Here is a 72,089-nt window from a genome sequence, read left to right on the forward strand (position 1 = left end):
TCCTTCCACCTATAGTTGGGGGCCATTTCTTTCCATTGGTGGGTTTCTGGCGTTGTAATATCCAGAATCTCCTAAACCCACTGGTCCAGGCCTTGAACCCTTGGTGATTCTCACCAAGTAGCTAAAATAACGGAAACAAAAAGGTCAACAATAACGAAAAATGGTCTTTTTATGAAGGAAAGAGGTGAATAAATTACAAACTTACGAGAACGGTTCCATGATTCAAGAAATGATGGAGCCGTGGCCGGAATGATATCCCTGGTAGCGATGACGACAAATCACTTCATCCACCCACAGTCACTATCATCATCAATGCTGGTGAGAAGGGTATGATGGACACGTTTGCTAAAATTTATTACTCCCCCACGAAAGATCTAGGGGAATAAAGGTTCATCATGTGTTCCAAAGTTAGATTTTTCCTAGTCTCCATGCACAATTGGTATAGGCAGGCCACCATTCGCCATACAGATGGGCTTACTTGCATCAAGCAGATCTGGTACCCATGGAAAAAATCCAAAATCACGGGGTCGAGCCTTGCAATCGTACCCAAAGAAAACGGATCTAAAAGTGAAAGGATACGTATAGACATACATAAAACCTTCCTTGGTGAAGGTAACCTGCTCTATCAAATCTGGTGTAAAGATGTTAAGGTTTAGGCAGTTGCAATCCTCTTTCACAGCAGGAATACTAGAAGAGCGAATAGAGGAAGGGTACCTGCTAACGACCCAAGTTCGTGGGGATGCGAATGGAAACTTCTCCCGGAAGTCATTGATAATACTCAAGTATTTGGGTATGATGGTTTTTGCATTGGGAGGATCAGCGTTAACGTCAACTTCTTTAAAAGTTTGTGGGGACGCGGATGGAAACTTCTCAAGGAAGTCATTGATAATACTCAGGTGTTTGGGTATGATGGTTTTGCATTGGGAGGATCAGCATTAACGTCAACTTCTTTATCTTTGTTTCTCTTCGGGCCTCCACAGAAGAGAAGACCAGAGTTTCTAAAAGATTCAGTAGAAGAAGCCATGACAGTAAAAATGTAGTAAAGTTTTTAGAGAAAGTCAGAAAATATGAAAGTTTTCCAAGCAGGAGGAGGTTAAGTGCAGAGAAGATAATGAACTTGTGAAGATTTTGGAAGTGAAAGAGGTAAAATGATGGGTATAAGTAAAGATATCGACGGCAAAAATCATGGTCATGATTACCTCTAGAACCGGTAAAAATATTGCTGAATCCTGGGACAACACGTGTTCGGGATATTAAATGCGAGAAGACGTGCGTCCTTTCAAGCGTCGGAGACTGTTCAGAAGATTTTCGCCAAGAAAAGGGTCTTCACCAACTTCCCGGTGATACAACGATATGTCACCGGAAAGCAGAGGGACTATCTATATAAGGTAAAATTGGTCCGCAATAAATGGCCGAATGATAACATGGAATGTGGAACCGAAGACAGGTAAAAGGCGAATCAAGTAACTACCCGTAATGCTAACAACAACTACAATTGGTACCAGATAAACCCCAAAGGAAGCCTGGTCAACAGGAGCAGTTTGAATGCTTGTCATCGGATAGCATTCAATGAAGAATATTCATGACATTCAATGAAGAATATTCTCTATCATTAAATGGACAGTCATTGCAGAAAATATTTGCATTCATAGCATGCCGTTACATATTCATTGATAGCTCTTTATTGTCATTTAAGTGAGGCTTGATACTAAGATCTTGTTTCCCTAAGTATAGCTTTAAATAGCAGGTTCAATAGCCATTATAAGACACAAAATTCTTGATAAAACTTATGTTGTATTCTACTTTCACTCTCAATTAAACAACTTTATTTGCTCTTTTATATTGTTCTCATTTATGTCCTCGGAGACGCTGTTCTCGGTGCCAGACTTGTCATTTTCTTCAATTTTAATCGCTAAATCTTACTTTTAAGATTGTTTATTTACCATTTTTTGATCAAATCAATTTGCTTGTCTATAAAACACGTAATAAATTTAACTGTTCTGTTTTACGGGTAAAAAAAGATGTGCCACCTTATTCCCTTGCCTGAAATTATATATGATTCCTAGGGCCTTCGCTTGGTATATTAACATCCTGCATTCTAGTGACTATTAAAAATTTCTTACCAAAATAATAAGAACGATTTTCTACTCCAAATTGAAATTTCGAAGTTAAAATAACAAATAAAATGCCATACAAATAAATGGAACAGTGTAGTTGCAATGAGGTGATAGGGTTTAGTAACAAAGACAATAGATATTACTATTATTAAACTAGAATTGTTGTCTTATCATTCTAAGTATAAGGGGGAAAAAGCAGTAGAAACAGAGAAGGCCTAATTGGAGCAACTAAACTTAATTAACTCCACAAGAGGAGAATTTAGTAGTACCTCATTTATAGTTTAAAGAGTTTAAGTTCTAGCATTGATAGCTCCAAAAAAACTACACAATTAGATAATTACACTATTAGGCAATTAAGTGAAAGCAATTGCAGATCACCCTCTTTAATAAAAGTTTATTTTAACCTGAAAAAATGGCAAATAATAATATGTTATAAACTGTTAACTTACATCGATATGAAAAACGTTTTTTGTTTTTTGGTAAATAAAATTTTTTATTACCAAAGACAATAAGTACAAATAACAAGGAAAGTCTGTCGATGAGTTCTCTTCCCAATAACAAAAAAATGAGTACAGGCCACAACTAGCAACTATGACAACCAGTCTTCCCTAATTACTCTCCATAGACTAAGCTATAGTGGATAAAATTCAGCTTATCAAGTTCCTTAATTAGTCTGCTCCTTTGCGATCTTCGGTAGAATACTTGTTGCCTTAAATTGAACACGCAAGTATATGCAGTCAATCAAGTAATAAAGAGTGAGTAGTGTATCGTTCCCACGAGGACTTGTGATCAATTATCAACTAAATCAAGTAATTTCTAATTTTTCGAATCAAGAGCATTTTCAAGGTGATTTTTGTTTAATTATTTCCACGAACTAGAGTTGCGATTAAAAGAAGAACTAATTAACTAGCACAGTTAGCACCAAAGGTTGAATTCAATGAGAATAATTTTCCAGGGTCATGGTTAAGTAACAATCCTGTTGAATTCTTCTATCAACTGAACTTGTTAATTTATCTAGGTTATTAACCTGCAAGGACAATAATACTCGTAGAAATTTGACAACTTCTACTCTCCTAATCAATTTATTCTAAACCCTATATTTCTATGAGATTAGAGATAAAAAGATCGCATTAATAATCTCTTGCACAATTGGCTAAGCACGACAAATAGGTATATTTCTATCCGTATTCGCAAATCAATTCTCTAATGACTAGGTTCAAGATCGCGCTTTATTCAATCCTATTGCAATCAAGAATTACCTCTTCATTTGCCTTGAATTTCTGCTGTCACGACCCAAAATCCACTAAGGGTTATGATGGCGCCGGACACCGCTGTCAGGCAAGCCAACGATAAATACTTAATTAAATTCTCGTTTTAATAATTTTGAAAACTAAGATTTTCCTTCACTTTAACAAATAAAAGGTAATCTTTACAGAATAATTAAAAATATTTACAATTTAGAATTGAACAATCCCATAACCATCCCAGAATTCGGTGTCACAAGTGCATGAGCAGTTTCTAGGAAACAATGTAATACAACAACTGTCAGAAATACAAATTGAACGGAAAAGAAAATACAGTACAATACTCTGAAGGAGACTTTGCTGGCTGCGAGTCGTCTCGAGAGGTGCAACTCACCTAAGTCTCCGTATCAACCATGCCGCTACGCCCAACTAGGCCACTAGGCATACATGTGCCTGTGCAACAAAAATGCACAATAAGTGTAGTATGAGTACAAAAATAATGTGTACCTAGTAAGTATCTCGTCTAACCTCGAAGAAGTAGTGACGAGAGGTCGACTTCGACACTTACTAGTGGTCCAATAATAATATTTTAATAATGTGAATAATCATGAATTTTATAGGGCAATTATAAACTAATAACTCCTGAAGCAGGTAAACAATTCCTTTTTAATAATAATAGATTTCCAAATATTTTTATTTCATCATGTTTATCAATTTATCTCCGACCAAGGAGACAACATCAATTTTGTAGATCTCAAGCAAGCATCACAAGCATGCGCAAATCATGCCGAAGTTGTACGACCCAATCCAACAAATATTTAAATTGTGCACTGCCAGAGGGTCGAATGACGCGAACCATAGATGCATCTATTTAATCTGCCGAGGCGTTCGGCCCGTTCCAAAAATAAACACACACATACAGTCAATCAAGAAGTCATCAGGGAACAATTTTCCAAAGAAATGGAAATTTCTCTTTTTAATAGTTAAGAAATTGAGGTCAAACCTTTTAGAAAATTTATTTACTAATTCGATATGGTTCAAGCAATTTACCTTACCAATAAAGTTACAAATATTTCAAGTATAGCATGCTTTTGGATCCTAGACTACCCAGACTTAAATATAATAGTAGCTACGCACGGACTCTCGTCACCTCGTGCGTACGTAGCCCCCATAAATAGAAGCACACAACCAATTATTTTACCTATGGGGACAATTCCCTCTTACAAGGTTAGAAAGGAGACTTACCTCGCTCCGAAGTTCCATCATCGGCATTCCACGTCCTTCCGAAGGCTCAAGCCGATGCACAACGCTCCAAACCTAGCCAATAATAATTATGCAAACCCATTAATTTATTCTAAATTACTCATAATAATCCAAGTCATAATAATTTCTAACCTCGATCAAAAAGTTGACAAAATTTTCCTTGGGCCCACGTGCCCGGATTCCGAAATTTTTCGAAGATAATCTTTACCCATAACCTCACGAACTAAAATATATAATTTACTTCCAATTTCATACCCAAAATCGTGGTCAAAATCCAAAAATACCAAATTTCTAGTTTTTTCTTCAAAACCCCAATTTTCACTAATTTCCCATAATTTTCCATGTTAAAATTTAGATATAATCCAAGTAATTAACTTGTAATAGGTGGGAATCACTTACCTTGACATGGATGATAAAAATGGAGCTCCAAAATCGCTCATAGGTCGGCTTCCATGGAGGAAATGAGACGAAATGAGCCAAACCAATTTCTTTACACTTATACATTGCCCAGACGACTCTTCTTCATGTTCGCGAGACACTCATCGCGTTCGCGGAGAAAAAAATTCCCAAAAACATTTTCCAAACTCTTCTCGGACAGCCTCGAGTGTAATAGTCATAACTTTTTGTAAAATAAACTCCAAATGATAAATGGTTTAGACTTTTAAAAACTAGAAACCAAGATCTACAACTTTTATGTTTTGGTCATCTCCCAATTCCTTATAGATTTCGAGATATAAGCCTCCAAAGTCAGCCCTTTGCAACACAAATTTCTTCTTCACCTTCTTGGACAACCTATAGTGTACCATCTATAACTTTTATATACAAATCCAAATGCTAAATAGTTTACATTTCTGAAAACTAGACACAAAGAGATACAACTTTCATTTTTGGATTATCTCTAAATTCCTTATAGATTGCGAGATATGAGCCTCCGAAATCAGACATGTGCAACAGAGATTTCCTTCTTCGCGAACGCGAAAAAGAAAGTCCCTGAAGCCAAATCCTTCTTCGCGAACACGAGAGGATCCTCGTGAACGCGAAGAACAACACTAGACACTAGCATCAACTATTGCAAAACATCCCAAAATGATCCAAAACCACCCCGAAATACACCCGAGGCCCCCGGGACCCCGTCGAATCACACAAACCAGTCCCATAACATAACACAGACCTGCTCGAGGCCTCAAATCACATCAAACAATATCGAAATCATGAATCGCACTCCAATTCAAGCTTAATGAACTTTAGAATTTTAAACTTCTATATTCAATGCCGAAACCTATCAAATTACGTCCAATTGACCTCAAATTTTGCACACAAGTTATATTCGACATTACGGACCTACTTCAACTTCCGGAATCGGAATCCGACCCCAATATCAAAAAGTTCACTTACGGTCAAACTTCTCAAAAACCTTCAAATTTCTAACATTCACCAAATAACCCCAAAATGACCTACGGACCTCAGAATCCACTTCCAGGTGCGCTCCCAATACCAGAAGCACCATACGGAGCTATTCCCAGACTCGAAATCCCAAACGGACATCGATAACATTGAAATGCACTGCAACCCAAATTTATGAAATTCTTCCAAAATGTCAACTTCCACAATAGGCGTCGAAACGCTCACGAGTCATCCAAAACCCGATCCGGACATACGCCCAAGTCCAAAATCATCATACGAACCCGTTGGAACCTTCAAATCCCGACCGAGGCCGTTTACTCAAAAATCAAACCTTAGTCAATTCTTTCAACTTAAAGCTTCCGAAATGAGAATTTTCTTTCCAAATCAACTTCGAATTTTTCGAAATTCAATTCTGACCATGCGTGCAAGTCATAATGCCTGAAGTGAAGCTACTCATGGACTCAAACTGCCGAACGATGCACTAGAGCTCAAAACGACCAGTCAGATCGTTACATCTACCCACTTCAGTTCTTCTGGCCAACTTATGAGTTTTCTCGCAATTTTGGAGCAAACTATTCCATACTTATGCAGAAACTTCACATTGAAAAAACAGATAGGATATACTTTCTGTCTGAGAAGCACATAATAGACATACTTGATTGTCAAAGTTCATCAATCTATCTTTGGTGGTCAGTCAACGTCTTTGGTTCTCTCCACCCGCCGCCTTCGGTCAACTCAAACAACAGGCCAGGAAGGACAATCGCCCTTGAACTGCTAATATGAAGATAAAGATCCATTTAGGAGATCCATAGTTGTTGCAAACTATTTTCCTCCACTGTATTTTTGGAAAGCCACCTCTCATCATCGAATATATCTTATTGATTGAGAAGGTTGTTACTTTTTAAGTCCTCTTCCACGATCCCAGCTAGCTAGCTGGACATAACTCTGCATCTTTACAATTTTTTGTACTATCTATGAAGCTTGTTTAGGTAGTGCACCCCAAATTTGTCCACCCTTGATGTAATAGTTGTGAACACACATAACCCAGAGTTTATCTTGTTTAGGTATTGCACCCCAAATTCGTCCACCCTTAATATAATAGTTGTGAATCTACATAACCCAGAGTTTATCATTTTTACAACATAGGTTCCATAATACCTTGCTAATCGCTGCTCTATTCCATACGACTATATCTAGGATATTAAATCCACCAGCACTAGCAGGATAGCATACTTTCTCCCATGCAATTAATGTTTTTTTTGTCAATTCCACTCTTCCGGTCCAAAGAATATTTTTATTTATTTACTTTGTTAACGTGTATAACATAAATTTATTTTTAAAATGTAAAGTTCCATTTTCAGTCAAGCCATCTTCTTCCTTTTCCTTATCTTGGCTCTCCTCCCCGAGAAAAAATATCAAAAAAGAAGTCCACACTGAGTAAACAATCAGTAGTAAGAAAACAAAATTTTGAAAATAAATTAGCAACTATTAAACAGAAATATCCAAGTTCAACAATCCAAAGACAACCACTGGAATTAATTATAGGTCACACACCACATCTTGCCATTTAAAATTATATGTCCTCCAAAAGCACAAATCTTTGGGTTCCTTCACCAAATGGCGAAAAGCAAAAGAAGTTGCAAAACATCAAAAAATAAATGATGAAAAGGAACTTCAAAGTCACTCCTCAGTTCTTTAAAAGGTTCAAAAAGCAGTCTCAACTTACAACTTCAAGAAAGGAGCATAAAGCTTGGATTATGCTGGAAAAAAACATTTAGCTGTTGTTATGCGATTATCATGTCTTAATTGTTTGTAATATATTCTATCTAGTGAATTGGATGTTTGAAGATGGAGGTTAATTAGTCATTGAGTGGAAGAGTTGTTATATATGGTATTATTATTTATGCTAATTCAGGTAATATAACTTAATTCTTTCTATATAGAAGATCATCAAACATAACTATAAATTCGCTTTTGGGATAATCGTAGACTTAATACCTTTTCAACAAACTCAGTAAGTCAGTATCATCTAAGTTGTGTTCCAAAATTAAGGATGAATTGAATTATCTATCCGACCATATCCTTTGGTAGGAACAAAATTAAACCTATTTCTTGCCCTTGCTGCCATAAAAACACTTTTTCACAAATTGTACTTTATCAAACCAATAAATACACATATAATATGTACTTTTTACATATATTTTTCTCAATTAATTATAATTAATTATATTCTCACTTCAATTCAACCTTAAAGTTGTAAAAAACAGCTCGGTGCACTAAGCCTTCATTATGTGCAGGGTTTGAAAAATGGCCGGACAATAAGAATTTATTTTACGCAATCTTAAGCTGTATCTCTGCGTGAGGCCGTTTTCATTTAATTAAAATGTGACTCAGTTTGTTTTTTATGTGTGTTCTTTAAAGTATTGTTTGTTGTTTTTTCTCAGCTGTATATTCTCCTCCCACACTCTTAAATGAGCCAACGTTTACGTGGCAAGAATCCATTGGCCACTCAAGGATGACGCCATAAAGAACATTTAGTAGAAGCAATAAATTTCCAAAAGTACCCCTCTCTCTCCTCTCCCCTCTATCTCTTCCTCTTCAATCTCCATTCTCCAACAAAAACTATACTGATTCAGATTCAAGAACCTCTCCACCCACTAACCCAAAATCAATAAAATCAATAAACAAATACCCTTCAAATCCAACTTCACAGCAAAGCATTTCTCTCTCTCTCTTTCTATCAGTACTGTTAAAAAGACTCTGTCTTTATTGCTTCTTCAACGCGCCACTAAAAGGGCTAGTTCAAGAAACAATAAACAATATGACAGACTTCATGATTCTCACGTCCCACATCTCTTAACTTGAAGAAACTAGTTTTACCCCATTTTCCCATTTCTTAAATCCAATTCCTTTTTTCTCTTCCATTACTATAACCATAGTTTCTTTGTCAAAATCCAAGAATTGGTCTTTACTGGGTTTGGTGTTTCTTACCATTTCAATCCAAGAATCTGGAAAAAATCATTTCTTTACTGGGTTTGGTGGGTTTTTGACATTTCAATTGAAGAATCTACAAAAAAAATCATTTCTTTATTGGATTCTTGATACATTTTTATATACCCTTTAAAGCAGCTATGACAGAGGTCCTCCACTCCTCTTCTCCTTCCTCTTCTTCTCCTTCAATATCTACACCTACACACAATGGCCACACATTGTTTGTAGAAGAAGAAATTGAGAGGGGTTCTGAGGTTGCTGTTTGTGATTCTGAGGAAGAAATAGAGGAGAAAAAGAGAGATAAAGAAAGAAGAGATCATTTGTCTTTATTAGCTCTTTTAGTGACATTGTTTAGGAAGAGTTTTTGGATGGCTTGTAAGACAGATAGGGAAGGAGGAGGAGATCTGTGTGGTGGTAGTAGGGGTATGGAAATTGGGTGGCCTACTAATGTGCGCCATGTTGCGCATGTTACCTTTGATAGGTTCAATGGATTCTTGGGTCTTCCTGTTGAATTTGAGCCTGAAGTTTCCAGAAGAGCCCCCAGTGCTAGGTACATTGTTTACTTTTTGTGATTTTTGATGAGGATTTACTTTATAGTTTATCAAAATTTTGTAGAATTTGTGATATAGTAATCTTGATATCCTTTGTGGTGATTAGATTTAGTAATTCACCATTTGCAAATATGGAATCAGAAGTTTTACTCTTATGCTATTTTGGTTCCTGCTTTAATTGACATTGTGAAATGTGTTGTGGAGGATATGTTAGGATACCTCAGGAAAGGGAAAACTTAAAAAAAAGATAGTTAATGCTAGTATTTAATAGTTAGTTGTTAGTTGTAGAGAGTCTGTCTTTAAAAAGATTGCTTAGGTTGGGTTTTCAGATTAAAAGCAGACATGTTATGTTTTGTGCTGTCTCATTATAATCAATTTTATCAGTACTGTTAAGCTTGATAGGAAAATCCAACCTCAATACATTACGAGTGATTGAAGTCTTGCACCCAAGGGTGTGGCCTAGTGGTCAATGAAGTCAGAGAGAACGATGAGGTCTCAAGTCCAAATCCTAGCAGAGGCAAAAATATTAGGTGTTTTTTTCTCATCTGTCCAAGCCTTGGTGGACAGAGTTACCTGATACCTCTTGCTGGTAGAAGATAGCAGGTGTCTCGTGGAATTAGTCGAGGTGCACGCAAGCTGGCCCGAACACCACGGTTATTAAAAAAAAGTGATTGAAGTCACCTATTACTTGGTGCTGCATTTATCTTTTCCATGCAAAGCGCCTTGTTATGTTCTCGGGGTCCTTTCTTTTCTTTTCTTTTGAGATACACTGGTTGATTAGCTATAAGTCCTACATTGAGAATCCATCTCCCCTTCACAGAAGCTTCCTGAGTAATACGGACACGTCTAGCACTTAGTTATGATCCTATAGATAATTCCTACTAGACTCATACACTTATAATCTTTGATGTTTGGTGTCCCCTCCTTTCTTATGATTGCTATAAAAGAGGCATTGAGGCCTTTTTTGAATTTTCCCATCTAGAAGAAGTTGGAATTGTTTCTACATCCCCAAATGCTGTTGGATAAATGCTATAGTGAAGCCATCAGGTCCCTGTGTCATTAGCACAATTGTCAACAGGTTTGCAGGCTTCCTCTTCTTAGGACTCCCTTTCCAATCAATTGTTGATCCTAACTTGATGCGATTGAAGTCTATTCCCTGCAAGGATGGCATCCAATTCACCTCTTTCTTATACATCTCTATTGAAACTCACAACTACCCCCCTTACCTTATCTCTCTTGTAAATTGTTCTCCCACAATTGTTGCTTCTTCCAAGTTCCTCCCATTAGTAATAATTTGTTGGTGGAAAAACTGAGAATTGCAATCCCCGTTAGAAATTGAGACTTATCTCATTGTTTGCAGTACTCTTATTGTATTGAATTTTGTGGGAAAGATTGTTGGGGTATTACACTTGAGCATCAGATCATAGAATTTATCTTTTTTTTTTATTGGTGGTGTTTGGGGTAACTTGTGCATACCTTGACTAATCTACCAAGCAGCTTGTTGGTTCAGCCCACTAGCACGGCCACATGGGTTGTCAAGTAGCTCCCTTTCCGCTCCGAAGGAGAAGGTTTGGATCTTTCAATCTTATGTCGTGAGGTATGTGACCTATGTTAGGTCCATAAGATACCACAGCTTTTGGTGTAGGATTCCGACTTGAAATCTCTCGTTTGTCACTTCCATAGCTCAACCGCTACCATTATTGTATTCTTCAAAGTGTCTTCTTGCGTGAGCAGACATTCCATGTGGTCAACATTTTTACAGATGAAGTCATCTGTCTATTACAAGTAGATATTATACTATGTCTTTGTTGTACTTTTATTCTAACTATAATTGTTAAATAATTTAGTGATTGACTCCTTATAGGTTAATTCTTAGTTCTTGACCATATATCCCATTTTGAGTTCTATATTTAACCTTAGACAACAATTAATTTAAATTTTCAAAATAAATCTTTCCTATTTTACATTTTTTTGAAAGAGAAAGTGCGATCCTAGTCAATCGGCCATATTGTATCATCCAGAAGAAAAGAAAGTATTGAAAGAGAGTTTAGCAGTGAAATATGGAAAAGAGATTATCTTTGTGGGTTTACCTTTATAAGATTACAAAGCGAATTATATGCTAATAAAGCACCTTCATATATCTCTAGTTTATTTAAGCATTCACGTGTTGATCTATAGGTAAATTGGAAAGAGATCTTTTTCTTTTTTGGTAAATGACGATTAGAAGGAATTTTATTGGATCTTTATCATGTTAATTTGCATTAGAGGTCGTGGCTCATTGGTAGCAAAAATGTTCTCTTGTTATATTCTGCTCTGAAGTCACCAACTAATGTAAGTTTTTGATTCATTTATCTGCTGTTTTTGTTTATGTTGTTCCTTGTCGTGACATGATGAAAAACGTAATCACTTCATCAGAAAATCATTCAGAATTGGGAGTGAGTCTTATCTTAGTGCATAAAGTCCTCCATCAGTAGGTGAACCATTGACTGCATTTGTTGCTCTCTGCATATTAGTATATTACCCTAGGCTTTTAAAGCTAACTAAACTAATGTGGTTGTTGCATTAAATTGTTGAGTTTCCAGTTATGTTGCAGTTTCGATTAATGAGCACATAGCCATCTCAGTTTCCTATTTTTCATTAAAAGCAATAGCAATTATCATATCTCCTCTTTATCAAATTAAAATTTCTCACTTTTTTGGTATTTACAAGCATGTTTTTTCTCTTTTAAATCATAAACTAGCAGACTTGTCTAATTTTGTAGGTTCTACTCACCTATGTTGCCCGGACTCTCTAAAATGATGCCGCACCCGTGCCGGATCCTCCAAAAATACACTATTTTTGGAGGATCCGACATGTAAGGAAACATTTTTGGAGAGTCCGAGCAACATAGCTACTCACTGCTCCTGTTTTGGTCTTCAATAAAATTTCTCCTGTTTTGATTTTTAATAAACTAGCAGACTTGTCTACTATGTGAAAAGATTTGTATGATCTTAAAAAACGGCAATGTAATGTCATAGGTGATTGATTTAAAAAGAAATGTAATACTGGAGTGCATTAAATGTTGTAACATTTTAGTTATATATTTATGGCGACATATCTTTTATTTCTGCTCCAGCTAGTAGACCTTGAAGATAATTAGGATTCATTGAAAGCATCTTCATGAAAAGAAACTGCTACAGTTCCATTTCTGTCTTTAGTGAGTTGCTTGGACTTTTTGCGGATAGAAGATTATTATGATGTTACCAGTATTATACATCATGATAGTCCTGCAGATATAAACTATTCTATAAGCATGACTGCATCTTGAAGTGCTATTGACTTTGGTATTCCATCTGTAGTACCACTGTATTTGGAGTGTCAACGGAGTCCATGCAGTTATCATTCGACTCTCGTGGGAATAGCGTTCCAACTATTCTCCTTCTAATGCAAAGGCGTTTGTATGCTCAAGGGGGTTTACAGGTGCGTGCTGCGTTTTTGTCTTATTTTTTCGAATATTCAAATACTGCATTAACAATATTATTGGATGTCATTGTTATCATCATTGAGGAGTAGTGCTGTGTCCTATAGTTGTTCATTTGATCATACCCGAGTTTTTTGTACGTGAGCAGGCAGAAGGGATTTTCAGAATAAATGCTGAAAACAGCGAGGAGGAGCTTGTTAGAGAGCAATTAAACAGGGGAATAGTTCCGGATGGGATTGATGTACATTGTTTGGCAGGCCTCATTAAGGTATATCTCTTCAGACTTATCTAATATATTTCACCCTTCGTGAATGCATAGAAAAACCATTAATGTTGTAGGCATTCATGCGTCATAAACATGTGCCACTTTTTCACATGGGTGTGTGCGCCTACCTTATAAGAAATTAATTGTAATTGTCCTGCAATTTCAAATACATGATAAAGGAAATGCTTCAATTGGATAGCATATAATATGGTACCTTGCTCAGAATTATGCAGCCTGTCAAAGAGACTTATTGAATGGAACATTTGCATTAATTCTATTATGGTCATCAGATGATGGGATTCTGAGTGCCTCATTCAATGATATAAGCAACCCATTATTTGAATATTACAGGCCGCTTGTGGAGGCATGAACAAGCGATAAAAGTCTTGTAAACTTCCTCTTGGCTAAAGCTGTGTAGGTGATAAGAAAAGTGGAAATAATAAGCCGACTCTTCACATGGTCAGTTACTTTTTGTAGTTCTTGGTAACTCAAGGCGTATGACTTCTGAGTTCTGATCATATCCTAGAATTGACGAATATATCTCTTCAGACTTATCTAACATATTTCACCCTTAGTGCATACACAGAAATACTGTTCATGTAGGCATTCATGCATAATAAACATGTGTACGCACGAACGTGGACTCTTTCCTATGGGTATGTTTTAACACACAAGCGCACCTTACCTTCTACGATATATATTGTGCTTAGGAAAACCTGAAATTGTGCTGCAAATTACAAATTCATGATAAAAGGAAATGTTTCAGTTGGATAGCATATAATATGATACCTTGCTCAAAGTTATGCAGCATGTCAAAGAGACTTTTTGATTGAACATTTGCACTAATTCCATTATAGTCATCAGATAATGGCATTCTGGGTGCCTCATTCAATGATATAAGCAACTCATTGTACTATTGGCCGCTTTTGGAGGTTTAAAAGCTTTAAGCACAAACAAGCGATAAAAGTCTTGTAAGCTTCCTCTTTGCCAAAGCTGTGTAGGTAATAAGAAAAGTGGAAATAATAAGCCTACTCTTCACATGGTCAGTTACTTTTTGTAGTTCTTGGTAACTCAGCTCTGATCATATCCTAGAATTGACGAATATATAGAGATTTTAGATTTCTATTCTGGTACATGCATCTTTCTCTGACCAGTTTTACAAGCATTTCTAAATTTTGTATTTCTGGCTTCCTTCAGTTGGGAGTCAGAGACTCAAATCTAACATGTTCTTTCATTCTTTTCTTGTATACTTGCAGTAGATGACACCAAAACTTAAGATCGAAGCAATGCTGCTTATTTGCTTGTCAAAATTTACCATTGGCTTCCAAATCATGTGATTGATTAATGAAGGCAAAACTCTAGAAACTTATGATTTTTAAAATGCACCTAATTAGTAAAAGTCTACATAATTGCATGTTATGACTCTGCTGTAAATTTGTCCACTAAAGTGACCGCGGTATCACAGGCTTGCAATTAGACAACTTCCTTATGTCCTTGACATTTATGGTTATTTTGTGAACTGTGATGTTTCTGCTGTAAATCTAGCATTTTCAATACCGCAAGTGAAAAATACCGCAATGCTGCTTATGTGCTTGTCAAAATTTACCATTGGCTGCCAAATCATGTGATTGATTAATGAAGGCAAAACTCTAGAAGCTTATGATTTTTAAAATGCACCTAATTAGTAAAAGTCTACATAATTGCATGTTATGACTCTGCTGTAAATTTGTCTCACTAAAGTGACCGCGGTATCACAGGCTTGCAATTAGACAACTTCCTTATGTCCTTGACGTTTATGGTTATTTTGTGAACTGTGATGTTTCTGCTGTAAATCTAGCATTTTCAATACCGCAAGTGAAAAATACCGCAATGCTGCTTATTTGCTTGTCAAAATTTACCATGGGCTACCAAATCATGTGATTGATTAATGAAGGCAAAACTCTAGAAGCTTATGATTTTTAAACTGCACCTAATTAGTAAAAGTCTACATAATTGCATGTTATGACTCTGCTGTAAATTTGTCTCACTAAAGTGACTGGTATCACAGGCTTGCAATTAGACAACTTCCTTATGTCCTTGACGTTTATGGTTATTTTGTGAACTGTGATGTTTCTGCTGTAAATCTAGCATTTTATGTTTCATGGTTTCTATGTGTTGGTTATTTGAAAACCTGTTGGTGGTATATTTATCCTTGATTTGACATCATGTAAATCAACAGGCTTGGTTCAGGGAGCTGCCAAGTGGGGTGTTGGATACACTTTCTCCCGAGCAGGTCATGCAATGCCAATTAGAAGAGGACAGCATTGCACTCGTGAGACTTCTGCCACCAACAGAAGCTGCTCTGCTGGACTGGGCTATCAATCTCATGGCTGATGTTGTCCAGGAAGAACACCTTAACAAGATGAATACGCGCAACATCGCAATGGTGTTTGCTCCTAACATGACACAGGTAATTTCTGAGACTATATGCACATTGTTGGCATTTGCCCTTTGGTAGCCGAGATAAGTAAACCCCATAAACATGACCCTACCCCCCTCCCCCCCCTGAAACCCCAAAATTGAAAAAAGATAACAGAAACAAGATGGGGAAAATTAGTAACTTGCGAAGAGGAGGGAGGTAGGGGTTCTCTCCTCAATACTGGCATGAAACTTCCAAGCGGACGGTTTACCTTCCATAAGCTGAGAGTTTATAGCTAAGCAAATAGAGAATGAGTTGAAATTTGGAAAGCCAGTTGTATTGTTTCCTACCATTATTTTTTTAAACGGGCAACTCATTTTCAATATGAATCTAGTCCATAACTTTTGAAAGAAAATGAAATGAAAAATACCGCAAGTGAGAACAAGTTGCTATTCTTATTTCTTCTTTTTTCTTAAATCAATTAATATCTGAACCATTAAACTGGTTCTGTTTCCGTGGATATCTGCCCACCGTTCTCCTCTAATGGCTGGATCAGTATAATAAGTAGTAATTTTAATCTTCTTCCTTGCAGATGGCAGATCCGTTGACTGCACTGATGTATGCTGTCCAAGTAATGAATTTCTTGAGGACGCTCATCGAAAGGACCTTAAAAGAAAGAGAAGATTCCCTGATTGAACCAGCTTCTGTTTCTAACCTAGGCCGACCTGATGAGAATGGTCGTCAAAGTCCACCGCAACTATCTCTGGAGAGCACCAATGAATCAGATGAACCGACTGAGCAGGTGTATACTGTAGAAGAGCCCGATTCAGCCAGGGTATCTGAATCTAATCGAGTAGATAACAACACTGATGATGAATATCTTAGTTATACAACTTCTTCAGAGGAATCCGACGATAGTGTATCTTGTGGAACTCCTATCCATGTTGATACCATGGCAAGAGAAGCCTGTATGACAAAAGGTCCAAACTTTGAAGAGGACGCTCAAAGGATAGGCCAGTCAAGTGATTCTAATCAGACGAAGGATGTTCTGAAAATTGATTTAGAGCCAACTACAGTTCAGTCTCTGGGAAATGATAGTAAATCTAAAGGAATAAGCAACTTGAGTCGTATAAATTCAATGACAGAGCGGACAGAAGCCTGGCGGTAAAGAGGAGGGAACAACTTTCTATGCTGACTAAGATGGTAACAATTACTATTTGGTTGTGAAAATGTGAATGATTAATGCTTCATGTATGTGTTCTAGTGTACTGTCGGTGGTTTGTTTTAACTGGTTACGGTTTGATGTGTACATTATACAGTCTGCTTTCTAAATGCTAGAACGCGAATATGATTGATCTGCACTTGCACAATGTGGATGTCCACTTCCATATACCTTATTGCCTAATCTGTGTGGAGGACCAATCCTTTTACTTTTCTTTTGATGAACTGTATTTGGTATGTTAGAAATGTTGATGCTTCAGGACCACAACAAAGATAAAGTTTTTCATATTCTGATGCTACAATAATGTTTTCATATTAGTAAAACCTGATCGAGGAAAACACTCTACCGGAAACAGCCTCTATGCCTTCTTAAAGATAAGGGTAAGGTTTGCGTACACACTACCCTCTCCAGATCCCACTTGTGAGATTACATAGGGTTTATTGTTGTTGTTGTTGATCGAGGAAAAACACCCAAATAAAGAAAAAGCACCACTAACTAGTATTTTTTGTGGTTGCATAGTATTGTTGTGCGATAAATTGCTGTAGTGGCCTTTCATTTTCTTTGAAATGAATTGGATGATCAATATGGATCCACTGGGAATATACTCAGCTAGTTGAAAACTACAGGCAGGGGAAGGCAAAGGTAGGTTGGTTTTTGAGGGTTAGTTGATAGCAGTAGGGAAGGGGAGCCTTGACGTAACTGGTAAAGTTATTACCATGTGACCAGGAGATCGTTCGAGCAGTGGAAACAGTTTCTTGCAGAAATGCAGGGTAAGGCTGCGTACATTATACCGTTGTGGTCCGCTCCTTTCCTGGACCCCACGCATAATGGAACCTTAGTGCACCGGGCTGCCCTTTAATTAATAACAGTAGTACTATTTTAGTATGTGAAATGTATACTAGTTTAGGGAGGTGTATCTGGAAATTGACCACAATCTAGCAATTTTGTCAACCATATAATAAATCAAAACCAGGATGTGCTAGTTATAGGTGTATGATCTTTCAGAAATCACATCAAAGATACTTATGGAACACTACTTCAAATTGCATGATGAGATAGAAAATTACAGAAAGTTGCTGAGGTCCTGAGTCTTTTTAGTGCTGTCTTGCATACATAAGTGGCTTTCACTCCATAGTAGATACCACTTGACTTTTCTCATAGTAACAAATGTTAGTGCTTTTACTTTAGATCTAATATTTGCTAGGAATTTTTAATCTTGTCAGAGATTTATATGTTAGTAGAAAATGATGAAAATTCTCGAGTTAGGAAACCTTTTAAAAAAAAAAGAAAATTGAAGTTGAGACAAGCTTATATTGAGTGAAATGGATGTGAGGATTCATAAAGCCGACCCCAACTTGTCTATTTTCTTTTTCTGATAATATTAGTGTCTGGACTAGCTTGGGCGCATTTTGACTGTTTCACTAGTTACCTGCTATCTCCCACAAGTACAAATACCGGATAAGTTTGTCCATCAACGCTCAGGCCGATAGGAAGGAATCACCTAGTATTTTTGTCTGCACTGGGATCTAAACCCCGATCTTCAAGATTTGCACCCACTTTATTGACCACTAAGCGACGCCCTTAGGTGCATTATAGTGGTTCCTTATAAACAAATGATAGTGATTTTGTGTGGCCTGATTATAGAAGCAAAATGTGTTCCGAGTGAGAATTTCAAGAAATAGAAAGTTTAATACACTAACTAGCCAAAGATAACCCTATTATTCAGTCATTACTCCAACAATATAATCCTGTTGGACTTGCAGTATATTCCAAAGTCAGTTCATTTCCGCGTAAAAAGTAGTTGAATCATTTGTTATATATATCAATGGTTACTAAGAAAAGATAAGGAAGAAAGAGAGAGAATTTACAGTTTGACATGTAAAATTGAGACCACCGAATGAATAGAAGATTTATAACCACTCATCTTTTATTCTACTTTTCTTTTCAAATTAAAGTGAGAGGTACTCCTACAAAACAGCACCTTGACTTTATCAGCAATCTCATGTCCATCTCGTGCATAATTTCTTCCTTCTACACAACAACAAGAAGGTCTTAATTTGCCTTAAAAGATTTACTAGTATTCATTATTTTGTTGGTCTTGTGCCAACTAACAAAGAGAAAAAAGGCAACAAAAACTATGGCTGCCTGTGGAAGCCTACAACACATATTTGAGAAACCATTGCCTGAAAATCCAACACTTATTGAATCCCTCTCCTCAACCTCATGGAAAAATTCTAAATCCTTGAAACCTAATATTGATAACTCCTCCTTCACTGAGATTTTCGGCGAATTACATTTTAAAGAAAACAACAACTCTATATCTTCCTCTGCCTCCTCCTCCTCCTCGTCCTCTGTTGTTTCTTCTTCGTCTTCTTTCTCTTCTTGTCTACCTCAATCATCTGCTTCATCATCATTATCATCATTGTCTTCTTCTTCTTCTTCGTCGTTTTTCCTTGATGCAATTCATCAATCTGAAATTAAAGGGCTGGACAATATTAAGGACAAGTATGAAAGAAACAAAAGCCCTATTTCAAGTTATTATCCAAATACCAATAGCTGCAGCCACAAGAAACAAGATAGGCATAGTGATAGCTTTTCTTCAAGAACATCGGATAGTCTATCGGTGTGCACAGAAGGCCTTGGATTCGAGAGCTCTGATGACGTTGAGGACCTAATGAACGATTTGAGTATCGAGAATCAGAAAAAACAACAAGAAGAAAAAGGGAGAATGCGCGTTCCCTGTAGGCCAGAGAATCAAGTAATAATTAATCATGATTATTCGAAGAGATCAAGAACAAACAAAGGGTCATTTCCACCTCCTATTTCTTGCATAGGGAAAAGTGGGAAGCCTTGGGTTTGCTTCAAATCATTCAGGGAAGATGGGAGATTTATTCTTAAGGAAATTAGAATTCCTACTCAAGAATTCTTGCATGCATGCAGAGAAGATGGACGTTTAATGATGCATGTTATTCATTCAGATGATGAGATTGTAGATGAAGATGAAGATGAATACGAAGACGACGATGATGATGTTGATGATGATACACATAATGTTGAAGAAGAGCATGATGCAAAGCATGTATAGGAGTTGAACATCATCAAAGCATGTATTGCATGAAAGCTGTTTTGTTTCATAGTTTTTACTTTTTTGTTTTTGTTTTTTTCTTTATCTGCTATGTTCCAAAGGTGCAAGAAACCTGCAAGATATAGTTTAAAAGCTTTGTTTTTCTTCTTCTCTGCAAATTCTGCAAATAAAGAGAAACTGCAAAAGGAATTCTCTGGATGCATTTTACTATAGGATTTTTTATTATTTACTTGCTACATCCTACATCACACTCTTTGGGGTTGCGTTCCTTCCCTGAACCCTGCGGAACTACTGAATACTTTGTGCAACAAGCTACCACTTGCTACATCCTATATTTGTTTTTTGTTTTTTTACTGTGAATTGAATTTCTGGTTAAGAAAAAGATAAGCATTTCCCGTACTATAAATTGAACTTGTCCATACTTGTTTGGATTAAAAAAAACCGAATACTGGTAGTCAGTGTCTTTATTATACAGCCAAACTGTATAAAAAAAAACTGTACTATTAATGTAGTAACTTGTTATAGCAAATAACTTTAAGTACAATCAGGGATTCGGTTCAATCACAGGTTATTCTAGGATTATAACCATGATTATAACCGAGGGATTATTTATCCTACTTTCAATATGGGAAAAATATTCCCTGAGTGTGGTATAAAACTTATTTTGATTTTAACTAATACCCTCAACCAAATATATGATACACTTTATCCCAAATTTTACACCCGCGGTAACCTACTTAATCACTCTAACTAAAAGGCTCCTCAATAGTTTTTACTCTATCCGCACATAAAACTTACTCTAAAAAAAGATTAAAAAAAGGAATTTCGAACTGCATTTTTTTTTGGGGGGGGGGGGGGAAGGGGGGGGTTGTTCTAGGAGATAGGACAGGGAAGGTAGCTCAAAGACACAGTAATCCTATGTTCAGATGAAGATAGATTGCAAAATATCTACAACTTTTTGTAGCCGAAAGTATATGAATATGACCTAAAGAAGCCACCTACCTATATTCTAATTTCTATAGACACATGTAACAGTTTGAATCACTAACTAGACATCCTCAAAAACCTACCAATGTCCTTAGGACCAAGAGAAGAGACACTCTAAGAAAGAGCCAACGTGAGTTTACCAAATAAAAATATCAGTTTCTCTCACAATCACAAAGTAAAATGGAGAAAAGTTTTGACATTTGTAGTTTTAACGCATTCAAATCAGTCTAGCAAACAGGACGCTTTTCCTGTGATAAGATTCTGTACAATAATGATGCCCTTTTCAGCATAGAACTGGTATTGATTGGATTAGAGAAGATAACAAAACACAGAACCATATATATAGAACATAATCATCACTAAGGGCAACCCACAAAAGAGGAAATTTTACAATGCCTCATAGGCCACAGAAACTCCTTTTTTAAAGGAAAAAATAATTAAACTAATAATAATAACAACAACAACAGCAATAACGGTGTTTGACCAAAGCTCAGACGCACCTAACTATCCCACCAATATATGCTACCCCGGTAGCACAAGTATAGAATTACTTTTCCTACAAAAGCTTACAGCTTGTTTGAATGGTTGTTACCTATTGTATTGTATCATATTGTTACTTTAAATATAATGTTTGTTTTGATCGATTTGGCAGGGTCGCATCGTTACTTTGTTTTTTACTCCCATCTTGTACTTCCTAATTATTAAATAATCATATTTTATCATTTACCCTACCTTTTTATATAATAATTCTACCTTGTATCTTGCTTTTTCTTTGTAATATGACAAGTATATTTTTCATATTGTTAGTGCATGACATCATGAAATGACGACAAACAATATAATCTATCCAAACATTATATTTATCGAAACGATAAAGTACAATATAATACAATACAATACAACACGATATGCTAAGATACTTTATGGTCTGCAAAAACATGCATTTGTATAGCATATGGCATAACACGTATCTTAAGTTCCCTGAAAATTTGAAACAAAAATCTTCTACACGGAAATATTCATTCATCAAAACATAGATTTTTTTACTAAGCAAATAAATCTGTGGCCTTGGCGTTTCCAAGTGGCTGCAGCAATTGGATCATTCATTCCACGAGAAATAATTCCAAACTAAATATAAGGCAAAGAATATGTTCACTTTTCTATCTAAATGGATCAAAAACAGAATATAGAGGGACCCGAAAATGCAATCACTCTATCTAAAAATCAAGAAAATGATACGTTGAAAGATATTGTGGACCACCAGATATAGCTCCAATGCTTTCAGAGATATATTGAGAAATTGACATTCCAAGTGTTTATGTCTGGAAATGGTTTTCTGAAATGGGATCTTCCAGAACAGCCATCCACCAGTGTAAACAAATACAAATCAAGGTCCCAATGATGATTGTGTTCACTACTTGGATGTGACCAAACCCATCAAAGTAGCACAATAATTCTACTGATGAAACATTGCAGGATTCAAACTCCAAGATTGTGATAGATTACAGTATACAGCGAGTTACATTACAGCAGAACTTGAATACAAGATTATATTTTAGTCCTCACTCTTTTATTGATATGATTGACAAAAAGAAGGCAGGAGAATCGGCGATACTTGGTCCATCTTGGATCACTTGACTGGGTTGCTTCCATCTAATGTCAAAAGAACCTTATATAAATCAGGGCGTCGATCACGAAATACCCCCCAACTCTGCCTTTTGGACTTGATTTTGTCCAGATCGAACTGCGCTACAAGAACAACTTCCTCTTTATCATCAGCAGCTGCTACCAACTCCCCAGTGGGCCCTGTTCATTTTTAAACCAGGTTCAGAGCCCCTTAGCAACATAAGGAGATAGATGTTTTTCAAGTTCTATAGCTACAGATTTTTGTCAAATAGCTTACCTGCAATGAAAGAGTAGCCGTAGAATGTTATCGCGCTTTTCCCATGCTCTGTCTCAATTGTCTCCTTTCCAATGCGGTTTGAAGCTACTAAAGGTACCTGAACACGATAAAAATTAAAGAGGACAAAGTGTTTCTAGAAAAAAGACTGAACCAAATTGATTCAAACCAAACCAACAATTTAAAAGTCACTTTCTTGGCTTTGGTCTTGTAAAATGAGAAGTTGAGAACCAACAATTCGCGTTTGGTTTTATTTGGTGTATTAAAACCATAGAAATCGAAATTCTTCTTTTAATAAAAGTTGCAAATAATTGTTGGTTTCCTTTTCTACACAGAGAATGCATAGGAAAATGACATAAATAGTGTACAGTAAATGCTATGCTTGTCGTGAAGAATTGATTAGCAGAGTGTGTGTGTGTGTATACGGCACATCTTGTAAGATCAAATAGAATATGAATCCAGTCAGATTGGGGTACATATAATGTCAGCCCTAGAGTTAAGGAAGAAACCCACACCAAGAAAACATACTGAAATAGTCCAGTTTTAAGCTCAAATAGGAGTTACAATGGAAGGGGTTGGTTAAGAGAGGAAAAGCACTTTTGGTGGCTATTCCAATCTGTCCAGCAAATATATAAGAGGGGCATGACTCAGTGTTTCCTTTTTCTTGCATAAACTTTTTGTTGTACATCTCTTCAATTCTTGTCCCTTACAGACATTTTTACCCAATTGTAATGCAGGTATGTTGCTCAGCCGAGCAAAAGAATGATTAAAAGAAAAGAATAAGCTAAAGCAGCTCGGTGTATAATAAAATTAATAAACTAAGATCAAGATGCATAATTAACATTTTAGCTGGACCAAATTCTAGCTTGGGACACAACTTTCCTTGTTTGTTTTTTTTGGTTATGCTAAAACCCCACCATCCCAACCCCTTGCCCAGGAGTCGAATAGTGGCCCTTTTCCCACTTTTGCTCCCTTGGTGACTCGAACCCCCAAAATCTTATGATTGAAGGTGGAGGATCCTTTCAACTAGGCTATCCTGCTCATGCCAACATAAACATCCCCTTTACTTATCATTCTTGACGAAAAAAAAGTTAAAAATGAAAAATAAAACTTACCACATTAGCTCCAGCATGTCCTTGCATCACCCTCCTCCAGTGATCACGAGAATCAAGTCCATCATCTTGAGGTTCAGAACCAATTGCAGTAGGATAGAACAGTACTTCTGCACCTTGAAGTGCCATAGCTCGAGCTGCCTCAGGAAACCACTGATCCCAGCAAATTGCTGGATAGAATTTAATAACAGTCAATACTATCGGTAGTGTATCTTCAGTCTTCACTGTATTTACAACAAGAGTATCTTTGTCCTCTTTAATAAAATCTTAAAATTACAAAGTGAAGTGTATGTAAGTAACTTGTGGAGATTTAAGGTTTTAGCCCACAGCAGCACAACTTTTATTTTTCTCCGATGTATCCAAATGTTCATCAAAGGTAGAGAACACAATGAAACCTAAAGAACAACCATGACAACATATATTCTCTTACCAACTCCGATTTTTGCATATTTAGTCTGGAACACCTGTTTATGAACACCATTACGTCCATGAGCAAAGGGGAAAGCAGGAAAATATCACTATCGCAATATCGTAACAGGACTTCAGTATTCCTTACCTTAAAACCAGTGTCACCAGGATTGAAGTAAAACTTTTCCTGATAACCTGTAGAGACAAACAACTTAAGGGGATGAAAAAGGAGTATTGAAGAAAGTGATTGAAGGAAATCTAACAGAATAATGACAAGTAGCACAATGATTTTGGAATGTTCTTCCAAGTTTTACTAACCAGGTCCATCGGGAATATGGGACTTCCTGTAAAGTCCAAGATCTGTGCCATCAGCATCAATAATAGCCACAGAATTGTAATGCACATTATTTGCTTCTTCAAAGAAACTAACTGGTATAACCACTCCCAGCTCCTTCGCAAGCTTCTGCATCCTATAAACATGCACATAGAAAGAACAAGCCAGGTTGTTATTGGAACCTTGACACATGCTAACAGAACCAGCAATAAGACACCAGAAGTAATCAGAATTTTCACCTCACAATGGTTGGATGCCCCTGATATGGTTTTGCTCGATGGAAGAAGTCCTCCCTTTGAGCTTGGCAAAAGTAATAGCCCTCGAACAACTCCTGAGATGTAAATAGGGAAGTATCAATGAAACTGGACTGCAAACATGCAGGTGAATACCAAATACTTTCAAAAAGTAGAAGTTCACAGGACTACAAACTTCAAGAGTATCACCCTAACTCTATAAAAATATCATTAGAAACTCGAAACTGAGAGAAAACAATTCTCTTTTAATGTAGATGTATTAAGGACACTGGCAATTTTTGAAGATCAACAAAACTCTGAGTCATGGTATGTACAAAATACATGAGATGAAGTTCAATTCAACTGTCTAGCTTAATCACTTGTGTCACAACTGCTAAATACTGAGCTAAACAAGATTACTTGTCAAAGTGATAGGTCAATTCAAATTGATCTGACAACTCCTTAGGACAGTAATCATTAACACTTAAACAATCATATACAAACTTTTTACCTCATTCTATAGTTATTACTTATTAGTTACCAACACCTATATAACATTGTAAACACCTTGGCTATAAATCCTGTTCTTTTTGTTAGCCGCACTCCTAAGGATACTTATACTAAAGTATAATGATAATATATAACGGAAGAGTTAGACTCCCCCTCTAAAGATTCAAGAAAAAACAGTACACTATGCTGAAATTACAGTAACCAACACTGCATAAGTTTGATTCACTTCAATAGCTTCAACTGACATCAATTTCAGTCAGTTCACTTAAGTTCATATGTTTTAACCAAATCTGAACCTTTCTGACACACTCAGGCCAAACCGAATCTTTTTTTTCTCAAGGCCAGCTCATCCCCCCCCCCCCCCCCCGTATGGGGTGTTTGGTTTTTTTTTTTTTGGGGGAGGGAGGGGGGAGGGGGGAGGGGACAGCTGTTCAGGATTCAGGCACAACTTCTCTCATATTTATCTTAAAACCCCGTTAAACTTTAATATTTTACATTTTTACTACGCTTGTTTAACTCCGAACACTCATTGATGTGTAATGATGATATTTTGGAAGTGAACAGTCTTGGGCCAACTTAAATGGGGAAAGATTATTGACAAAACCTTTGGTAAGATCTAATTACTTAAAGGAGGATACTGGAATACTTTTCAACTATGTTGTGACTATGCTTTTCCTGAGCCGAGGGTCTATCAGAAACAACCTTTCTACCTCCACAAGATAGTCTGCGTACACACTACCCTCCCCAGACCCTACTTGTGGGATTACACTAGGTTTGTTGTTGTTGTAGGATACTGGAATATTTGCAACTGTCTCCGACTCGAATATGTTATATAACCAGTTTTACTATACTTCTCCGTTCATTTTAGCTAACTTCACAATCATGTTCTCTTGAATCTAACAGCTAAACCAAATGAACATTTCTATTTCAAGGCTGTTTGAAGCAAGTTGAAACCAAGCCAAAGTACCAGCCATGTCTCCAGAATATGCCTCCAATCTGGAACAGAAGGGGCACAGATTTCTTGAACTACTTTGTTATGCATTAGCATGAGCAAGAAAGTAGACAAGAGGAAACTACAAAGACGAGTTTAACTCAAATGGTCCTACAAGTTTGGGGGTACGTTTAGCTTTGTCCTTATATTATGATCGTGAGCATATCTAACCCCTTAAGTTTAGTAGCTGTGAGACATGTCCTACAAGTCTATAGCCTATACTTCTTGCTTTGATAGCAATTGTTGGTCGCTTGCTTAAATTTAAAAAAAACTGAGTGCTTCTGCTATCAGTTAACAAGCTCCATTAAATATGACAAAGTGGTCCGACGCTGCTCATGGTTCCTTCTATAACCACCTCCCTGCTTCAGCAATTATCCCTCATTCTCACACCTGTCTACGAAACGAGCCAGTAATGACAGGACAAAATTGTCGTATGAAATGACCCAGCACTCTGTTAAACACCCGCTATTGTTTTCCAACCTTACTGGCCATTAAATGGTACGTGCTCTCTCTGCATTCAAGTTAAGTTTCCGCACTTGCAATGCATGGACCAAGAAGCACAGGAGTTATGAAAGAGGTCAGGAGGGAGCTAGGAGTTATCAGGAAATTTTCAGAACTATTTCTGAATAAAGCTCTAAATGCTTAAAAGAATGGGGGTGCAGGTGAAGGAACTGGTTAGACTAAGCAACTGAAACAAAAATCAAGCGGAGAAAGAGAGAGAATTTTTATACAAACACATAAGAAATATATATACACAGAGAAAAGAATGGTTGAAAGGACGCCCGAAGGAGGATAAAATATAGGAAGAGTAAGGAGAATCATCATACTACTTTAATCGATCAGTGAAACTTCAATTCTGAATATCATGCCTATTGATTTCGCGTAATCCCTATCGACTCACTTATCAGGTTCTTCCTTTCCGTGCCCCTTACCTCAGCTTAATTATTATGTGAAGATTCTTCATCTGGTTTTGGAGCAAGCACATGCTTTATGCTGAGTATTCACGACATATACTTATTTTCGCTTAAATTTTTTAACACTTGCCTATTATTTTAGTATAATGGTCTGATATTCAATAGATTGTTCTTTATCATCTTATCTCTCTTTCTCTCACTCTCACTCTCTCTCTCTCTCTCTCTCTCTTGTTATATTCATGGGTTAAGGATCGTGTCACTGGGCGATTAACAGGAAAATCCTCTTCCTATAACGAGGTCTTTTTCTTATTTTTATTTCTTCCCTTTGAATGACCTATGGTGACAGATCTGTGGGGCTCGTCAAAGGGAGCTCTAACCTTAAGACTCATTGAGAGAGAGAGTCTCGCACCTCTAGAGTTTAAAAGAAAATTTTGTGTGTCTTTATTTCTAGCATTACTGCTCTTTAAATAGAGCTTACAGATAAAATAGGAAAACTTGTCCAAGTAGGAAACCTAATTGAAATAGAATTAAAAACCTAACATAATACCATAACTGGAAATAAAAGCTAATAAAAATAAAATAGCATAATTAATGTTGCTGTTGAATGGTTCCACGCAATAAAGGCATCCGTAACATCTCTCCTCCTGGAGAAAGAGCTTGTCCTCAAGCTTGTAATGTGGAAAAGCATCACGAAACTGAACCAGATCTCCCCATGTAGCATCATCAGCTGAAAATCCACACCATTGAACAAGAATCTCCCAATTTCCACGATTGAGTCTAGATGGCAGAATGGTGTCTGGAACAAACACTACCTTGCCATCTTCCAGAGGGGGGTAATGTAGGCTGACCGGTAGGAACTTCTCCCAAGGTTTGAGAAGGGAGACATGAAAGACATCATGAAGCTTGCAATCTGGTGGTAAAGCTAGTTGATAAGCAACTTGACCAATTTTGCGCACCACTGAAAAAGGACCATAAAACTTAGGAGCAAGCTTATGGTGTTTATGGCCAGCAAGAGAGCGTTGTGGATAAGGATGCAACCGTAACCAGACCAATGAACCCCGTAAACTTGACATCGCGATGACCCTTGTCATAAACCTCTTTCATGCGTTGTTGGGCCTGTTGAAGTCTGCTGCGAATTTCTTGCAGAACTAGATCCCGGTCAATCAAGGCTTGATCCACAACATCTACTCGAGATGATCCTGCAACATAGGAAAGCAGATGAGGTGAATCACGCCCATAGACAACCTGAAAAGGTGAAGCACGCAATGCAGTATGATAGGAAGTGTTATAACAGAATTCTGCCCAGGAAATCCAGTTCACCCATTGCTTCGGTTGTCCTCCCACAAAGCAACGCAAGTACATCTCAACTGTGCGGTTAACAACCTCTGTTTGCCCATCACTTTGCGGATGGTAGGCTGAGGAAAAAGCTAGTTTGGTGCCGCACAATCGAAAAAGCTCTTTCCAAAAGTAACTAGTAAAAAGAGCATCACGATCTGAGACAGTAGATTCAGGTAGGCCGTGTAAACACCCAACTTGGTTGAAGAAGAGACCAGCAACACTAGCAGCAGTATAAGGATGTACTAGATGAAGGAAATGAGCATACTTAGAGAAACGGTCGACTACTACCAGAAGAGCTGATTTTCCTAATGATTTTGGCAAGCTATCAATGAAATCCATAGAAATGTCAGCCCAAATTTATGTTGGCAGTTTCAACGGTTGAAGCAAGTCGGCTGGAGTTAAGTGTGTACAGCCTTGTTGCGTTGGCACACTTGGCGGGCAGCAATATAGTCCTGAATAGTGGACTTCATACCCTCCCATAAAAAATCTTTACGCAATCTTTGCATTGTTTTCTGAACACCTTCATGAGTGCTATCATGAATTCCAGATACCACAGAAGTTATTAGGGGAGATTCTGTAGGCAAATAAATTCGGTCTTTGTAAAAAATAAGGCTGTCTCGCATAGACCAATCTTTACCAAATTCTTGGCGCTCTATCGTGGCGCAATTTCTTTGAGAGCTGCAGAATGTTGAGTTTCAACTCGCAGCTCGTCAATCAATACAACTCGTGGCTGTGAGATGGCGAATAGCATTCCTTCATCTGTATCACGCCGAGATAAAGCATCTGCAGCTACATTTGATTTTTCAGCCTTATACTCAACTCGAAAAGTAAAGCCCATGAGTTTACTGATCCAGTGTTGTTGTGGGGATGTGGTGAGACGTTATTCCAGCAAATATTTGAGGCTATAATGATATGTGCGGATGAGAAACTGCTGCCCCACAAATAAGGTCGCCAATGTTGAACAGCTTTAGCCAATCCTATTAGTTCCCTCTCATAAGCAGGCAATTTAAAATGCCGATCAGCCAATTTTTTACTAAAAAATGTAATAGGATGACCCCTCTGTTGTAGAACAGCCCCAATTCCCACACCTGAAGCATCACATTCCACCATGAACTCCTCATCGAAATCAGGCAATTGCAAAACCGGGGCAGCCACTAGAGCATGTTTTAGAGCAGTAAAGGAGGCTAGGGCTGCCTCTGTCCAATTAAAAGAATTCTGTTTGAGCATGCTTGTGAGGGGAGCTGTAATTTGTCCATAGTCACAAATAAATTTCCGGTAATAGCCTGTTAGTCCTAAAAAAAACCTCACGGCAGTGATAGATCGAGGCTGGGGCCAATTGTCAACTGCCCTAATTTTGCTTGTGTCTACAGATACACCTATTGCTGAAACTACATGACCAAGATAGGCCACTTGATTTTCTCCAAAAGAATACTTGGACCTTTTTAAACAGAAGTGATGAGCTCGTAGTAACTCAAAAACAGTTCTAATATGACTCAAATGCTCTTCCCAAGACTTGCTATAGAGTAAGATATCATCAAAAAATACTAGGACAAACAAACACAGACACTTACGAAATACCTCGTTCATCAATGCTTGAAAAGTGGATGGAGCATTTGTTAAACCAAATGGCATTACTAGGAACTCAAAGTGCCCATGGTGAGTCCGAAAAGCGGTCTTCTCTATATCACTGGGATGCATGCGGACTTGGTGATAACCTGATTTAAGATCCAGCTTGGTAAAGAACCGAGTTCCATGTAGTCCATCCAACAATTCATCAACTACTGGAATAGGAAATTTATCCTTAATTGTTATGGTATTAAGTTCTCTGTAATCCACACAAAAATGCCATGTTCCATCTTGCTTGCAAACTAATAGCACCGGTGAGGAAAAAGGTGATTGGCTTGGCCGAATAATGCCTTGCTGCAACATCTGGTCACATTGCCTTTCTATCTCGTCTTTTTGTGAGTGAGGATACCGGTAAGTTCTGACCACTACGGGCCCTGTTCCGGGTTAGAGGCAAATTCTGTGATCACAAGTGCAAAGAGGTGGCAGCCCCACTGGATCATGAAACAAATCATTGAGTTCTGGCAATAAATCATCTAGTTGGTTTTATTGTTCAGATGGTGCTTAAATAAGATGTAGTTGTGGCTCATCCGGTTGCCTTTGCCATTGTAAGGTGACTGAATTTCCAGCTAGTTTAAAAGTCATCGTAAGAGAGACAAAATCCCATAGTATAGGTCCTAATATTTGTAGCAACTTAATTCCTAAAACAAAATCAAAGCCACCCAGAGGAATTATATAAAAATCAGCCACAAAAAAGTTGTCAGCAACAGAAAACTGAACTCGTTGACAAATTCCAGTGCTAGGAACCTTCTCTCCATTTGCCACCGAGACACACAAATTTGACTTAGGTAGGATTTGCAGCCCTAGATGTTGAGCTACTATATCACTTATGAAATTATGGGTACTTCCAGAATCGACCAAACTCAGTAATGTTTAACCCTTCATTATAGCTTGTAGTTGCATGGTTTTAGCATTTTGCTTCCCTGTTATGGCGTGCAGGGATATTTCTGGCTCGTCAGCGGCTTCTTGTGTCATGGTTTCTTCATCACTAATTTCTAACCAAAATAATTTTTTACATTGATGTCCAGGTTCATATTGTTCATCACAATTATAGCACAAACCCTTTGCCCGTCTTTCTGCCATCTCGACTCGTGACAACCTTTTAATAAATGGCGATTTCACACTGTTGGTACTGGAATTTGCTGATGTAAAATTTCCTTGGCCAGAGTTAATCTTCGAGTTTGCAATTGATCCAATGTTGGTCTTTGAACTCATACCAAAAGATGTTCCACAACTTCGACGGAGGCTGGTAGTAAGTTGTTGCCTTTTCTCATATGCACGTGCCAGATTCATCGCTTGGGCCAAATTTGGAGGACTTAACATCTCTACATCTAGATGAATTGGATCTCTTAATCGTGCTGTAAATAGGTCGACCTGTTGATCTGCCCGCACCGTACAAGCACGTGCTAGCATCCCCTGGAATTGGCGTTGATATTCTTCCATCCCTGTTTGTTTAAGATTCACCAACTCCCCCAATGGGTTGCCGCGTAAAGGTGGCCCAAATCTGAGAGTACAATAGTCTTTAAATGTTTCCCACATGAGTGTTGGTTCTTCCTGTTCCAATTTGAAATACCGGAGTTGAGCCTCGCCCAACATGTGAAAAGGTGCCAAACCAACCTTATCCAACTCCGCAGTGTGTTGATTGGCAAAGAACTTCTCACAATGGTGGAGCCATATCAGCGGATCGCTAGAACCATCAAAGGTGGGGAAATCAAGCTTGGTATATCGTGGTACAATTCTGCCTCCCGTTCGTAATTCTGGTCTCTCTATCTATTCTGGTATTTCGATTGCCAATAGCACTACTGCCTGCTAAGCCATCATCAGTTTCTTTGTTGCGGCTTCTGTTGGACCTGCTTATTAGTTCCTCCAGTTGTTGCGATACTTGTTGTAACCGAGCTTCCATTCGCGATTCAATTGCAGCAATTCTTAATTCATTCGCTTGCTGAATTTCTTGTAAAAGAACTCTTAATTCGCTGCTATCGCCCATAGTGTTTAGTGTTTGGCTCTGATACCAATTTGTTATATTCACGGGTTAAGGATCGTGTCACTGGACGATTAACAAAAAAATCCTCTTCCAGTAACAAGGTCTTTTTTTTGTTTTTATTTCTTCCCTTTGAACGACCTATGGTGACAGATCTGTGGGGCTCGTCAAAGGGAGCTCCAACCTTAAGACTCGTGGAGAGAGAGTCTCTCACCTCTAGAGTTTAAAAGAAAATTCTGCGTGTCTTTATTTCTAGCATTACTGCTCTTTAAATAGAGCTTACAGATAAAATAGGAAAACTTTTCCAAGTAGGAAACCTAATTGAAATTTGAAATAGAATTAAAAGCCTAACATAATACCATATCTGGAAATAAAAGCTAATACAAATAAAATAGCATAATTAATGTTGCTGCTGAATGGTTCCACGCCTTTTATACTGTTTTCCAATAAAGGCATCTGTAATATCTCTCTTAATGTTTTCATGTATAGTGATTTTTATAATGGTTCCAATATCCTTGAAAAAGACAGTTGTCCTGCAGCCAAGGTTAGTTAGGTGCTGTTTTTATTGGATTCTACATGCAATTTTGCATCCGCAGTTGAATTGCAGAATTAACAAGACGTTAAAATAACGAAGCACAACAACTATTCCATCGCATTTACAGAGTTTGTTAATGGACCGAAAGTTCTCAAATATGCTCAGAGTTGTATTATATTTATGGAAACAAATCTTCTCCCAAACTTAAGGGACCATTCGATCAGGAACTCTCATAAGAACTGGCCAAGCAATTCCTAGTGTCAGTTAACATGCTGTTGACAGGTATGACCAGACTAGCATTCCATTAAGCTATGCCCTAAGACAGGCCAAAGGTCTCATCTCTAACCTATTAAGGACCACCAAACCTTTAAATATAACTTTCAACAATCTCAGTGTAAACTACCACGTAAAGGAAGCAATAAGACAATTCGAGGGAAAACAAACAGCTCGGGAATAAAGTTCCAGCACTTGAACAAGCAACAATGGATAAAAAAGCTGACAACATGTTCACACATGGGTTCTCGTGTAATAGCCAAATATTCCAACAATGGGGCAGTCTTGTACCTGTATGAGGATGATATTTGCACCCTTCTGATGAGCAGCTCTAACCAATCTGTATCAAAGCCATAATCTTAGAGCCACAATATGTAAGGACCTGTTTGGTTTTGATGTATAAGATGAAATCATGGTATAATATTTGGTACTGCTTTATCCGGTGTTTGGTTGTATTTTGAATCTTGCGTAGCTAATCTTAGTATACTTTTACTACAACAATTGGTGTATTATTTCCCGCCTTTAGCATGGTATAACAATACAAGGATTAAACACTAAACAGCAAAATTAGCCTAATGTCTTTTCCTCAAACCCATCATTAACACCCTATATAACCCCCATTTTTAGTACAAATAACCAAAGGCCCCATTTTCAAAATAATCTCTGCATTAAAATTCCTGCACCACTGGTTTATAAACCAAACGACCCCTAAATGTCATCAAAATAATTCCCCTTTTGCAAATCTAAAGACTACATATTTGCTCAATGATACCAAATCCAATTCCCTTACCAGTGAGCTACAAAATTAACCTCTAGTTTTTTTTAAAAAAAAAACAACAACTGTGATTGACATATGAGGACACAACAAAAGTCTTCAACTTTTTAGAAATCCTAATCGTATTTCTACTGAAATTGAAAAAGATAACCAAAACTGGCCATATAAGTAATTAAATACGTATGTGCAAAAGGGGCTATGAAAGAAAGAGGAAAAAAACCTCTCGGCAGTGTCGACGTTGGTGGAGACATCGTCGGTACAGGCAAACTGCAGAGCAGCAACAGTTACCAATCGCTTCTTCTCCGCCATTTTTCGCAGTGTGTGAGATTCTGCTAAAGGGAGTGAAACAATTGACATGCTTCTCCAATTATACAATTATAGTAAAGTGAAATGGAGAATATTTAAAAGCAAAGGCGGTAGGTGTGTGTGAATTGTTTATTTTATTAGAAAGGATTCTCTCGTAATGAAAATTAAAAACGTTCTTTTGTTCACATGTTTTGATTCCAAAATCTGCACTCCAACAACTTTGTCGAAGGAAATTTCTGTCATATTTTAAATTTGAAATTTAGAATTGTAGAAATATTTTATTTTATTTTTAGTAATATGCTTTATTATGAAGAATGACCCGTTAAACATCACAAGAATTTAAGAATACTTCGGTATATTGTGTTAAAATTCTTTTTTCTACAGCTATTCTTTGTTCTGTTACTTCTCATTTACAGTAAACAAGGATATTTTCATGATGTAATTCTATTTTGGTTTTGATTATTTTAATAAATATTTCTTGCCTTTAGAACAAATATTCTTTTTTTCCTTGCTAATATTGACCTCAATTATATATACAATCTCATATAAAAGGATAGAACTCTTTCCTCTAAAATATCTAGTACAATAAATTCAATGTTTGTACGTACAATACTTTTTATTTGATGCTAGGATAATTCCTTGTACATCACCTCCACCAATAACTCCAGACGACAAAGCTTTATGTATATCTGCTCTTTCATTAATCAAGTAATAGCTCTATAATTTACAAAGTAACTTTAAAGGAGCTATAATAACAATACTTTTTCGACAAAACAGCATTGTTAAGTTGATAAAAAATGTAGGATTTTGAATATCGTATCTTCTTACGAAGGGAAAAGAGAGCCAAAGAAATAAACTATTAGGCATAGGCATGTTCTCCTTTCTTCGGATCAATTGATTTTGTGGTCCATTACAAACTTTTTTTTAGTTTTATGACCTCATCTCTTTTTTTGCACATGGGAGATTTGCTTTTACACATGAGAAATCTATCTTTTACACATAAAAGATCTAAAAAAGATATTTTCTTAAATTCAACATTGTAAAAAGCCACGAGCCTAAAACCCCCCTTTCGTCGGGTTTGGCGAGGGTATAATCGTATGGAATCATGTTTTTTAACTATTAGGATATTAATAGCTATATTTGTCTAGTATAGGTAGGTACTTTTGTCGATGTTTGCTAATTAAAATGTTTTAAGGATTTAATTTGAAAGGAAAAAGAGAGCAAGATGAATATAATATGGAAACAAAATATCGCGATATCATTGTTTAGAGAAAATCCACATTCCTTGCTATCAAACATTAGTCACTATTTTGAAAGCTTTTTGACACGAAAATAGTTGTGAATAAAAATACTTTAACGGCTCAATTCAAGCTCCATGAATCATTTTTGAAGTTCCAGAAACAATTCATGGAATTTAAATTTTTATTAGTTCGAACTCCAGAAAATGAAAGGAGAGAATATATGTGAAAACACTCAAAAGAGTTGCGCTGAATTTGAATAAAGAAACCACAACTATCATCATCTCTGACCTCTGTACTCGTGACACAAGTCCAACCATACCAATTAATTTTCACAATTTGGAATTCAGAAGCGTTGAAGTTAGGGTTCCGTCGAGCCATCGGGATTGTTCTTTTCGGAGAGCGTTGAGCGCTACCGGAGTTTGCCGTCACGTCGCAACGTTGGCTTTCCAGTTCCGTCGCCGGCGAGAGAAAGAAAACAGGTGAAGCAACCAAATTTGATTTGAATGCTCTCAATTTTCTAAAATTACCTTTACTATAATTTTTGTGGTATTCACTGCTGAAAAAAAATGGAATATAGAAATAATTAAGTCTGGAGACACATTTTCCTCTGACATATATTATTCTAATATTCAGTAGGAGTAGTTCATATTAGTCTGTTAAGTAGGGGTATTTTTTGATCAAATATTATTTTCGCATTAAAAAGTGACGACTGAAAATGAAAAGCTAGAAATAAAAACACAACCAAATGCATAAGGATCTTAATTTCTTAACACCATGCTCGAGAAAAATAGAAAGCTCTAAACGAAGTGTATGGTTGCAACTACCTTCCCTCAGTCCGCAGGAATTTCTCTTCAGTAAGTTATTGGGGGCATTGGAGGCATTTGAAGCACTAAGCTATTAAAAAGAAAAGAAGTACAAATATTAGCATCTTAACCATCAAATTACAGTTAAATTACAATCTTCACGCATATATTGGGATAATTATAAAGCTAAGTCTTAATAAAAAGTACTCAGTAATAAACAAGTTCAAAACCAATGGAGTATAAACTGCGGAAAATTTTATTTTGTCTCATATGAGGCATTTTTTTTGTCTTACAATTCTGTGGACCAGATATTTGTGGAACCAGAAGTATAAGATTGAGATCCACAATTTTGTGAGACAAAAAGAGCAGTTGTGTGAGGCACACGATAAACTTCTCTATTAACTACTAGTAGTGCAATGTTGCGCATCTTCCAAGGAGGAATAGAAATAAAATGAGCTATACGTCCTAATTTTTAGGAGAATGAACCCGAAAATTCAAGGTTATAACAGGGCCTCAATTTTGCCACCAGAACAACATTCCGTTGGAAATCATATATACAAGACATTTTGAAATATATTTCCAGCTCTTTCTTTGTTAAATCATTCCCAATGATACTGTAATAAAAGTTGGTGTATAAGTAGAATAACAAATGAAACAAAGTTACTGTATGAATTTGGTGTATAAGTGGAATAACAAATGAAACAAAGATACTGTATGAATTCAGTGCAATTCAGATAACTAAAAGCGATTTACGATAACAACATAACCGGTGTATTACCACAATGTGGAGTCTGGGAGGGTAATGTGTATGCAGACCTTACCCATACCTTGTAGAGGTAGAAAGGTTATTTCCGAAAGACCATCGGCTCAAAAAAATAATTCTCAGCAAGTTTGAACAAGAGAATAGTAAAGAAGAGACAATGTAGAAAATACTAAAGACAAGAACATAAATAACATCAAAATAACAAAGCAAAAGAAATTGAATACGAAGTACGAAAATGATAATACTAATATGGGAAAAAACGAAGCAAATATATTCTCATAAACTCGACTACTTATTAGTTTTCTACCCTAATCTTTGACCTCCATAACTTCCCATCTAGGGTCATGTCTTCGGTAAGTTGAAAACATACCATGTCCTGCCTAATTATTCTTCCCAATACTTCTTTGGCCTACCTCTGTATTTTTTTAGACCCACAATAGCCAAACATCTTGCACCTCCTCATCGGGGGATCTGTGCATCTTCTCTTTACATACCCGTACCATCTCAACCTCGGTTCCCTCATCTTGTCGTCCACGGAGGACATCCCACCTTGTCCCGAATAACTTTGTTCCTAATATGAAGAGATATGCCCACATATCTACCTCAGCATCCTTATTTCTGCTACTCTCATCTTTTGAGTATGAGAGTTCTTGACAGACCAGCACTCCGTCCCATACAACATAGTTGGTCTAACAAGCACTCTATAGAACTTATCTTTTAAGTCCTGGTGGCACCTTCTTATCGCACAAGACACCAGGAGCTTCCATTTCATCCACCCTGCTCTAATACGATGTGTAACATCATCATCAATCTCCCTATGTCATTAGATTATTGACCCCAAATACTTCAAATTTTCTCTCTTGTGGATGACTTGTGTATCAATCCTCATTTCAACATCTACCTCACGAGTTATGTTATTGAACCTGCACTCCAAATACTTCGTCTTAGTCTTACTCAACTCGAAGCCTTTAGACTATAGGGTATGTTCCAAATCTCCAACCTAATGTTAACCCTGTTGCGCGTCTCGTCAATCAATACTATATCATCTGCAAATAGCATACACCATGGCACCTCCCCTTGGATATGCCACGTCAATACCTCCATCACCAAGGCAAAGAGAAAAGGGCTAAGAGCCGATCCCTTGTGCAACCCCATCACTACTGGAAAGTACTTTGAGTCTCCTCCCACTGCTCTTACCCGGGTCTTGGCCTCATCGTACATGTCCTTAACCGCCCTAATACGCCACATGTACACCTCTTGCCTCCAAACATCTCCATAGAACCTCCATTGAACTTTGTTCTATTCTTTTTCTAGGTCAATAAACACCATATGTAAGTCATTCTTCCTCTCTCTATACTGCTCCGACAATCTCCTAACAAGATGAATGGCTTCTGTAGTAGATCGTCTCAGCATGAATCCGAATTGGTTCTCGAAAATAGACACCTCCTACCTTACCCGCATCTCTACCACCCTCTCCCAAATTTTCATCGTGTGGCTAAGTAGCTTGATACCCGTATAGTTGTTGCAATTTTTATCATCGCTATTTTCTTGTACAATAGAATCATTGTACCCTGCCTCCATTCTTGGGGCATTTTTGCCGTCCTAAAAATAACGTTATATAACCTAATGAGCCACTCCATACCTGCCTTGCCTGCGCTCTTCCAAAATTCCACTGGTATCTCGTTTGGTCCGGTCGCTCTTCCCCTTCTCATCTTACTCATAGCCCTTTTAACCTCCCCGAACTTAATACGCTTACAATACCCACAATCTCGACGCCTCTCGGCGTGTTCTAAATCACCCAACACAATATTCTTGTCCCCTCTTTATTCAAGAGTTTATGGGAAGTATGTCTTTCATCTTCGCTTAATGTGTACCTCCTTTACCAATACTTTGCCTTCCTCATCTTTGAAATATCAAATTAAAAAAACTTTGTACTAATACTCTCTCAACCATATTAAAAAACTTTTACTAAGAAAGGAGTGGAGACACTGGAGACTGGAGACTAAGCAATGTGCATCGAATTTTGGTGTCTGGAAACGGCCACAAGAGAAATGAAAGGATTAGAAGGTTTTAGGGTAGTTTGTTTAGTCAAAACATGTTCAGAATCTTTATTTATTTTAAAATTTGCCCCCTCTCCTCTCCCTTTTCTCCTCTTCTTTCAATTTAATCGATAGTTTTTTTAACACATTACACATTAGTCATGAAGTTGATCCAATCAGAACTCCAGAAGAAAGAAATACTCTTAAGACTCACAAAAAAACATGGTAATATGCTATACTTGTCAAAGCATGAAACATGGATGGTCTTACCTTGTCCGCAATTGTATGTATGGACATTTGTCACTTGGCTTCCAAAAGTGTCTTCTTGCTCTTGTCGAATCTGCTGTGCTGATGAGGCCAGGTGAATACAACAGTCATGTAACTCGATCAGCTGCAGTGTAAGAATATTTGAAAATTCTTGTGGGATCTCTTCTAGCCACAGGCAGTGGGATATAAAAAGTCTCTCAAGGACTGGAAAATGATCCTCAGTATCTTTCCACTCGGTGAAACAAAGCATATGACACAGTGACAAGAACTTTAATCAAGGAAACCCTCCTTCAGTGGGTTCCCATGTGGTCTCGGATTCAACTCCGCATGCGTCGTCTTCCAATTCGAGTGTCACGAGGTTAGGCAACATGCCAACAATGTCCATAGCCTCCCAAGGAAGACACGTCCCGCCTAATGTCAGCCTTCTAAGGGTTGGTGGAAAGGTACTTCGATATTTCAAAAACTTTTTACGTGCATTCAACTGGTACTGGGCAAAGATATTGTCATCCATTTTTCCAACTATAATTCTAAGTGTTTCTATTAGTGGCAAAGAGGAAACAGGTATCCACAATTCATGAGCAACTCTGTTCAACACGATTTCCAAGTTCTTCAAGTTAGGCATTAATGCAAAAATTTCCTTTTCACACCATGCAGGACCAACACCGGTTATAGTATGCAGGTGTTCTAAAACCGCATGCTCCTCTTCACCACTAGGCATAATCGGAGGACATAACCATCCTGACTTCATAAAGCGTAGAGTCCTTAACTGTGGCATCCTCCAAATGTTTAAAGGTATACTATCTGCCCAATTCTTTCCTATTTCAATGATCAGAATTTGCAAGTTTTGAAGGTTGAAAAGAGGGAGATATTCATGATTTCCAACGTACAAGGATAGATACCTTAGATGCACCAAATCAAATACTAAAGTTGGAATTTCACGGTGAAAGTATAACTTTCTCAAGTCAAATACTCTGATCATTTTGAAATTCTTGAATCCTAAACTTTCTCTTCCTGCATGTCTGCGTGCACCTTGATAGACAATAGTGCGTATTTTCTTTTGATCACAGCGATGAGAGTTTAACCAATAAAAAATGTTAATTGGGCGAACAATCATTAGACAGTCCCGTTTGGATGATAGGGAGACACGCGTGACGCTATTCCGTGGTTTACTATTTATAACAGGTAGGAGGTTCTCACTTCGAGCTTGTCTTAAGCATAACTCATATAAGAGGTCATGGATCTTACATGTTTCCACTTCTCCCCAAAAACTCTGCTCGCTTACAAGAACCAGATTCTGTCTATAAGTTCTTGCAAACATTTTTCACCTACGTTCTCCAAACTTTTATTATCAGCTTGCTTTAAAAGTCCTTCTGCAACCCATAGCTCCACTAATCTTCTCACATCAACCTCTTCATCTTCGGGAAAAATTCCAAAATATAGAAAACAGGCTTTTAGGTGTTGAGGTAGATAGTAGTAACTTAACACGAGGATCTTTTCACATTATCTACCAAGATCTTTAAATATTGCTGATTTTATATCATCTGCAACTCGCTCCCATCCATCTACTCCATTGTTGCATTTAGATAGAAGCCCAGCAACTATAGTAATGGTCAAGGGCATTCCATGACAATTTTCTGCAATTTTCTTACCAATTTTTACTAATTCTGGAGAGAGCTCTACTTACTCAAGAAGCTTCGATTGCAATAGTTCCCAACTTTTCTCCGGACTTAGAGAAGACATGTGATGAGGAGGCTTACCTGGAGCAGCATAACTGGCCACATTCCCGCACCTTGTGGTAAGTAGGATATGACTTCCTTTGCAATCTGGAAACCATAGACTTATTTCATCCCAAGCTTTGCTGCTCCATATATCGTCGATGACAACTAGGTACCTGCGTTTCCACAGCCTCTGTTTCAATTTGCCTGATAGCTCACCATCATCCCTTGCTTCACGGCGTACTTCCTCCGTTGATGGAATACAATGAAGAAGCTGCAGCAACATCTTTCTAACACAATATTCCTTTGACGCAGTCGCCCATGCTAGGATGTCAAAATGTGATTTAATTTCTGGATCATCATAAATTTTTCTAGCAAAGGTTGTCTTGCCTATGCCCCCCATACCTGTGATTGCCATAGTTTCTCTTTCATCAGATGAGATTTTCATGAGTTTACACTTTATATCCTCGAGTTCATTTTCATGTCCAACCATGCAATTGCCAAGCTGTGGAGAATGTTCTGGTAAATCAAAACTTTGGACTAGTGAATTCGTTACCTGCAAATTACTCTTCATATTTTCGGTTAGCTTTCTGCACTTGGAATCTATGGACTCAGATGCTTCTTGCAACCTCGTGCAAAACTTCTCATAAGCTTCTCTCTGAATCTTTTCATTTTTAGCCTTTAAAATTTTTTCCCACACTGATTCTATTCTATATTCTGCATCATGTGCTGCAACTTTGATGTTTCCTTCACAGCGCTTTACAACCTCATGATCATTGATGTTCTTCTCCAAACTTTCGAGAAGCGCTTGCAGTGAACCGACTTTTTTGCGAAGGGATTGAATCTGTTCTTTTACTTTTTCTTGAAGAGATTCAGTTCCCTCTTTCCCTCTTCTTGGGGAAGATTTAAACAGGATTTGGGTAGCGTTAGCAGTCCAAGAGGTGACATAAGAGAGGTCACAGCAGCATAAGCCATAGCTCTTTATCTCTTTGTTTTTCCTCTGTCACTCGCTCTTAAGCTTAGAGAGCAACGGAGATCAGTTTAGAATGATGACAAATGGAAAAAAGGTTTCAAATAGTAATAAAATAGGAAACACATGGTGGGGTCTTACTTTATGTAGTAGTATTAAATATCTACCAGCCGAAGAGATACTACTTTTGTGCCACCAAACCTAACATACACAGCGAAATTAATATATTTTCGTGATAGAGGATAAGTATATTTTCATCCTTAATTCATACGTTTCATGTTTAAACTTTGAGTATGAAATCGTCTTTATTAGGAAATATTTACTTTATTGGTGAAACAATAAATTTCTCCAATGGTGTTCCAAACTTGAAAGAAGAAAAAAGAATCTCGACAAAGGATGTTCAATATATGTTATATACCTCTAAAATCTAATATTTTATTTATATATATAATTTTTCGATGAAAGGTGGTCTGTTGCACAATGTAACTTCGCCCCAGCTTTACTTCCAATATGGCACTTTGCAATCTAATCTGAAGTTAATCAAACCTCAATATGTTGAGCTTTCTGATAATATGCGAGATTTACATGTAATCGAATATATTTTACCCCTACTTTGGTGTGTGTTTAGGTGTTTTGAAGGTTGAAAGATGACCGATTGAGCTTAATTGTTGAAGTTTGTTATGTAGGAAGCCAAGAGTGAAGATTAGAGGTGATTTGAGCGTTAATGAAGCTAAAAGACAATTTCTGAAGAAAAGGAAAATCGGACCCTGTGCGAAGCATAGCTATAGCACAAGGGCAAATTTGTCTGCGTTTTATCTTGGGGGCCAACTTAGACATTTGGCTTAGGGACGTGATATAAAAGCTTCTAACCCTTATTCCAGCTGCATTCTTGGTCTGAGAAGGCAAGGAACACCATTGTTGAAGTAAAATCGAGCCCGGAAGATCCTCAAGTTCATTCCACAAGATGAATCGAAGAGTTTTTCTCTACTTTTCTATCTTTATTTGTATGGATTTTGGTCTGACAATGGTTTATGTGTTTTCGAGTAATGGCATGAGTAGCTAAACCTTTCTTCTAGGGTTTTGACGGAATCAATTATTGGGTGAATTATTGACCATGCCTATTTATAATTAGCCATTTTTATAATCTATTTGTTCAACTACGTTTTGCTTGTTGTTAATTGAATGACCATCGATTACTGTGCCTATTTATTATGCGTTGCTTAAAAAGAATACTTGGATAAGGGTGTTGTTGAACAATGTAACTTCTAAGTAAGTTAAGAGATTAATTATTTGGATTTAAAAGTGGGATTAGAGATAACGAAGCTTTGGCACGATCTTTGTGAGTCGCTTGAATTGCTACCTAGGGTTAATTCGAGAGAATAATTCTAGAAAATTACCGTTTTTGATCGAGAGATAATTATGGTAACAGGAGAACTCACGATCAATGGAAAATAAATCAGCGTGATTATGTTGAACATGTTAAGCATTCATCCTGATAATTGAGGAAATCATAATCCTAGGCTTTTTTTCTCTTCAATTCACAAATTTCTCTTTAGTTGATAATCTTATTACTTTATTATTTTTTTAGTTAAGTAGTTTAAAACAAAAATCTTAATCTTTGTCACTCGAAAATTGTTTGAACTTGTTTTCTTAGTGATATTAAATAACTATAGTGAAGCCTTACTTCTTTGTGGGATTCAACCCTGGACTCATAAGCCATGTTATATTTGCAGCGACCACTTATCTTTTTTAGGACTAGAGTTGGGCGTAATCACTTTCGTTAGTTCTAATACTGAATAATTTGTTTTTCAAGACAAATTACTGGGTTTTTAAAACTAAAAGTTTTCTATATGTCACACCTTATCCCTATACAGAAACCTAAGTTGTGAACAAGAATAAAAAGATTCTCGACAAACATTATGTAATGGTAACAACAAATCATGCCTTAATCTTTATTATAGCACTTAATGTGTACTCATAAGATAGTATAGTTGAATTTATAACGTGGTTTATAGATACGTGAATTAATTTGTCCAAGAATATAAAATAAGCAAGAATAGAAATAAGATTATTAAAATCTTGGTTGTGGGCTAAGCATTCAAAGTATCTATATCTATATTATTATAAAAGCACGAATAATGTATGCTAAATGTTGAACGACTAAAATATCTCTCAAATATTGATCGATTTTTATACTCTTAAATATTTATATAATTTAAGGATATAACCGTAAATCACCTAAGGCTGAAACTCTTTTTCGATTTAAATTAAACTACAAATACGTTGGGTCAAATACTTTTGGTACATCTTGAACGTAGCCTACCAAGTCTGCAAAATTGATTGTCTAATACTGAAGAAATTTTATACTAAATAAAAGTGTTATATTGATTCCATTGCCTAATATTTAGAGTTCGGAATCTTCTAAGTTTTGCCATATATTTTACCCTTAATAAATTTTTTTCTTTCCTTATTATATTGGAACATATATATTCTCTCGGACCAGAATAAAACGTGTATTCTCATCTTTTTAACCTTTCAAAGATGGAAAGCACATAACTTTGAACGAATTGGCTAAGAATTTCAATTCTTTTCGGATTTAAAGTTCTTTTACGGAAGGAAATTCCAAATAGGCTCTTAAATCTTAATCAATTCCATATCGTATAGTATCAAACAAGCAAAGAAAAAAAAGTCAAAATAAGAACTGCTTTCGGAAACTGATGTGGTACAATAAATAAGTCAGATTGCATTAAACTGCTTTTAAGGTAGTTGTTAATGAGATTTGTTTCTAAATAGTAAATCAATTTTAATATTGGAGACGTATTACAATTAATCAATCTAGACATTATCATTAATGAATCTTAAAATAAGAAGAATAATTTCCATAACATGAATCATTAAGACTGAACTAAAGTGATTTTTGCATAATAAAAGAAGAAGGTATTGTTGTATCTTAACGTGATTTTACAACTTTAATCTCTAACTAGTTTCGCTTTGTCCTGTGATTGCGTCAAAACTTTATTGATGAGTATAATAAACTTTTTTTATAAGGTTAATGAGTTTATTAGACTATATGTTATATTCTGTAAAAAAAAATTATTTTAAGGAACTGGTTATTAAAATTCGTTCATATCCATGATTAATTTTATAGTATATATGCAATTAAAAGTTTTTATTTTTATTTTTGGTACGCGTTATAATATTTGACAAATAATATTCGTGCATTGCACGAATGTAGAGACTAGTAATATATAAAAATATAAATAAAATTTTGCTTTATTTGTATAATGTAACCAGACGACCTCTAAATATCATCAAATAATTCCCTTTAGGCGAATCTAAAGAATACATATTTGCTCAATGATACCAAATCCCAACCCCCTTACCAGTGAGCTACAAAATTAACCTCTTAGATTACCACCAAAAAAAAAAAAACCTGCTATTGACAAATGAGGACACAACAAAAGTCATCAAGCTAGCGTTTGACCATAGATTCCCAAATTTTTTTTTGAAAAATCTGATTTGGGTAAGTTTGATTTGAAGATGAAAATGTGTTTGGACATAAGTTTTCCAAATATATTTCACTTTTTTTTTTTGAAATAACATGAAACATGACTTGTGCCCACAAGTTCTAAAAATTATCACAAATGCCCAACAATACCTTTATCAATGACATTCATTATATTATCGCTAACCATAGTCCCGAACATAACAAAATTTGGTACGAAATTATCATTTTTATAATGAACTATATAATAAACTATCAGATGACCGAGAAGACGAAACAGCATTGTTACAAAATAATAAATAGTGGGCTCTTTTATAAAATATAAAAGTTTGAGGCAATTTTTAAAAAAATGTAATAGTTATATTTTGGGCGCTGGTTTTGGGATTTGGTTTTTGGGAATTTGCCAAAATGTAGATAAAATTTATGGGCAAACATGTATTTGCCAAAAAAAACCCAAATATATTTTGGCAAAATCTATGGCCAAACAGGTCCCAAATTTTTAGAAATCCTTAAATCGAAAAAGATAACAAAAATTGGCCATAAAAGTAATTAATAGATATATGCAAAAGGGGCTATGAAAGAAAGAGGAAAAAAAAACTCTAGTTGGTGGGGATATCGTCGGTACAGGCAAACTGCAGAGCAGCAACAGTCACCAATCGTTTCTTCTCCGCCATTTTTTGCAGTGTGAGATTCTGCTGAGTGGAGTGAAATAATTGAAATGCTTATCCAATTATACAATGAAGAATATTTTAAAAGCAAAGGCGCTAGGTGTGTGGATTATTTTATTTTTATTAGACAGGATTCTCTTGTAATGAAAATTAAAAATGTTCTTTTGTTCACATGTTTTGATTCCAAGTTTGCACTCCAACAACTTTATTGAAGGAATTTTCTGTCATATTTTAAATTTGAAAATTAGAATTGTAGAAATATTTTAGTTTATTTTTACTGATATGCTCTTTTATATATGAACTATGACACGTTAAACATCACAAGAATTTAAGAATACTTGGGTATATTATGTGTTAAAATTCTTTTTTTCTATAGATATTCTTTGTTCTGTTATTCTCATGTAGAGAACATGTATGTTTTCATGATGTAATTCTAGTTTGGCTTTGATTATTTAAAAAATATTTGATTCCTTCATATATTCTTTTTTCCCCTTTACAATGTTGACCTCAACTATATATACAATGTCATATAAAAGAATGAAACTCTTTCCTCTAAAATGTCTAGTACAGTAAATATTTGTTCGTACAACACTTTTTTCTTTTTTTTACGAAACCCCTGGAGATCTCTTTTTTTTTTTTCCTATATATCTGTTTACCAATGCAGAAGCGTACTCATTTGGAGGAAATACTGGCAACAAAGGCCAATGCAGGTTGACACAAGCGTGCTCATATCGAGATGTTTGTCTCCATGGGAGTACAAGGGAGATTTCAAGAGATATGAAAACTAAAATATCACAAAGTGCACGCCTGCAACAAATGCAACAAATACAGCAGCTCTTTTTTCAAAGGAAAGCACATGCTTCTGGTGGAAAACAATGGATAATTTACACATTTATTTGTTCAAAAAATCATGGTGCAAAATAGTTTCTAATTGGATGCACAAGGTGCAAAATGGCTGCACATGGGAGGAACAAGCATTGATAATGGTTTAATCACTTGGGGAAGATAATGAGGACCTCAAAAGATTAATGCTGCTCATGGTAACGTGCAAAGCAGCAAATGCACGCCTGGAGGGACAAAGCTTTGGGCAGACTGTGTCTATCACGGATCCATTCATGGACTAGTTTTTTATTATACAATTTTTAGTAGTGTTGTTGTGATATCAACTTTGAGTACACTACTCAACTTTGATAATAGGGTACATGTAATCTCCAAGGTTTATTCTTTACATTTCGTAGAACATTAACGCACTTTATTATTTTTTTTACATATTTTATATAAATAAAAATCAGCCGTAGGCACTTGCCTAGCGGATTGCCAAAAAAAATATATATATCTGTTTACCCTTAAAAATGGATAACAATTGAATTTATACACGTTTTTAAAGATATGTGGACTAATTCAATACAAGTGATTAATAATGTTAGATGAACAAATTAAAGATAGAATAAACAACCAAACCAGTACTAGTATTGGGTCCGAGCTCGGTTATGAGCTTAACAATTAGCCTGCCTTCGGTTCGGAGCCAAACACGTATGATGAACTACGAGTAAAATTAAGGACTTTGAGTCACTTTTAGGAGCACAGAAAATAGATGTAACCTTGATATGCGTGTTACAGTGTATCTATTGAATAATAAGCTTTCCCTTTATTTAATAGAGGAATTTTACCCTAAGTACAATTCTTTGAAAGGTAAAAATCTTCCTTTTTTGCTAATCACTGTTCCACTGTTGATATGGACCGAGATTCACGCCGTGATATCCGGTTGGGCACGGATATCACGGCCCTTTGTTAATCATGCGCAGTCATTTGGTAATGCTTTCCGAGGTCTTGGAACTCGAACTGGATCCGGAGGGCCTGATCTCGATGGCTCCGAGGGCAGGTGTTTTGTTTGGGCCTCGATACAAGAGGCTCCTGGCGTCGATTCTGATTCCTTGTAGTTACGTCCTTGCTTCGTTTGCCTCATCGGAAAATCGGGGTGCTCATTAACCTCGGTTTTACCCGTATATAGATAGTCCAGTGTAGGTTTGCCGAAACGATGAGAAATGATAGATGTTCTCTGGTTCCTTCCTCCGTACATTATAACCGAAACAACGAAAAAGTCAAAAGGTCCCATCAGTCGCGTCGTTCTGACTTCTCGGCTGGTTGCCTCCGAATGCGAAGCGTCGCGTACTTCCTCTATAAAAGCTTCCATACCCTGTTCTTTTTCCACTTTCCGATCAACCTTCTACCTTCGAATTCTCTAGTTATCACCAACTTCCTTCAAACCTTCATATCTTCATCCTTGATCTTCAAATCCTCATAGTTTTTCTTAGGTTTTTACCCAATTTTTCTTCGAATCTTCTTACTCTGTTCTTCAGCCTTCAAACTTGTTCCTTCAAACCTCTATACTTTTTTTTTAAATCTTCAAACTTTTTCAGATAGTAATGGCAAAAATTTTCAATTCAATCCCTCAGCATGCTGCCTTTTCATCTTCCCAATCGGTAGCCGGTATTGAGGCGGTCGCTCCCGAAATAGTTGTTCTCAAGATGGCTGCTCCCGAAGTGGCTGCCACCGAATCGACTGCCACCGAACATGCTCCCGAGCCCTCCTTGAAAATATTTATTCCGGGGGTTGTTCAATTGCGGATGACTTCAAGATCGAGAAACCCTTATCCAAACAGGACTGGGGTGAAGGAGCATCGAGGTATATATGCTCTGTTATCGAAGACGTCCTTCCCGCGGTCTGAGAGGACTATAAATGGAAAGGCAAAGACATAGTAGTCCCCGGGCCTGAGGATGCTACTACTACTCACGTGGAGAGGTAATTAAGTGTTTACACGTATTCCTTCACACTAGGCCTAGTAGACCCAATTGTTTAGATTTTTGCAAGAGATACGAGGTGTGCCTTTAGAAAATCCACCCGTCTCTATGGAGGATCGTGATCCTCCTTCGTTACTTCGTGAATAATACCGAGTCTCATTGGTTCACCATCGACCACCTACTCCGTCTATACAGTCACCGAATTTTTTGAGGGGGACTAATCAAGCTCACTTGCCCGGCCAGCAAGGCCCCTTCCCCGAGTATTGACGAAGATCGAGACCGAGGCTGGCAGGGGCACTTTGCTTGAGTGAAGATCGAATATCTAATCCCTCCCGAGTTTATGCCATTCCCTAAGAAATGGAATACATCTTGTAAGTGCATCACTTCCTTAAATGTCAATTTTTCCTCATCTTCTTTCTCATCATTCGTGTTTGTAGTTGTGCAACTGTTGTTCGGGTTCCAAATGCGGTCCCCCGACTTAAAGAGTGGATCAAAGGCATCTGCAAACATATGTCATACTTCGAACGCTCATGGCGCAAGCTTTCGAAGGGCCGATGGGAGGCCCGTTCTATGGTAAGGTTCTCCTTCGAATAGCTATTATCGTGTCCATAACTCACATCATGCTAACCTTTCTTCTTTATTTTGTAGGTTTGCCTAAGACCACCGAGCTTAGGCCTTTGGAAGGGGACTAGTATGTATCCTTGTCCATTGATCCCTCCGTTATAGAACAGCCTGGGGCTGCTCTGGGAGAAGAAGAAGAGGAAAAGAAAACCTTCAGGCCCCCGTGTCCCGAGGTGAAACCAAAGAAGAGGGTGACTTGCCAGCCCAAGAAGAGCACCAGCTCCCAGGTGACAGACTCCGATTTGCTTTTCCGGCTCAGGATGAGTCAAAAGAAGATGATATTTTTATCGCCCATTGATCGATCCCTCCTAGGGAGCAGGAGGCAGCCGACAAGTAAACTCGTGAGGCCGACCTCCCTCAGACTTGAGAGGCCGAATATGTGAGGCGGCTGTCTCGAAGAGAGAACCTCGAAGAAATCCACGCCCGAGGCTTCGACCTGTCGGCCGAGATCGAGGAAGCAATAAAGCTAGAGGCCTAGGCAAAGAAACTTTCCGAGCCTGAAGGTGCCGAAGGCTCCGAGGGTTCTGGGGGGGGGTCCGAAGGCTCCGACGGTTCTAGCGACGAGTCGGGCCCCAGTGAAGATCAGACATGAATGACTTTTTTAGTTTTTGTCCTGTGTGTAATTTTTTGTTTATTTTGAAGCTATTTTTATTGGGACTTTGTAAATACATTCCGGAATATATAAAATTTCACTTTATGGCAATTTCAAGTCTTTACTTTTTTAGCATCTCATAATCTCTATTCTAGCAAATATTTCTGATGCCTTAGTATAGAATCAAATGTAGTAATAAGTCGTTCATTTTTCATATGTCCGAACAGAGCCCGTCTTCGATGCAACTTTATTTTCCCCAGGCCTTGAAAACTCGGTGTGACCAGCAGTTTTCCCAAGATGCTTAAGTAATTTTAGACGATACTTTTGCTAAGGGTAACCTTTTAGCAGGTTTTGAATTTTTATAAAGGCCTTATGTTCTGATTATGAGCTTCGGATGTCTCCGAGCCATTTTTAGGGTGGTTGTAGCCTTTCGTGTTTAGGCACTACCTAATAGGTTTTGTGCCACCAGGATTTGGTGGCTTGAGTTGCCCGAACCTATTTCGAACAACAGTCCCCAAGTAGGGGTAGTCATTAGGCTCGATATTCCCCGAATAGGGACAACCCTTAGGCTCGATAGTCCCCGAATAGGGGTAGCCATTAGGCTCAATAGTCCCCGAATAGGGGTAGCCCTTAGGTTCGTTAGTCCCCAAATAGGGGGTAGCCCTTAGGCTCTATGTTTGAAGAGGCAAAAATACATAATAACAAGGTAGAAACTTTCTTTCATTTCTGTGTGTAAAGTACATGATTGAAAGCGTTTAAAAGCTTGTATCATGGCTAAGGTGGCCTACGCGGGCATGATTCATTTGACCGTTTGGCCCTTACAATAAATCCTAACCACCGAGCGTAAGCTTTTCAAGTACAAAGTTTCCTTCTTGCTAAGAACCTTAACCCGAGGGTGATGGCCCCCAATATTCGAGGTCGATCTTGAGATGGCTCGAATACTGTTGATGCTCCAATTGACTCCGATTTAAAACCGATTTTCAAATCTAAGTTACCACGATTTACTATTGCCTCGTTAAAAACCTTGCTGGAAAACCCATTTGGGACAAAACTGGTTCAAGGGAAAAAGAGTGCAACGGGTACTTTCAGACCTAATAGTCACATTCTCATTTGGCTGTTTCCTGCAAGTGTTAGCCCGATTCATAATATTATATAAAAAAGTAAATGAGATTTTACCTTAGCAATAGTACCACTTTAAGTGCTTCATGTTCCAGTGGTTCGGTAGCGGTGCACTGTTTCCCGCTTCGAGTTTGTACGAGCCCTTGCCGGTAATTCCGATGACTCAATATGGTCCTTCCCAATTTGGTCCCAACTTTCCCTCATTCGAATTTCGGGTATGCAGTGTTACTTTTCTTAACACCAAGTCCCTGATCTTGAAGTGTCGGAAGTTGGATCTTCAATCGTAAAATCTTTCTACCCATTGTTTCTGGACGGCCAACCAGACTAGGGCGACCTCTCGTCTTTCATCCAATAGCTCCAGGATCGTATTCATGGCCTCATCGTTCGATTCTTCATATCGGAACCTGAGGCTCGGCTCTCCCACTTTGACCAATATCAATGCTTCGGCACCGTAGACCAATGAAAATGGGGTGGCCCCAGTACTAGATTTCAAAGTTGTATGTGTCACGACCCCAAAACCGACCCAGTCGTGATGGCGCCCATCATGAAATTACGCCAACCAACTCATTTCCAAAACAAACCACATTTTCATTTAAAACTTAAGGAAAAATCATTTTTCAACAGAAATCTGATGAAGATATAAAATCAAGTTTAACAAAGCGGAAAAATACAAGCCCGACCTCGGGTGTCACTAACTCATGAGGAAAATACTACAATTTTTAGAAATAAACAAGACTAACATAATAAACAAGACTAACATAGTCTGAGAATATCCAACAATATAGTAAGAGGAAGATAAGGAAGGAGAAGGCGGAACTGCGATCGCCAAGCAGCTACCTCGCTATCTCCAAGGAAAGTCCACAACTGATATGATCAGCAACTGCTATCGTGACCCGAGATACCTGGATATGCACAGAAGGTGCAGAGGGTAACGTGAGTATACCAACTCAGTAAGTTACAAGTCCAAACTATGGATTGACAGGTAGTGACGAACCAAACCTCAGCAGGTAATACAAATTAAACTGTACAAAAAAGTAGACATGCTTGCAGTTCAAGTAAAGAAACTCAACAGTAAGTAAATGCAATCTGAACAGTACGGAGTATAAAGCTCAGGAAATCTCTATGTACCACTGCACAGATAACATGATCAATGTTCCGTATACCTCCACTCACAAGTGCTCAACCACTCGGTACTGTATATGGCCATCCGGCCCAGGGAAGATCCATCCCGGAATATATACACATCACTGACCACAGTCATCCAGTACTGAGGAAGGACATTCCATCCCTATGGAAAAGATCCATCACCAGGTATAAATACTTCGGACAAAATCCATGTCCAGGGAAGATCCATCCCTCAATATCATCAACTGTGCTCATTAGGGTGTAAAGACTCCGGAGGGGCTTCTCTTTGCCCAAACGCTATAACAAGCCAACGAAGGCATGTTCAATATCTCGTTGTGGCATGCAGCCCGATCCTATACTGTCACTCAATATCAGGCTTTCGGCCTCACTCAGTCATTACTCTCCAGTCTCACACACAGGGGCTCAAAATATCATGATACTAGCCCGAACAATGATATAATGTGTTAAATAACAATAATCGAGACTGAGGTATGATATAATATGCATGAACATGATTGAGTACAGAATATCAATGAAACTAATGATATGACAGCAAGAAATGACCTCTTAGGTCTCAACAGTATTGGTGCGAAGCCTTAACATGATAATTAGCATGATTTACAGCTCATTAACTTAATCACATAATTACAACACAGATATCAGCAAGAAAGAGTCACTAAGTAGTGCCATGGAATGATCTAGACCGCGATTCTCACGGTGCACGCCCACACGCCCGTCACTTGGCATTTTGTGTCCCCTCAATAGTAATCATAGAACACATAGTTCGAGGTTTCGAACCCTCAGAACCAAGTTTGGAAGCGTTACTTACCTCAAGCCAAGCCAAACTCTAGCCCGCGATGCCCTTCCCTCTCGATTCAGCCTCCAAATGCTCTGACTCTAACCAAAATTAGTATATTATCATCAATATGCGCTAAAGGAATGAAACCCATATGAAAATTATCAAATTATATCAAAAATCTTAAATTTGCTCAAACCCGCCCTCCGGGCCCACATCTCGGAATCCAACAAAAGTCACGAAACTAGAAACTCCTCTCACTCCCGAGTCCATACATACCAAAATCATCAAAATCAGACCTCAAATGGTCCCTCAAATCCCCAATTTAAACTCTCCAATTTCAAGCCCTAATCCCCCAACTTTCTTCCCTAACTTCCACTAATATCATGATTAAACAATGAAAAAATCATCATAAACACAAATAATAAAGCCCAAGTAACTTACCCCATTGAAAATCCTTGATTCCTCTTGAAAATCACTGCCCAAAGCTCAAATCCCGGCCAAAAATGGTGAAGAATGACCAAAACTTCGCGAAGGAGCCTTTATATACACTCTGCCCAGCACTTCCGCATCCGCGGTCCCTATTACACATCTGCGCAAAATCCTCCCTTTCTGCGGAATTTCATTAAAAGGCATTTCTACTTCTGCGGTTGCCTGATCGCACCTGCGGTCATCACAAATGCAGGGACCAAACCGCACCTGTGACCCCTGTTGTGCACCTGCGCTACATAACTACTTGTGTGGACCTCACACCTTCGGTCCCCAATCCGCAGGTGCGGAAATGACAGGAATAGCAAAATCTGCAGCGCAACTCAAATTCCAAACTTCCCGTCAACCACTCAAAATCGTCCCGAGGCCCTTGGGACCTCAACCAAATATACCGACAAGCCAAATAACATCATTCAAAGTTAGTCGAGCCTTCAAATCACTCAAGACAACACCAAAACACCGAATCAACCTCGATTCAAGCCTAAGAACTTATAAACTTTCAAATTCCACAAATGATGCCGAAACCTATCAAATCACCTCCGAAGGACCTAAAATTTTGCACACATGTCCCAAATGACACAACGGACCTACTCAAATTTTTGGAATTCCATTCCGATCTCTATATCAAGATTTTCACTGCCGACCAGAAACGCCAAATTTCCAATTTCACCAATTCAAGCTTAAATCTACCATGGACCTCCAAAATACATTCTGGACGCGCTCCCAAGTCCAAAATCACCTACCGAAGCTATCCAAATCATAAAAATCCAAATCCAAGATCAAATACTAAAAAGTTAAAACTTGGTCAAACCTTTCAAATTTAAAGCTTCAAGCTGATAATTGTTCTTCCAAATCTATTCCGATTATCCCGAAAATCAAAACCGATAATTTACATAATTCATAATACATCATACGGGGCTAGTCATGCCTGAGAACTGGCGAGCGAAGTGCAAATGCTCAAAATGACCATTCGGGTTGTTACATTCTCCCTCACTTAAACATACGTTCATCCTCGAACGTGCCCAGAGTTGTTTCGAAAACCATTCAATCGCTCGTAGCTTTACCATGCACATACCCGGGGGTGATCCCACATCACCCTATCTTATATAGGTCTGATAGCACAAAGAACTAAAATTTCACAATCAAACCTAGCCCATAAACTTTTGAACCAAATTTCCACTTCCGAAATTATCTATAAGATCATAATCTCACATCTACACATCGAATAAATATGAATATGCTGTATCAAGCCATAACCACAATTCAAGATGGAAATCATAGGATATACTATACCACTCGAACACTCATAGCGAAAACTTCAAATCACAGCAACTGCTCAAATAACCGAATACCGATAATAAACCTCTTATCAAATAAAGCCACATTCCAACACTTTCATACTGCTAACGATGAATGAAACACGCAGAAAGTTATAACCATCCCTTAGATCAACCAGCCATGGAGCTCCCTCTCTTTCGGCAAGGACCATAGTAAATTTCTAAGTCGAACCTCGATATTATCCTTCCAACATGCTGAAATCGAATTTGATAGTATTCATTCTAGTTCCCAATGACCTCAATATCATCCAACACGACTACCATATTGACATGACACATCAATACCATCTAAAGTCACAACCCGTGCAATCCATACACCAAAAAGCAACAACCCAAATGTACTTAAATCATGAAAAATGACTCAAATGAGAGAGTTGTACTGCAAGCTCACCAGTACCACCACAACACAACACTGAGAACCCATCACACATCGTAGAACCAGATCACATGAATCTAACCTGAAGGATAATACCTCTACATAACTTCACTCAAATGCGCGACCCCATCCAAACAATGGCCCACAAAAAACACCTCAAGCCACTATGCTCAAAATCAACAACCACGCACAATTTGTTGTCTAGAACCAAAAGAAATTCATTATAACCATGGTGAAGCAAATGACATAACACCATCAAGAACCCAATTGTTTAGATTTTTGCAAGAGATACGATGTGTGCCTTTAGAAAATCCACCCGTCTCTATGGAGGATCATGATCCTCCTTCGTTACTTTGTGAATAATACCGAGTGTCATTGATTCACCATCGGCCACCTACTCCGTCTATACAGTTCACCGAATTTTTCGAGGGGGACTAATCAAGCTCACTCGCCCGGCCAGCAAGGCCCCCTCCTCGAGTATTGACGAAGATCGAAACCGAGGCTGGCAGGGGCACTTTGCTCGGGTGAAGACCGAATATCTAATCCCTCCTGAGTATATGCCATTCCCTGAGAAATGGAATACATCTTGTAAGTGCAGCACTTCCTTAAATGTCAATTTTTCCTCATCTTCTTTCTCATCATTTGTGTTTGTAGTTGTGCAGCTGTTGCCCGGGTTCCAAATGCGGTCCCCCGACTTAAAGAGTGGATCAAAGGCATCTGCAAACATATGTCATACTTCGAGCGCTCATGGCGCAAGCTTTCTAAGGGACGATGAGAGGCCCATTCTATGGTAAGGTTCTCCTTCGAATAGCTATTATCGTGTCCTTAACTCACATCATGCTAACCTTTCTTCTTTATTTTGCAGGTTTGCCTAAGACCACCGAGCTTAGTCTTTTGAAAGGGGACTAGGATGTATCCTTGTCCATTGATCCCTCCATTACAGAACAGCCTGGGGCTACTCTGGGGAGAAGAAGAAGAGGAAAAGAAAACCTTTAGGCCCCCGTGTCCCGAGGTGAAACCAAAGAAGAGGGTGACTTGCAAGTCCAAGAAGAGCACCAGCTCCCAGGTGACAGACTCCGATTTGCTTTTCCGGCTCAGGGATGAGTCAAAAGAAGATGATATTTTTATCGCCCATTGATCGATCCGTCCCGGGGAGCAGGAGGCAGCCGACGAGTAGACTCGTGAGGCCGACCTCCCTCAGACTTGAGAGGCTGATATGGAGACGGGGGATGGGACCCCCCGGGACACTGGCTTCACTCTGAAGGTGTAATAGAAATTATGAGGACGCCCTCCTACACCGAGTCTATGCTTGAGGAGGCCCAAACAGGAAAAGAGAAGTCTAATGAAGGGGTTCATAGTGCGGACGATCACCTTCATTCTTTCTTTGATGGTGTGGACTCGTCTACTTTGGAAGATTTTTCTGGGCTGGGCAACCCGAAAGTCCCAAAGAAGGATACATCTTTGGAAGCTGGTGGGTCGAGTTCGAGCCCAAAATTGATTAATCAGTTTCCCGCTTCGAGTGTGGACCCCGGTCGCAAGAGATCAATTATCCTTACTATTTCCAGAGGATGCCCGAGTTCTATCTGCTCCTGTAGGAGTAGCCAGCTACCTTTGATGCTTGGTGACCGAGGAGGACCAAGAAAAAATTAATGAGGTGGACGTGCCGTGTCTTTTAAATTAGGTGCAGCAGGCGCTGAACCAGGTAAGGCATAATTACGTCTTTTTGAATTTTACTTAGGTTTTGATATCTCTCACGACTTTCATCGTTTTGTAGGCCTCAGTACTTCATCATGAAAGCTTCCTCCGGTATCGTGTCGAGGTCAATTAGCTTGAACTTGAGCTCAAGGAGCAGGCTAAAAAAAGGGATACATAGAGGCTCATCAGCGAGTGACAAGACAGGGTCATCAAGGACCTTTAGGCCGAGATGGATAGGGCTCAGAAGGAAGCATCGGCCTTAAGGTGGGAACATGCTGACTTTGTCGAAAAGGTAAAGGTCTTTGAATTTAGAAACGAGGAAATAGTCGTAGTAGCTAATGACAAAACCTCGCATGTCCAATAGAAGATCGACCAGGTTGACCAACTCCGAAAGAAGATGAACGAGATCCAAGCCATGGCCGATGGGTGGAAGAGCAAGATGGATCTACTGGATTTGGAAAAGGAAACCGCTAAGGCAAAACTGACATCGGCAGAGGTTCAACTTCGGGTGGCGAAGGAGAAAGCTGAAAAGCGGGCTCAGCTGAATGAAGATGTCCGAGCACAGTTGAGCTCAGCTGTCGCAGAACGGGACGCCCTCGGTAGAGAGCACGAGGCAATAAATTCCAAGCTGGAGACAACCTCTGCCGATGCTGAGGAGATGGTGGCCCAATATAAGGCCTATGTCGAAGCTGCTGAGGCCCGCCTGAAAACCAATGCCGAATATGTGAGGCGGCTGTCTCGAAGAGAGAACCTCGAAGAAATCCACGCCCGAGGCTTCGACCTATCGGCCGAGATCGAGGAAGCAATAAATCTAGAGGCCCAGGCAAAGAAACTTTCCGAGCCTGAAGTTGCCGAAGGCTCCGAGGGTTATGTGGGGGGTCCGAAGGCTCTGACGGTTCTAGCGACGAGTCGGGCCCCAGTGAAGATCAGACATGAATGACTTTTTTAGTTTTTGTCCTGTGTGTAATTCTTTGTTTATTTTGAAGCCGTTTTTGTTAGGACTTTGTAAATACATTCCGGAATATATAAAATTTCACTTTCTGGCAATTTCAAGTCTTTACGTTTTTAGCATCTTTTCATAATCTCTATTCTTGCAAATATTTCTGATGCCTTAGTATAGAATCAAATGTAGTAATAAGTCGTTCATTTTTCATATGTTCGAACAGAGCCCGTCTTCGATGAAACTTTATTTGCCCCAGGCCTTGAAAACTCGGTGTGACCAACAGTTTTCCCAAGATGCTTAAGTGATTTTAGACGATGCTTTTGCTGAGGGTAACCTTTTAGCAGGTTTTGAATTTTTATAAAGGCCTTATGTTCTGATTATGAGCTTCGGATGTCTCCGAGCCATTTTTTAGGGTGGTTGTAGCCTTTCATATTTAGGCACTACCTAATAGGTTTTGTTCCACCGGGATTTGGTGGCTTGAGTTGCTCGAACCTATTTCGAACAACAGTCCCCAAGTAGGGGTAGTCATTAGGCTCGATAGTCCCCAAATAGGGACAACCCTTAGGCTCGATAGTCCCCGAATAGGGGTAGCCATTAGGCTCAATAGTCCCCGAATAGGGGTAGCCCTTAGGTTCAATAGTCCCCAAATAGGGGTAGCCCTTAGGCTCTATGTTTGAAGAGGCAAAAATACATAATAGCAAGGTAGAAAATTTCGTTCATTTCTGTGTATAAAGTACATGATTGAAAGCGTGTAAAGCTTGTATCATGGCTAAGGTGGCCTACGTGGGCATGATTCATTTGACCGTTTGGCCCTTACAATAAATCCTAACCACCGAGCGTAAGCTTTTCAAGTACAAAGTTTCCTTCTTGCTAAGAACCTTAACCCGAGGGTGATGGCCCCCAATATTCGAGTTCGATCTTGAGAGTGCTCGAATACTATTGATGCTCCAATTGACTCCGATTTAAAACCGGTTTTCGAATCTAAGTTAGCACGATTTACTATTGCCTCGTTAAAAACCTTGCTGGAAAACCCATTTGGGACAAAACTTGTTCAAGGGAAAAAGAGTGCAACAGGTACTTTCAGACCTAATAGTCACATTCTCATTTGGCTGTTGCCTGTAAGTGTTAGCCCGATTCATAATATTATATAAAAAATATTAAATGAGATTGTACCTTAGCAATATTACCACTTTAAGTGCATCATGTTCCAGTGGTTCGGTAGCGGTGCACTATTTCCCGCTTCGAGTTTGTACGAGCCCTTGCCGGTAATTCCGATGACTCAATATGGTCCTTCCCAATTTGGTCCCAACTTTCCGTCATTCGAATTTCGGGTATGCAGTGTTACTTTTCTTAACACCAAGTCCCCGATCTTGAAGTGTTGGAGGTTGGATCTTCAATCATAATATCTTTCTACCCATTGTTTCTGGACGGCCAACCAGACTAGGGCGGCCTCTCATCTTTCATCCAATAGATCCAGGCTCATATTCATGGCCTCATCGTTCGATTCTACGTTCGCATATCGGAACCTGAGTCTCAACTCTCCCACTTTGACCGATATCAATGCTTCGACACCGTAGACCAATGAAAATGGGGTGGCGCCAGTACTAGATTTCAAAGTTATATGTGTCACGACCACAAAACCGACCCGATCGTGATGGCGCCCATCATAAAATTAAGCCAACCAACTCATTTCCAAAACAAACCACATTTTCATTTAAAACTTAAGGAAAAATCATTTTTCAACAGAAATATGTTCAAGATATAAAATCAAGTTTAACAAAGCGGAAAAATACAAGCCTGACCTCGGGTGTCACTAAGTCATGAGCAAAATACTACAATTGTTAGAAATAAACAAGACTAATATAGTCTGAGAATATACAACAATATAGTAAGAGGAAGATAAGGAAGGAGAAGGCGGAACTGCGATCGCCAGGCAGCTACCTTGCTATATCCAAGGAAAGTCCACAACCGATATGATCGGCAACCGCTACCGTGACCCGAGATACCTGGATCTGCACACAAGGTGCAGGGGGTAACGTGAGTATACCAACTCAGTAAGTAACAAGTCCAAACTATGGATTGACAGGTAGTGACGAACCAAACCTCAGCAGGTAATACAAATTAAACTGTACAAAAAAGTAGACATGCTTGCAGTTCAAGTAAAGAAACTCAACAGTAAATAAATGCAATCTGAACAGTACGGAGTATAAAGCTCAGGAAATCTCTATGTACCACTGCACATATAGCATGATCAATGTTCCGTATACCTTCACTCACAAGTGCTCAACCACTCGGTACTGTATATGGCTATCCGACCCAGGGAAGATCCATCCCGGAATATATACACATCACTGACCACAGTCATCCAGTACTGAGGAAGGACATTGCATCCCTATGGAAAAGATCCCTCACCAGGTATAAATACTTCGGACAAAATCCATGTCCAGGGAAGATCCATCCCTCAATATCATCAACTGTGCTCACTGGGGTGTAAAGACTCCGGAGGGGCTTCTCTTTGCCCAAATGCTATAACAAGCCAACGAAGGCATGTTCAATATCTCGTTGTGGCATGCAGCCCGATCCTATACTATCACTCAATATCAGGCTTTCGGCCTCACTTAGTCATCACTCTCCAATCTCTCACACAGGGGCTCAAAATATCATGATACTAGCCCGAACAATGATATAATGTGTTAAATAACAATAATCGAGACTGAGGTATGATATAATATGCATGAACATGATTGAGTACAGAATATCAATGAAACTAATGATATGACAGCAAGAAATGACCTCTTAGGTCTCAACAGTATTGGTGTGAAGCCTTAACATGATAATTAGCATGATTTACAGCTCATTAACTTAATCACATAATTACATCACAGATATCAGCAAGAAAGAGTCACTAAGCAGTGCCATGGAATAATATAGGCCGCGATTCTCACGGTGCACGCCCACACGCCCGTCACTTGGCATTTTGCGTCACCTCAATAGTAATCATAGAACACACAGTTCGGGGTTTCGAACCCTCAGAACCAAGTTTGGAAGCGTTACTTACCTCAAGCCAAGCCAAACTCTAGCTCGCGATGCCCTTGCCTCTCGATTCAACCTCCAAATGCTCCGACTCTAACCAAAATCAGTATATTATCATCAATATGCGCTAAAGGAATGAAACCCATATGAAAATTATCAAATTAGATCAAAAATCTTAAATTTGCTCAAACCTGCCCCTCGGGCCCACGTCTCGGAATCCAACAAAAGTCGCGAAACTAGAAACTCCTCTCACTCCCGAGTCCATACATACCAAAATCATCAAAATCAGACCTCAAATGGTCCCTCAAATCCCCAATTTAAACTCTCCAATTTCAAGCCCTAATCCCCCAACTTTCTTCCCTAATTTCCACTAATATCATGATTAAACAATGAAAAAATCATCATAAACACAAATAATAAAGCCCAAGTAACTTACCCCATTGAAAATCCTTGACTCCTCTTGAAAATCATTGTTTAAAGCTCAAATCCCGGCCAAAAATGGTGAAGAATGACCCAAACTTCGCGAAAGAGCCTTTATATACACTCTGCCCAGCACTTCCGCATCCGCGGTCCCCATTACACATCTGCGCAAAATCCTCCCTTTCTGCGGAATTTCAATTAAAGGCATTTCTACTTCTGCGGTTGCCTGATTGCACCTGCGGTCATCGCAAATGCAGGGACCAAACCGCACCTGTGACCCCTGTTGTGCACCTGCGCTACATAACTACTTGTGTGGACCTCGCACCTTTGGTCCCCAATCCGCAGGTACCGAAATGACAGGAATAGCAAAATTTGCAGACAACTAAAATTCCAAACTTTCCGTCAACCACTCATAATCGTCCCGAGGCCCTTGGGACCTCAACCAAACATACCGACAAGCCACATAACATCATTCAAAGTTAGTCGAGCCTTCAAATCACTCAAGACAACACCAAAACACCGAATCAACCTCGATTCAAGCCTAAGAACTTATAAACTTTCAAATTCCACAAATGATGCCGAAACCTATCAAATCACCTCCGAAGGACCTAAAATTTTGCACACATGTCCCAAATGACACAACGGACCTATTCAAATTTTTGGAATTCCATTCCGATCTCTATATCAAGATTTTCACTGCCGACCAGAAACGCCAAATTTCCAATTTCGCCAATTCAAGCTTAAATCTACCATGGACCTCCAAAATACATTCCGGACGCGCTCCCAAGTCCAAAATCACCTACCGAAGCTAACCAAATCATAAAAATCCAAATCCGAGATCGAATACTAAAAAGTCAAAACTTGGTCAAACCTTTCAAATTTAAAGCTTCAAGCTGATAATTGTTCTTCCAAAGCTATTCTGATTATCCCGAAAACCAAAACCGATAATTTACATAATTCATAATACATCATACGGGGCTAGTCATGCCCGAGAACTGGTGAGCAAAGTGCAAATGCTCAAAATGACCATTCGGGTTGTTACATTCTCCCCCACTTAAACGTATGTTCATCCTCGAACGTGCCCAGAGTTGTTCCGAAAACCATTCAATCGCTGTGTAGCCTTACCATGCACATACCCGGGGGTGATCCCACATCACCCTATCTTATATAGGTCCGATAGCACAAAGAACTAAAATTTCACAATCAAACCTAGCCCATAAACTTTAGAACCAAATTTCCACTTCCGAAATTATCTATAAGATCATAATCTCACATCTACACACCGAATAAATATGAACATGCTGTATCAAGCCATAACCACAATTCAAGATGGAAATCATAGGATATACCATACCACTCGAACACTCATAGCGAAAACTTCAAATCACAGCAACTGCTCAAATAACCGAATACTGATAATAAACCTCTTATCAAATAAAGCCACATTCCAACACTTTCATACTGCTAACGATGAATGAAACACGCAGAAAGTTATAACCATCCCTTAGATCAACCAGCCATGGAGCTCCCTCTCTTTCGGCAAGGACCATAGTAAATTTCTAAGTCGAACCTCGATATTATCCTTCCAACATGCTGAAATCGAATTTGATAGTATTCATTCTAGTTCCCAATGACCTCAATATCATCCAACACGACTACCATATTGACATGACACATCAATACCATCTAAAGTCACAACCCGTGCAATCCATACACCAAAAAGCAACAACCCAAATGTACTTAAATCATGAAAAATGACTCAAATGAGAGAGTTGTACTGCAAGCTCACCAGTACCACCACAACACAACACTGAGAACCCATCACACATCGTAGAACCAGATCACATGAATCTAACCTGAAGGATAATACCTCTACATAACTTCACTCAAATGCGCGACCCCATCCAAACAATGGCCCACAAAAAACACCTCAAGCCACTATGCTCAAAATCAACAACCACGCACAATTTGTTGTCTAGAACCAAAAGTAATTCATTATAACCATGGTGAAGCAAATGACATAACACCACACAAACCCGATAGAACACAACCGATATGCCATCCATCGAGCAATACCCAATACTCTTCCCGCTCGAATTCCACTATGAGATCCCAATAGAACCGTACCATATGTGCCTATAACCAACAAATCATAACGCCTCGCAACATAGAAGGTAACTCATAGACCACCCTAGAACACTGCTAAGCTCAATAACAATTGAATCAACACATCCCTCATCAATAGCAACCCGGAGTCAACAAAGCCGACTCGATATAGAACACACATCCATATTGGCCTACCAATGAACCCCTTATCAAGGAGTTCCTAAAGCTGCTCCTTCAACTCCTTTAACCCGCCGATGCCATACGATACGGTGCCCGGTCACCAAATCAATACCGAAATCGACAACCCTGTCCGGCGACATGCCCGGTAGCAGGAAACACATCAGAAAAAATCCCTCACCACTGGAACTGAATCAATGGTAGGAGTCTCGGTACTGACATCCCTCACGAAGACCAAATAAGAAAGACAACCCTTCTCAACCATCCGCTGGGTCTCCAAAAATGAAAGATCACCCTACTAGGAACATAATCTGTCGAACCTCACCACTCAATCCGTGGCATCCCCGACATAGACAACGTCTCCATCTTAGCGCAACAGTTTAGAATAAATCGACAAGGAGACAACTAGTTTATACCCAATATCACATCAAAATTTAACATACTAAGCAACAAAGGCACTACAACAAAAAGGGGCTTTAGCGGCAATAAAAAAGATCATTGGCGGTAATAACATTTTCCGCTATACCATTTACCGGCCATTGATGTTTAGCCGCTGATATTGGGGTCGGCAAAGCCTTTAGCGGCGTTTCTCACAAAAGCTGGTAAAGGTGTGACTTATTGCCGCTAAATATAATTTGCTTTAACGGAAATTGTTTGCAGCAATTATGATGGTTGCTAAATCCAATCTAAAAACGCTACTAATGCTCTTTTTACGTCTATTTTTATAGCCGCTAAATTCAAAACATTTGTCGCTATAAGTCCATAGCTATAGCGGTAATTGTTTTGTGGCAATTAGAATAGCTATAATATTCCTTCTGAAAACGAATTAGTATGCCCTTTTAGCATCCATTTTAATGGCTAGTAAATTCAATTAAATTGCCGCTAAAAATTATTTTTAACAACAATTATAATGGCTACAATATCCCCTGTGGAAACATCATAATTTGCCCTTTTAGCGTCTACTTTTGTAGCCAGTATATTCTGTTAAATTGTCATTAAGTCACAAGCTATAACGACAATAGTTTAGCCACCATTAATAATAGCTACTACATTCATTCAAAAAATGATCCAAATAACAAAGCATAATAATATTGATTCATAAAAACATAATGTATCTCATTAAATCTTAACAAAAAAAGGAAGTACTAATCCAAAATAGTAATATCATGGTAACTTAAAAAATAAACTTATATTGTTTGAAGCAAATAGCTATTGTCATTATATAACTAATCCTAACAAATAATAGTCTTCAAATAATTTCTGCAATGCTTCATCATTTAGAAATCTTCCACCGGCTAAATTATCGATCATCAGACTGTATGACCTGAAATTATAAAATAACTATGTCAATAGATGAAAGATAATAGTCTTCAACTGGGATATTCATAGATAGGAATATTTTCTCCAAAACAGGATTAATTGTAATTTCATTAAGACCTCAAGGGTTGTGACAAACCAGCATACTCATAAATACCATATAAATTTCAAATTGATGAAATAATAATCAACAGTTCGAACAAACAAAAGCATTGATTCAATTCAAACTTCTTTATTTCTTATAGCAACAAACCAATCCAGGTTGTCTACCTTAATGTTTGAACACTTTCTATGAGCTTGTAAATTGTTTCATGAAATGGTAAGATTCAGCACGCTGCAAGAATCAAATAGATCCCACCAACCATCATCATATCCAAAACAACCATGCTTAGAGACACCATGAAAGCTATCATTATAGCCAATGGCAGGTTTATTAAGTGTAGCTACATTATCAAAATCCAATTAGTGACACTAGTAAAACCTAAAGGTGAGAATATCACGGTACTTGATGCTCCGACTCCTAATGGGAAATTGAGCTCAATCATCTACTGAACAAGCTGCTGATTTGAAGGATCCTAAGGCAACAAATGATATAGTTGATGCATGTACATGATCAACCAACTGCTGTACCTGCTGAATTGTTTGAAAAACCAGCAGGCTCTAAAACTACAGCTTTGAATAGGGTTTCTCAGGTTTGCAATGGGGTAAAGCAAGTCTCTTGTTGATACCCAATTTTTCTCTAAATATTTTTTACACTTAAAATACTTTCAAAATGACATATATTTACATACATAAGCATGTCCAAGTATTTTGGTATTTTTCCCAAATTTTAAAGACTTTCAAAACCAATTTATTATCTATTTTAGCAGTGCAAAATTCAATAATTATTCCCAAAATTACCATTTTGGTGAATAATTTATTTATTTCTCATATTTACACCAAAATATAATTAAGGTAATATTTTGCATATTTTTACAAATTTATTTGGTATTTAAAAGCTAAAATGCATGTAATTGCAATTATAGCCTATTTTACAATTAACAACATTTCATAATTATTAAATTATTTTCAATATTTTTAAATTAATACTTATACCTTTTTAATTAGTTAAGTGCTTTTAATTTATTTTAAAAATTATTTTAACTATTTTATATAAAATAAAAAGGGAAAACTGGCTATTTAATATTTAGTCTCATTTCATTGCAATTATAGCCCATTCGGATTTCAATTTTTGCCCTCAATTTACCCAGTCCTTACCCCAATTAGACCAGCCCATATTTTCAATTAATCAACCCGGCCCAGCTCCGATTTAATCTGAGCCGTTGATCAAATGAGATCAACGGCCCAGATTTGATTTCCTTAATTAAAATCCAATTACCCTCCCCCAAAGCCCCTCATTTCTGAGACAGTCTCTCTCTCTCTCTCTATATATATATATTGACTCTCCCTCTCCCTTCTCTATATAACCATCTGGTTCTCTTCTTCTCCGATGAACCCACCGCCTGTACGACTACCTCCAACCTCACCTATTTCGATCATCAGTCACCGTGACTTCTTACGTAGTTGATTCCCTCTATCTTTGAGACCCCAAGATCCTCCACCATGCGAGATGGTCACTGAAAGCTTTGCCTAGTTCGTCTCCGGCCGTCCTCCGATGGGTTTTGTTCGATGGTGCTATGAACACCATTATTGCTGAGTTTCATAGCCAGGTTTCTCTCACTTCTTACTGGTTTCTTATGAAACCCTAATATGTACCCAACCTTTTAAATCTCTATAGTTTTTACGATTTTTTTAACTCACACCTTGGTATTTTACACTATTCTCTACTCGATCTTCACGATTTTTCAAATTTTAAAACGTTTTGTTCCCTTTTTGAAACTAGGGTTTCTGGACCCCTTTTCAAAATCACTTTATTTTCTAATTTTGAGTACTGACTCATGATTCTCAGTACTATTTTTCAAACGTTTGACTTAAGTTTGATGAAACCCTAACTTTGTATGATTGTGTTTGCATTATTTGCATGTTTGTGTGTTCTTCTGGGTTCTTCTCCGATTTCCATGCTCTTTGCTTTAATCTCGTTGTTAGTGTTTCATTCCCTTACCATTCTGTGTTCTTCGCTTAAAGCTTCTCTGATTTCTTACACAAGGATTTTATACTGATTATCTGAGCCCTCTTTGAGAATGTGATACTTGCTTTGAAATTGTGATTCTGCGTATTTTCCCTATAGTTTGAATTTCTTCCTTAAATTGTGGGATACTCTCCTCGATTAATACCGATTTCCTAGGTCTTCAATCTCGTTCATTATTTTGAAAATTATTTTCCTGAATTACAGTGGTATTTTGCCCTATATATGTGCACAAATTTGTTGATTGATTTGCCTGACCTATTTCCCTAATTAGAGTGTCATGTACCTAGTCTTTATTGAATACTATATGTTACTCTGTTTCTTTATGTGATTATACCCTACTTTGTGATTTCTTTCCTTTTAAATGATTGATTTTTACCGTTTGATTTGGATTCCTTAATTAAAGGGAAGTCCATATACTAATTTAATTATGATTGATGCCAGTTCCTTAATTAAGGGACTGCTCCTTAATTAAGGGACTGCTGCCTTATTGATTACTCGTATTCAGTACTATAAATACTCCCCATTCTCTTTTGCAAACAGACAACAGTCTTCTGACTTACACACACCACTGAATACTTTCAAAATCTGCATTCTCTCTTGCTCTCTTGCTCTTTTGCTCTATTGTTGTTCTCTGCTCCTGCTTATTATCAGCCGGCTGAAAGCCAAGGCCAATATAGTGTTACTACTTTGTCTTTGTATCCTGCTTTTGCTCTTTTACTGGTATGTCTTCTATTTGATTTACAGTTTCCAAAACAACATGTTTTTGTGTGTATTACACTTCCTCTTGTTTCTTTTATGCTTCTACTTATGGTTCTGCTGTTCTCATTTCAACTAGCATGCCTCTATGTAAGTTCATTGATGAGACTATCTTTCCTTTAATTCAGCATGCCTACTGCTTCCCTTATTTGTTTAATGCATGTTCTTCCTTACCCCTAACCCCAGTACATTATCAGCATGTAACCCTGAACCTTTTTGGGATGAAATATGTTGTGACTGTTTAAGTTCTGAAATGCTTTTCTCTGATGTCTATGTATGTGCAATTGTGCTCTTACATGTGAACTACTTGTCCCCATGTCCCCTATCCCCTGTTTGTGTTTGTTTCCCTGAACTATGTGTGATATTTTTGTTCTGAGATTGTCTTACTCATCTTCTTACAAAAACTGTCACACTCTTCTATTGTTTTTCTTTCAAGAACTGATTCTATATGAATCATTTTTAAAACTGTTTTCTCCTCCCAACTAAATTTCTTAAAAAACTCTATCACACACTCTCACTACTCTTAGAAAATAGGTTCTGCGCCCTTTCGTGTAAGCATTGCTTTGGGTATTTCTGTATACCCACTGAACTTTGATGCACAAGCCTGGTAATTCCGCACTGCATTTGTCTGACATTTTTTGGCAAATGTTTGGGTGCTGGTATTGGCTAGGGACCCAATGAGAGGCAAGAACTTGAATGTGTTGATGTTTTGGATAGTGTAGCTGCTACAGGTGATAAGACAATGCTTGAACAAGCTGAGAACTATCCAAATAGTCCATCTGATCAGGCCAATGCTGAGCTTATTCTAGGGTACGATGTCGCTAGTGAAGTGCAAAATACACTATTTTCTAATAAAGCAGGTACACAAGAAAGTCTGGTGAAAATATGATTGTAAGGATGGATGGGAATCGCTTGCTATGGTTACACTGATGGACAGAGAAGAATAGATTTGTAACACAGAATCAACAGAACTAATGAACGTGCAAGGGTTTGAGGAAGTGGCTAGATCAATATGTCTTGAAAGAGGATTTACTCCATTTTCTTCTCATATTTTTGTTACAAACAAACTACAAGATGTAGTAGTACATGTGGAACCCACACCACTTATGTTAATTTACTGAGTTAACTTGGCCAAATACTGTTATGATAGATTTTACTGCAAACGTCGGAACAGAACAACAAGAGGAAAATAGGAAGCATCTTCGGACAACAAAATTTACTAACTAGTCCCAACTTAAGTAATTGCAATTGATATATAGTTATCGTTAATGTCAAATTTGAAAAGGGAAGTATATCACTAAACATTTGAAAATGGACCAAATAATACAGATATCAAAAGGAAATAGAGAGTGAAAGTATCGAAAGTTGAAATTTTGGTGTTGCCAAACTATTCTTGTTAGACATTAATTAAGCTTGAGAACTAGTTTCCAGAAATTACTCATTTGTAGAGCCGTTTTCTACCGTGTAAGAGTTGATCTTATTTCTATTATATGGTCGTACTCTGGGCAGGAAAAACTTTGTAGCATGCTAAAGATGTATTGAAGAATTGGCCTAATGTGGATGTGGTGAAACTTCAAAAGTCCAGTGGTGTTGCATCAAGGAATGCAAAAGTACGGTAGAAAGCAAGGGGCTACAGAATATAGGTACAGATTTCCTTATAGATTAGTAATAAAGAGAGTTAGGAGTTAGTCACACTCACAGTTCATGCACTGGAACATGAACACTTGCTTTAAGGTCCATTTTTAAATGTTTCCTGATATACTTCCCTCTTCTCCAGTTCTCAAACTTTTTATTCTTCTTCTTTCTATGTTTCCTTAAGGGCCAATCACTACAATATGGCTAAAGGAAAATTAGCTTTAGTTGAAATGGTGGTGTTTCTTTTGATTTTGCATCAACAGTATGTATTGTGAACGCCACCAATTACAAGGGAGAAGAAGAAGTTGACAGACTAATATCTTTGCCAAGTCAACCGAAGGCAGAAAAGCTTTCAGTTAGCTTTTCTGATATAAAGGGACGTAAGTGCTCAAAATATCTTGGATTTACCCATCAAGGAGATTGAAACATCTATATGATGCAATCATATCACGCTACCTAGATAATATATGATGCTTTTAACCCGACGCTAACATGCTTTTATATTTTTCAAAACCTGATGCTTTCATATTTCAGTTAGTTTCACAGGTAAAAAGTATCTTTAGTACACCAAATGTAAATAGTGTTCCAATACATACAGTGAAGCTTATAAGTCCTCCGAAATAATCATTAGTCCCATTGCCTACTGAAACAGAGGAAAAAGTTAACAACAATCTTTTGTGTTTAATAGTTGCTCCTACTTCAATCTAAAAATAGTGGTCAGGTGCAGTAGTCCATTTTCCTACTGTATAAAACCAATTCAAGATAAGTAGTGTTTTAGAAACATGGAGAGTGAACATAAATATTTCACCTTTAGTTCAGAAATATTTACCTCAGTGCCACCAGCAGAACTATTCAACTCATTAGATTGCTCATCATGTGCTTGATATTCAAAGAAGTTTCAACTATCCATTAACTGCTCAATATAAGGCTGGGCTGCAGAGTGGTTTTGACCATCCATCAACTGCTCAATATAAGGTCGCACATCTTCATCATCATCTTGTTCAATTATCAGTCGCTTACGACCTCTAGTTTGCATAGTTCCTTCTCTAAAATAAAGAAATTATCTAGTTGTATTAAGTTATACTAGTACCAGATTAAATCCAACAGATCAACAAGTCATATACAAAGCAAGAGGAAACATCATCCTTATCTCAAGATGTGAAAAAAATTAGCGATTCATGCATACAAACACAACATTGTAATAAATATTGTTTTAGATATAAGAGTTATTGATTAACTACGAAAACATTATCCCGTGACAATACTACCTTATCATATCACAATTTAATGGATACAATAAGCAATATAAGGTAAAAAAAAGCACAACGAATTCACTCAAAAATCCAATATTTGAATTTGTGAAGTAAAAAAATAACTAAACCTTAGAAGTTCTTAAATAACACTTGAAAGAAAAATATTCTATAAGTTCCAACTATCTTATGTAGAATCACATTCATTTTCAATGTCATTTCCTCCCTCAACATTAGCTTCACCATCATTTAGAGAAGCTTGAGAATGTGCGTTTGTATCAATAACAATCCCACCGACACCACTTCTTACCCAATCATTATACTCATCTTCGAGAACATGAGCATTTTCTAAGAGAGCCAAGTCAGTGGCATCATTCTGTATTGATGACTCAAACTGCAAACTATTTTCCTCTCCCATATTAAAAATATCTCGAGGTTTAATTAACCTAGGGACAAACCATTCATGATCTTGAGCATCTTGTACAAATATTACTTGTTGAGCTTGTTCTGCAAAAATAAAGGGCTCATGACGTTCTCAAATGCCAGAGTCTGTTAGGTGTGAGAAATTTACATGTATGAAACCCAAGTCATCTTCCTTAACTCCTCTACCTTTAGTTACATCAACCCAATCACACTTAAATAAGACAACCTTAAATTTTTCATAGTAGTTTAACTCCACAATATCATTCAATCTGCCATAATATGTGATATTTGCAGACTTTGGAGCATTGTCACGTGTACTTGCATAACTTTTAGTCTTTGAAACGACCATAACACCACTATTTTGCGTCACTTTGAATTCTTCACTTTGTTTCGTTCAAAGTCGATACCCGTTATTTACATCGAATGCAGTGAATCTTTTTGCAATGTAACTCGGCCCTTGTGCAAGGACTTTAACATCTTTTAAGATCTTAGATGTGGCTTCCAACTCATTTACCTAACCAAATAGAAGATACAACTATAAATGTGGATATCTGTACAAGGACAATAATTTAACATAACCAATGACTTAGTCCTACTACTTACTTGCTCCTTGAACCACTTATGAAATGTATCGAAATGCACACAGTCAAGTTGATGTTGTGTCACACGACGCTTACGATGTGATCTCTTGATTTCAGCAATATGTTCCCTATTCATGTAACTCGCACATATCAATTTTTTAATTAAATAAGTAATATA

General features: G+C 37.9%; 4 protein-coding genes and 1 long non-coding RNA gene across 6 annotated transcripts in view; 2 read left to right on the forward strand and 3 right to left on the reverse strand.

Annotated features, from left to right (window-relative positions):
- Window positions 1-8,628: 8,628 nt before the first annotated feature.
- Window positions 8,629-17,063, forward strand: LOC107786929 (rho GTPase-activating protein 1). Its single transcript, XM_016608445.2, has 5 exons — window positions 8,629-9,569; window positions 12,909-13,029; window positions 13,179-13,298; window positions 15,514-15,744; window positions 16,286-17,063. The coding sequence occupies exons 1-5, from the start codon at window positions 9,160-9,162 to the stop codon at window positions 16,859-16,861; spliced, it is 1,458 nt and encodes a 485-aa protein (XP_016463931.1). The 5' UTR covers window positions 8,629-9,159; the 3' UTR covers window positions 16,862-17,063.
- Window positions 17,064-22,254: 5,191 nt separating this feature from the next.
- Window positions 22,255-34,429, reverse strand: LOC107786930 (N-carbamoylputrescine amidase). Its single transcript, XM_016608446.2, has 9 exons — window positions 34,135-34,429; window positions 33,431-33,479; window positions 24,981-25,072; window positions 24,726-24,877; window positions 24,556-24,602; window positions 24,430-24,463; window positions 24,003-24,169; window positions 22,891-22,987; window positions 22,255-22,793 (listed from the first exon to the last, which is right to left on the reverse strand). The coding sequence occupies exons 1-9, from the start codon at window positions 34,269-34,271 to the stop codon at window positions 22,618-22,620; spliced, it is 951 nt and encodes a 316-aa protein (XP_016463932.1). The 5' UTR covers window positions 34,272-34,429; the 3' UTR covers window positions 22,255-22,617.
- Window positions 34,430-36,208: 1,779 nt separating this feature from the next.
- LOC107786931 (putative disease resistance RPP8-like protein 2) lies at window positions 36,209-40,651 on the reverse strand. 2 transcript variants are annotated; one of them, XM_016608448.2, is made up of 2 exons: window positions 39,337-40,651; window positions 36,209-36,355 (listed from the first exon to the last, which is right to left on the reverse strand). In XM_016608448.2, the coding sequence occupies exon 1, from the start codon at window positions 40,649-40,651 to the stop codon at window positions 39,608-39,610; it is 1,044 nt and encodes a 347-aa protein (XP_016463934.1). In that variant the 3' UTR covers window positions 36,209-36,355; window positions 39,337-39,607. The 2 variants fall into 2 exon arrangements, with proteins under 2 accessions (XP_016463934.1, XP_016463933.1); XM_016608447.2 differs by lacking the exon at window positions 36,209-36,355 and adding an exon at window positions 36,500-36,878.
- Window positions 39,988-43,221, forward strand: LOC142172969 (uncharacterized). The gene is made up of 2 exons (XR_012702277.1): window positions 39,988-40,125; window positions 42,705-43,221. It is a non-coding gene; the product is annotated as an uncharacterized LOC142172969 (long non-coding RNA).
- A 27,873-nt stretch (window positions 43,222-71,094) lies between these two features.
- The window catches only part of LOC107786928 (uncharacterized), a 2,594-nt gene continuing 1,599 nt past the window's right edge, over window positions 71,095-72,089 (reverse strand). Inside the window, exons 5-8 of the mRNA XM_075236334.1 lie at window positions 71,934-72,039; window positions 71,738-71,844; window positions 71,517-71,599; window positions 71,095-71,414 (exon numbers count right to left, since the gene is read on the reverse strand). Of these exons, the coding sequence (XP_075092435.1) occupies window positions 71,095-71,414; window positions 71,517-71,599; window positions 71,738-71,844; window positions 71,934-72,039 (616 nt within the window). The remainder of the gene's footprint in view (window positions 71,415-71,516; window positions 71,600-71,737; window positions 71,845-71,933; window positions 72,040-72,089) is intronic.

The sequence above is a fragment of the Nicotiana tabacum genome, chromosome 18 (genome assembly GCF_000715075.1).
Source record: "Nicotiana tabacum cultivar K326 chromosome 18, ASM71507v2, whole genome shotgun sequence".
NCBI lineage: Eukaryota > Viridiplantae > Streptophyta > Magnoliopsida > Solanales > Solanaceae > Nicotiana > Nicotiana tabacum.

Bases quoted from the DNA above. Each gene is read 5' to 3' on its own strand.
- LOC107786929 (XM_016608445.2), top strand. From the start codon at position 9,160: ATGACAGAGGTCCTCCACTCCTCTTCTCCTTCCTCTTCTTCTCCTTCA. The intron at 9,570-12,908 runs GTACATTGTTTA...TTCCATCTGTAG, and splicing joins AGAAGAGCCCCCAGTGCTAG to TACCACTGTATTTGGAGTGT. The intron at 13,030-13,178 runs GTGCGTGCTGCG...GTACGTGAGCAG, and splicing joins ATGCTCAAGGGGGTTTACAG to GCAGAAGGGATTTTCAGAAT.
- LOC107786931 (XM_016608448.2), bottom strand. From the start codon at position 40,651: ATGTTTGCAAGAACTTATAGACAGAATCTGGTTCTTGTAAGCGAGCAG.
- LOC107786930 (XM_016608446.2), bottom strand. From the start codon at position 34,271: ATGTCAATTGTTTCACTCCCTTTAGCAGAATCTCACACACTGCGAAAA. The intron at 33,480-34,134 runs GTTTTTTTCCTC...GCTTTGATACAG, and splicing joins AACGTCGACACTGCCGAGAG to ATTGGTTAGAGCTGCTCATC. The intron at 22,988-24,002 runs GTAAGTTTTATT...TATCGTGTTCAG, and splicing joins GACATGCTGGAGCTAATGTG to GTACCTTTAGTAGCTTCAAA.